The sequence below is a fragment of the Diadema antillarum genome, unplaced genomic scaffold, assembly GCF_040938485.1.
Source record: "Diadema antillarum isolate AM-2024a unplaced genomic scaffold, OU_Dant_1.0 seq00000108_RagTag, whole genome shotgun sequence".
Taxonomy (NCBI): Eukaryota; Metazoa; Echinodermata; class Echinoidea; order Diadematoida; family Diadematidae; genus Diadema; species Diadema antillarum.
The window spans coordinates 523,484-595,572 of NW_027271194.1; the positions used below are offsets into that span (position 1 = coordinate 523,484).

The 72,089-nt window shown below is 38.1% G+C and overlaps 1 protein-coding gene across 1 annotated transcript; it reads right to left on the reverse strand.

Moving 5' to 3' along the window:
- Positions 1-9,360: 9,360 nt before the first annotated feature.
- On the reverse strand, positions 9,361-38,297 carry LOC139727003 (von Willebrand factor A domain-containing protein 5B1-like). The gene is made up of 11 exons (XM_071637985.1): positions 37,626-38,297; positions 36,441-37,225; positions 21,925-22,039; positions 20,214-20,568; positions 19,419-19,561; positions 18,309-18,436; positions 17,328-17,755; positions 16,051-16,193; positions 13,728-13,866; positions 11,062-11,217; positions 9,361-10,397 (listed from the first exon to the last, which is right to left on the reverse strand). The coding sequence occupies exons 1-11, from the start codon at positions 38,295-38,297 to the stop codon at positions 9,361-9,363; spliced, it is 4,101 nt and encodes a 1,366-aa protein (XP_071494086.1).
- Between the last annotated feature and the right edge of the window lie 33,792 nt (positions 38,298-72,089).

The window sequence follows — 72,089 nt, forward strand, 5'->3', positions numbered from 1 at the left end:
GAAAATTTTGACATTTTACAGTATAAAAACTGCCGTTTGTAGCTATACTTTTTTTCGCTTTGGATATTAAGGGGGGGGGGACGCACCGTGCGCAACTGCTGGCAATTACTGGCAGCAACATCAGGAGAATGGCATAGCGACTGAATGCGAGCGAGCGGAGCGAGCGACCTTGAAAATTTTGACATTTTACAGTCCCAAAACTGCCGTTTGTAGCTATATTTTTTCGCTTTGGAAATTAAGAAGGGGGGGGGGCGTTGCGGGCGGGGGTTAAAACTATTTTCCCGGAGCGCTACCTACGTCGGGTGTCACGTTAGAAACAACTAGCGGTGGAAGTTGGACGTATGGTAGATTTTTTTTTTCTCAAGGGGAGGGGGGGGGGGGGGGCACACGTATAAAAATTACAAAACAAAGAAGAATTTTTAAAAACTTGTTTCAAAAGGAGGGTTGGCATGGGCCAGTTGTGCCCGCCTCTAAATCCGCCAGTGCTTAAAGCTAACATTTTGATATTTACACGATTTTCCATAGCCAAAAGCCTCTAAAATCTGCAACGGTTACCGTTGAATGCGGTTGAGATAATCTGCTCACACGCAACGAAAAACGAATGTCTAAACATTTATGAGAGTTGGAATTACTAGTCTTAGCTAATAAATTTCCCTATTTGTATTGTGTATATATATATATATATATATATATATATATATATATATATATATACAGTGTATATTTATTTTATTTTATTTATTTCATGTCTTTATTTATTTATTTATTATTATTTTTTTTTTTTTTTGGGGGGGGGGCTTTTGGGGGGGGGGGGGGGCAAAAACGCGTTTTGCCCGCCCCCACTTCCGGCGCCTATGCTTCCATGAGTTGAAACAGATATTACATATTACCAGCGCGAACAAAATGTCTGCCACGGCAAAGGAAGTCAGTCAAAGAAGTGCGTTCACCAACTGGGGGATTCCCCGTTATCAATACAGTGTGTCCCAGAAAAAAAAATAATGAAACAGAGTTTCTTGGCAACTTTCTACATTTTCTTTAAATGTACATGAATGAAAAGATACGCATCTCTTCTTTCATTTGATGCACAGCTCTATGTTCATAATTCATGCATGACTGAGTTTACACTCTGTATGACTTTCTACATTCTTTCCTTCTCTTCTTGTCTGCTTTCAGCAACTCTACCAAATTGTTATGGTCATGTCATAGTCTATGTGTTGTTCTAGATTTTAATAAAGGTGACATGAATACATGTACACGTAAAAATACCCAGTGTCCAGTTTTACTTTATTGACGAGTTTAATTCCGAACGGTTGTTCCAAAATTTTCAATTCGAGAATTCTCTCAGTATACGCATCAATGCTTGCAGTCTTTTGAGAAATTACGAAAGCATGCAGTTACTGTTACCTACGATAAATTTTAAGTTTACAGTATTTGGTCTCACAAGCACATGGCTTTACGACAAGTCTTCTCCTTTATATAATATTGATGGATATCCTGCTGTCTGTTCTGATAGAAAATGCAGATGAAGAGGTGGTGTCGACCTCTTCCTATACCTATATCACACTCGCCATTAAGGCCTAATTTGATACACGATGGAAATAACTTCGATTGCACATGTGTTGAAATTGATATGTATAATAGGAAAAAAAAGGAAATGATACTTTGTAATATAGTATACAGGCCCCCTAAATACAGATAGTAATTTATTTTTGGATAAATGTGATATTTTATTACACATGATCAATCAAGAAAACAAAGGTGTATAATTTTGTAATATCACAACTGATAAGCTTTCACAAAATCAATCACAGTAAACACATCAATGTTGATTGATATGAAGCAGATTATTCGAGGTCTCATCTTTTGTATAGTGATATTTCTGATTACCTAAGGGTCTACCTATATGTTTCATCTGGATATTTTTCATTTTTTGTCGTTCTGTAGGGAATATTTCTCTTTTTCTTTGAAGTTTATATATTCTGGGATGGATTTCCTTGTTAACTGTTGTGCCTTTTGAGTGCTGTGTGACACAGAAAACTGCATAGCGCTGTTTATTTGCACTCAATTCAGGGACTGTCCCAAGTTTAACCCTTTGAGTGCTTTGAATTCCAATGGGTGCAGAAAATATCATAGTGCTGTACTTGTTGCTCAAGTATCTGGCATAGAAAAGGTTGGTGACAAATGACCAGAGGTTGTGGAGTGTTATGTAAATTGTGCAATACACTACTTTGCAGTTATGAGTTATTAAGAGTTATGGCAGTGGCCAGAGTCGGTAAACTAATAAATAATTTTAGTTGACCATTTTTTTTTCATCATCTGTGGATTTTGTGCACCTGTGTGCTTTGCCATAATTGATCCTTATTATGTCAACCAGGTAAAGAGTGAACATTTAAAGTATATGATCTGAATGATTTCAAAAGAACAAAGAAGATGATAGCAGATATAAAATGCGTCCTTATCTATGAATCATGACATCCATTGTATGGTAATGTGTCTTGCTTAATAATCTGTGTTTGTACGTAATGTTATGTAACGGTATGTAATCATGGCAATACATTTACATTACAAAGTTTAAAATGCCGAAGAAAACCTGTTTTCCTGACTGTCTAAAATTTAGGATTTGATCAGATTGACATCTTACTACTGAGTGCACTGATTGAGTGACTGATTGACAAACAATATAGACAAAAAGATTTCCTTAGCCCGGCATTTCCATTAAACAATACGCAGTACTGAATGTTATAGTCTACACAGTCATGAAAACTTATGTCTCAAATGATACAATTTTACCTCAACTGCAAAAACAAAAAAAACAAAAACAAAAACAAACAGAAACTTCAAAAATTGCACAAATCCCTCAATACCACAGAAAAAAAAAGGATTGTCATTTCACTCTCAGCCTCAATAAAATGATAATTACCTCTTTCGACCCATTCACTAAATATCACACAGAATGAACACAAGTAAGACATTACACCACCCAGGGTTTAAGGCAGTTGCCATTTTAGTCATGCAAGCACAATATACACATATGCATATAGAATGATTTAATAGTGTTAAAATTACCAAGGCAAGAACAGTTTGACATAGATACAACAAATTTTCAAATGTATCTTTATGGATTTTACGATGAGAAAGCAAGAATATAAATACACAATGGCAGCAACAATGAATATCTGCAACATTTCTGTACTTAAAATCACTCAAATTAAGCACATCTTTATACTTGACAAAATAACAAACTCACTGTACTCTCATAGATCAAGTTCATATATTATACTACAATAACATAGACTTTGATGTGCATTAAATGTGTTACAAAAAAGTGATAACATGAAATAGGCCAGTTCACTATATTATTCATTTTCATGGATATATTTTTTGAAAGAGTTCATATAAATTCTAATTCATATAGCTGTTCCTAAGAGTTCAATTCCACGCAAGGAATGCAGTATAGATGAATCAGTCACCTGTAATGCTTTGCAAAGATATTGCAAACAGATGGTAAGATATCTTTCCATTTTTGAAGAGATTGGTATGTGTTAAAAAAATGTACTAACACTTGTTTCTTATGTATTGATATAACTTATCCAGATAGTCTGAATCAATACTGATTAATAGTGCACCTCAGTTGTAGTAGTAGTAGTAGTAGTGGTAGCAGTAGTAGTAGTAACATCCCAGTAATAGTAGTAGTAGTAGTGGTGGTAGTGGTAGTAGTAGTAGGAGTAACAGTAATGGTAAGAATAGAAGTACAATGTAGTTTCATTACTGAGAGTAAAAGTTTATGGTTCATACTAGGAAGTATGTTCTAGTAGTAGTAGTTGTAGCAGTAGTAGAAGTAGTAGTGGTGGTGCTGGTCTAAGCAGTGGTTGTAGGAGGACAAGTGGCTAATAAAAGTAAAATACGAGACAGTGCATCACAAAACAAACAAAATATTGCACCCCTTGACTTTACATGAGGACTGAAAAAAAAGGTGAAATGGGTCAACTGAGTCAATCTTGAGTTTTTCATATTTTCTGAAAGAGATATCCTTCTTCTACATTATTCTTTAGTTTGGGATCATAAAATGAATGGAAAAGTGTGTTTTCACCAGTTTTTCTACAACCCTTTTTCTTTTGGGGGGGGGGGGAGTACAATGATCAGGTATGTCGTAGAGGCTCCTTTTCATTTCTTGATATCCTTAATTTGCACACTCTTCACTTTCAAGTCTGATAACTTTTGAAAGGATAATGCTACTGCTTTGAAAGTTGAATTTAATCATGGACAGAACGTGTCAATAGAACATGCTCAATTTCAGCTTAATCTGATAATTCCTTCACTGTTGTTGCTCCGGTGGTTTACATCCTGTGTTTTGTCCCTTTTATCGTAAAGCTATCATATACAGTGCACTCCCGTTATAACGAACACGGTTATAACGAAATTCCGGTTACAACGAAATAAAATTTAGGGCCGCAACATTATCAACTCTATGTATTTTTATTGTTTATTCATTCGGTTATAACGAAATTTCGTTATTACGAAAGAAAACTGCCGGTCCCGAGGACTTCGTTATAACGGAAGTCCACTGTAGCTTGCTAAAGATTAAGCGCTTGAATGCACCCGTACTTCAGAGCCTCTTCTCTCAGTTCATACTTTTCCAGATTGTGTGCTTTCTTTCCAGTATTTAGATAGGTTAGCAGAGTCCATTTGAAGTGAGTCTTTTAAAGCTTTGAGTCTCCTTTTACAGAATTTGCCCTTCACTAAAAATCCAAATCTGGCGACTTTTTGTTGGTTTTGTGATGCAGGGTCACATATTATTACGCTTTAGTAGTTGAAGTAGCAGCAGCAACAGTACTTGTAGGTTTGATAATGACATTAATAACAATTTCTTGGTAACAACATTAAAATAAAGAAAAGGACTATTCAACGTAGTGTTGAGCATGCTCCAGTTTCTACTAAGGAATGAATGATGTAATCTCAACCATTAATTTTTATCTGCCAACAAATCAGATTTCAATACTATGATTTGTACTCAGAGTCAAAGAAAGTGCACAGGAGAACTAAATTACACTTAATAGTGAAACACTCTAATATGACTAAATACTGCTAAGATCACTTCTGGTGCATGACAAATTAAAACATATTAGAAAAATATTTAGTGTATTTGCAGCTAGGGTTTCAGTGTGACATCCACAAAGTATACATACTTGCTACCACATAAACACATTTGTCATACAAGGTTTACATTCTATTTACTACATGCCATACGTAAATGGATGTACTGTGGAATGATACCAGAAGTATGTACAAATTAATACACAACCATCGACATCTTTTCGATGGGTGAATCAACACAGAAAAAATAGTCCTCACATTACACTGTTGCCACCTTTTGTGTAATTCGCCAGTTCAACATGCCCATTCAGTTTCCAACACTTTCTCATTTTTGGTGCAAAAGCATAACAAAATAGAAATATAAACCAAAAAAAAAAACCCCGAAGGATTTTCTCTTTTTTTGATACACTCTGAATAATCCCTTTCTGTTTTATATTTCTATGCCATGATTGCCAATAAGAAAATCTTGTTGCATGGAAAAAAAATAGGAAGCATTCAGACAACTCATCTAGAAGATTTTGCTTTACTTACACTGCCATTAAAAGAGAGAAGACTATGACATAATGGTGTAAAGCCAGATTTTGAGACAGAAATTGTTTGAAGATCTAAAAAGGCAAACTCAACAGGCTACCAGTATTTTAACTCTTTATGTGCCATGGTGTAAACCCCCTGTGTGCCACATTATTCTGAGACAGCAACATAGTCATGCTTTGGGTAAACATTCTGTTTCTCAAATCTGTGTAACTTATTATTTTTGTTACCCTGGAAATTTAAAGTGCAAAGTTATAGAGAATAAGTGAAGCTTTGCTTTGATATAAATTGTATGACAAATCTAGAATTGTTTTTCTTTGAAATGACCAGTAGCTACATTATTGTAGAGGCATGAATTTTGCACAAAAAAACAGTGACAGAAACTTAGAATTTATTTGCAAATCCAGAAGGAAACACAGCTAGATAGTCATTCACCACATAACTACATGTGGCAGGAATGGAATCGCGAGAAACGCTTTTATTGTAATGAGGCATTTGGTGATTTATCGATCGGTTTGGGTGGATTTGTGGGTTTAAGCAGAAAATGCAAATTTGGCATGTTGTCTACTGAGTCAGAGGTGCGAATGTGGCACATAAAGAGTTACACAACAAAGTAGCCGCTGCTTTAATCTCTTTTCAGTGACAAATGCAGCTTCAATCACAGATGCTGATCCTGAAGAGATATCATCAGAAAGCACCATGCTACCCTCTCTACGGCTCTCTGCCTACCTGCTGCTAGCCTACTTTATTTTGCATGTTTGACTTCTAGCTCCACATTATTTAATGGTTGCATAATAAAGTGCACCTTGCGTCTCTCCTTTCACTATTCACAATTCTTCCGAGGCAATAACATTCTTCATTTAACAAACCTTGTATCACTTATGTACATTTTGGTCCATTGCTCCATACAGATAAATAAAAAATTACATCGAAGCAAACAAGAGAAAAATGTCAATGAAATACTGATCACAGGTAAAAACAATTCAAGGAAAGTCTTTTGATGATATCACTTGTGAAGAAGAACAAACACGAGCTAAAGATATGGTATGATACTACTACCAGGGTACATGAACATAAACTTTGCGGCCTTGCAGACATCATGCACAATAATTTACATGAGACTGATATGAATATTCATGAATCGCTTTTTACATATTGCACACAGACTGCTTATCATGCCTTTTTTTTATTTACATGAGTGATATACTATCAAGAATATTTACAGTCTTCCTCATCACATTCGTTGACCTCAGGCGAAAGTGCATATATCTTTGTTTCGCATCATAATATGCAAATCAGAAGGCATAGGTGTATAAACAAGGCAAGTGTTGCCGCACTTTTGACACTTGATAAGTTTGTCCCTAAGAAGACCATCATTATACTGAACTTTAGAAAAAGACATTATGTCAGTACATGACATTTTAATGGGACTGGTATGTCGAGTTGAAGTGGCTATACCATTGTAGATTTAGAACCTTCCAAAAGCTTATCTTTCCACTTCACTCAAGAAGCTATGTTTGTTCAGTCAAAATCATTTGTCTGCTCAGTGAGCAGGTCTAGAACTGAATAATAATAATAATAATAATGATAATAATAATAATAATAACAATAATAATAATAATAATAATAATAATAATAATAATAATAATTATAACAACAACAACAATAACAAAAAGATCTGGAAAGTACCTTCATGACTAGATCACTCAATATCATTATCTTCATAGATAATCTCATCAAAATTGACATAAACACTTACAAAAATCGACAAGTACATACAATACTCCTAATACTCTATCAATAAACTGAGCACAGCAAGGCAGCTTTTACCATGTTATTTCTGTTTTCCATTTTCAAAATGACAACGTAAACTGAAAATATGTGATTGCGATTAAATCTCAATTCTAATAGGGCAACCATGTTCCACAGAGTTAAATAGTGTTAAACACATTTCTCAATGAAGAAGAGTAGAAGAATTTTTTTTTTTCTGGAGCTTTCAATCAGCTAGATTGATTCCATGATGATAATATAAATAGTCATCAAATTTCTGTGCTGAATGCTACTGGTTTCAAATGGGCAAACAGCACAAAGTTGCAACGGAGTGAAGAAGAATAATGGTGCTTGTGAAGTATGGTGGAGAAAAAAATGAGTCTTTGGTTTCTCCTACGTATCACATGACAAGAGCACCTTGTTGTAGCTCAATATTTGTACAAGGGATTAACTGTGCAGATAAGAAGCCTGGTGGCGAGACAAAACAGTGAAGAAAACCTGAGTAAAGCGTTGTTTCAATCAGGTTGTCTTAGACAGACTGTATTCCGAATGATCATTCAACCCATTATAGTCTCTGGGGAACTTTGTTCCAGAAATTATCTGTTTGCCTTCATTGAAGGGACTGTACAGTACTGGTTGAGGTGAGAATTCAAGTTTATAACATTTTTGTTGAGATAATGAGAAACCTAAATATATAGAATATAAAAGAGCATGTAATTTCAGGAGGGATTTAGCATTTATTTGATGAAAATTGGCCTTGAAATGGCTGAGATATCCAAAAAATTAAGCGATCCTAATGAAATTGACAGGTCATAACTTTCATTAGGATCTCTTTGTTGTACTTTTTCAAGATATCTCAGTCATTTCAAAACCGATTTTCATCAAATGAACTTTTGATTCCTCTTAGAATTGTATGCTCTTTAAAATTTCATAGAGTGGTTTCTAAATATGTATACTTTGTACTGTGTTTTGATTTTTGTTGATTGGAAATAAACTATGATTGAATTAAATTGAATTGAATTGAAATATCTAAACAGCTGAATCCTCACCTCAACCAGTATTGTACAGACCCTTTCAGTGCATACTGGAGGCAGACTAGATGAATCTGTAGCTAAACTCAATAAATCTGAACAAAATTTCGACAAAAGTTTGCTAATTCGACAGAGAAATAGGAAATCTATTATGCTGCAAATTAATGAACATTATAGATATGGGAACTGAGGCTTTTGAAAGTTCTGCAACAGAAACAATTACTTCTATATGAATTGCATTTCAATTCATATGAAAGATATCTTTTTACTCTACCTTAATATGATACATTGAACAGTAAAAATATGATAAAGAGACAGACAGCACCAGTATGGTTTGTTGGACTTGATGGCGTAAACTTGATCAAAAGCACAAGCACTTTAGTATGTACCACTTCCCATAGATTTGACAATGAATTATCACAAGAACCAAGAGATTAAAAACTTATAACCTTGCATGTCACCTTATCAAAATTGTGCTTCAAAAAATTCAATTTTTTGATATTTTACTCAAGAAAATCCACAAAAGCAACCTTGTAAATAAACGTGTAGGAGACATGTTCTAGTTTAGTTTGTTGCTCAGCACAGTGCTTTGCTCTTACTGGACAGAGCTGATATGAAAAGTATTGATGCCTTTGTATTATCTTTATAACAGATCATTGAATGCAAAAACACACTCCATTTGAGATTAAAACAGAACATTATAGTCAAGGTGAAATAACTTGTTTTGTGATATTTTTTTTTGTCTTCATGTTAATGGCAAATGGATTTCAATCTAGGTTGTTTTCTTTTTCTTGTAATAGTTGGGTTGAAGAGGTTGCCTAAGACGCTAAAGATTAATTCAATGGGCTGACCAAAAAACAAATGGCCAATCCTAACTATACATACCTACTGATCCAGCAGTGAAATATTGTCCACTGCTGCAGTGGAGTCATTGTTAGTACTTTCTGGACAAGACAATAAGCTGCCTAGCTGAAGCCTTAAGTTCAGCTAGGTCTATGCCACTGGCACTGGGAATGGGTTGCTCCCCAAGCCAGTGGTCAGCCTTGGCAGCCAGTAACTCCCATTCGTTGAAAAAGGAGGCACAGTTGTGCTCCAGCCAGACCAGAGCCAGGGCTGTGGCCCACAGCCTCTGCTGCTGGGATTCGTCCGGAGACAGGTGACGAATCTCCTTCCGTAGCTGCTGCACGGCCGCGAATCGTTCCCGGCGTCGGCGGCTGGGGCTGAAATTGGCGGCCGTCTCAAGCTTCTTGGGCAGCGGTATACCCCGCCCTGAAGCCCCCAAGGTGGGGGATGGTGCCCGCATGCTGGCAAGGGAGTCTGGCCTGTGATTGGCCACTGCTAGGTTGTTTGAGTCAGTATGGCTGCTCCCATTGGTTGGTCGTGCCGCCTGCTGCAGGTCTTCTGGAGAGGACGACTTTACGGTGACATAACCGCTTTCAGATTGAGACAGCGACTTGTCGGACACAACACTAGCTGTGTCTGGTGGGCTGAGGGCGGCAGATGTCTCGTTTCCAGGCCCTACAGGGCTCCATCTAGTGCTGTCTATACTAGAATCTTTGTCTGAAGCCTGAAGACTGCTCCCCTGTGAGCTGCTGGCATAGAGAGTCCTAAAGCGAGGCCCAGCCAGTGGGCTCCGCACACTCGGCATCATAGCCTCATAATTGACAGGGACGTCACAGAAGAGACAAGCACGTCGCAACTTCTCCAGCGGGATGTCGATGGCGTCGGCCAGTTCGTAGTCAAGCTCCCAGGCTCCTGACGCAAGTTGGAGGTTAACCAAGGCATGCAGCTCCACACACTCCATACTTAACGTGCGACCCACGCAACACTCTGTCACATCCACAGCACGGAAGAGGGGCCGCTTCGAGGGGGCGTTACCGAGGCGAGAGCGCAACCTGTTCAGTCGCGACCCAAGCTGCCAGGAACGTGGCTTGGATGATGAACTCATCCCATAGGATTTCTCGAATGACCCTGGAAAGACAAGAGAATTTCATATAATTACAAGGTTTTGTTTTGAGACGAATAAAAGCTTCTAAAAATTCAAAGATATCAGTGAGGTATGGCTTTGAGTCAAATCTTATTCTTACTGATGTAGAAAATTAGTCAAGTGTCTTCAAAGTATTTTTGCTTTTTCTGTAATTCAAGAAAACACATTACCACTCAGAACTTGCCCTGAAATCCTGCTATGCTTAATACTGAATTACAAAATCAAAGAAGCCGATGTAAATATTTGAAATGCTCTGTGTTTATATATGATATATGTAGCCCTTATGATTGTAATCAGTTTCTTGTTGGAAATGAAAAATAAATGAAATGAAATAGGTCTCCTCCTGATCATGGTGTTGTCATGACAAAAAGCAATAACTATACTCTTTAAACCTGAATTGTTTCATAAGAGGGAAATGTAGCATGAACAGATCAAGACAAAATTAAAATTTTAGGCTATTTTCAACTTGTAAAGGGAAAAAGTCCCGACATTTCTCAGAGGTTAACTGATGGGTATATGGCCCAATCTTGCATTGTGTAGAGAGAGAAATGAAACTGGTAAAGAAAGGTGGCTTGCGGAATGGAAAATTATTATGAATAGCACATGACAGGATGTTAAACATGACCTATGGCCCAAAAGATGACTTACATGCATAGTAGTCACCACTACACTGAGATGACCAGGGTGAGTGAGGGCCCATAGGGAGGCCCAGGGGTGGTCCGGGGGGATCCAGGGGCTGGGCACCTGTACCTGCAGGCATGGGAACCGGTTGAGATGGGAGTGAACTGGGGGATTCAGACCGCCCTGGGGTTGGGAATGGGGGCGAGGGTAAACAGTAGAGGAGAGGAGGGGGAGGGGCATAGATTAAAGGTATATGGGGAACGTCGGTTGGAAGTGGAGTGGAGTTAAGTGTTTCAGGCAAAAAGTCATCAAAGATGAACAGAATGTGCAGAAAGTGTAGAAAGAAGATAGGAAGTCGTAGATGAGTGTTATCAATTTGATGTTCGAAATGAGAGATATCGGTTGTTTGAGAAAGATTCAGTGTTATTATGAATTAATGAATACATAATTCATTGGTGGGGGAAGTGGAAAGTTGCAAAGATAGCATCGAGCAATTTCATATTTGGTGAGACAAAAATTGATGTGAGAGCAGAGTTGCAAAACATGAAGTAAAGGAACATTGTTGAATCAAGTATTTTGTGAGGCAATTGGGATATAAACAAGTGACGGAGGAAGAGTTGTTTTTTGGGGAGTGTTTTTTGACATCGAAGCAAAAGAAATAATGAGACAATAAGGTGTAATCAATTTTGTAGTGTCAACAAGTTTACATATCAGTAGGATGAGGTAAACAAGAATAGAGGTGACATTTTGAAAACAGTCAATAGTTAGGAGTAATGTAGTCAGTATAAATAGGAATTTTCACAAGTATCGGGGGGGGGGGGGATGTGCAACAAAGGTTGTGAGAAAATACGAGGGATAGAGAGGTATAGACAATATTCAATGGTGGGGTGTTTTGATAGGAGGAAGGGAAGGGTTTGTGGTGGTGAGGATTTGGAAGGTGTGGGACAGGGTTGATGGAGAAATGAGGGAGCGAAAGTAAATAAAATGAGAAACAGCGATTGAGTAATACTGTGTGAACGCACATCTTTCCAAACAGTCATGCTACAATCAAAATGAATTGTAATGCAAAATCGTTCTAAGTTTGTCCTGTCCCAAAACCATACTGGAATATGCAGGGGTGACTTATTCGGCAAAACAATTATAGCCGATTATGGAATTAAATATGCAGGTATGTATGAGAAAGAAATGTGCACCTGTGTAGTTGTGACAAGATGACGGTTGATCTTTGTGCCATCACCAGGCAAGTTACATTGAAGACAGACTACCGTAGCTTCAAATTAACAAGCTAAACTCAGAGAAAACATCAGCAGAACAAATATGACAACTCTATCAAAGGTGCCTGTTAATCACCATTCTCGACTTGTAGATGGTTTTTAACTTTGATCCTACCTCTCCCATTACACTCCTACTTTTCACTCATCTTTTTGCCTCATTTTTAAAATTACAGTCTGTAATCTAATTCTCTGTATAGTGAAAGATATTCTCCATTACGCAAGCACAAGCCAGAAATCACATTTCTGCATTTTGGTGCTGTGTCAACTATCATGATTTATTATAATGTTTGCATCATTCATTCTTAGTGTTTCAGAATGTGGAGTAAATGTTCTCTTCAGGTGAGCCCAGCTTGGTCATAGTATTATGCCACTACTAATTCTGGTAAACAAATCACAATAGCCTCTAAATCATTTACTTTTTAGTTAACTTTAAATTGACACCATACTCCAGAAGGTTAAAGTTTATGTTGTTACTTAAAAAGTATAGGCAAATTTTTTCTGTATTTCATAATCATTACATATTGATGATGAAGGAGTGAAATTGCATTGTATTTTTGTCATTCAAAATGGACAGATGTAACAACTTAACTTGAAACACAAGAAATAAGAATATTGTGAAAATATGTGGGGTACAGCTTTGAGATTAAGCATGGGGAAAATACACATAAATCATGATTTTGCTAAACACACTTATTGGCAGCAAGAGTTGCTGTGCTACGTCTGGTGGCAACTATACTAAAAGTATATTCATAAGGCAATTTGACAATGAACCAAAGAAAAATTATATTTTGGATCTGGAGCAAGCATCTGCTAAAAGGTATATGAATCAAAAGCATACACTCAGTGTATCTTTCAACAAGAAACATTTGTGAAGCACATGAAGGTTATTTTGTGTATGAAAATGTTGTCGGAAATGAAATAAATGAAATGAATGAAAAAAAAAAACAGAATATATATGGACAAAACAAAATTTTGGTTTTTTTTTTCTCATATCAACACTAGGTCTATGATGCTAATCTTCAAAGTGGCAAATCAAGTACCCTACCCCCCCCCCCCCTTGAATGATTGTTTGTAAGTTGAATTTTGGCACTAAAAATGACATTAAGACCACTGCAGCAAAAAATATTGATTACTGAGGTTAAATGAGTTTCAAAAAAATGAAATGAAATAAAGATCAGCAAAACAGGTAATGACTGCAGTAGATGACGGCATGTTAGACCCTTTCGGCAAACAAAAACTTTCACAGGAGTTGCATTTAAATGTATAATCTCCTTGTATACAGTCACAGACAAATGCTTCCCAAATTTAAAAAAAAATCACAATAAATATAGTTATACTTCTATATTGTTAAAATTTCTAAGCCATTAAACACCAAGAGTTGATGTCCATATTCAGGTTCACTAAATGACCATGTCCTACCGTATCCAGATGAGAATGCTTCATCTTCAGAGTCTGTGAATGAGGAGGAGTACTGCTTGCCCATGATGGAGTTGTATCCCCAGAAACGTGCCGCTCTACGCTGGAAAGGATGGGGCGCCCTCGGTTGGCTCGGCATAATCTGGCCACCAAGAAAGCACATACAACCTTTGAGCAATAGATCACTCAATATCTCTCCGTATATGTCACTTTAGATGCAAAAGGGCATTCTGACTGCATGGGAGTTTTGTTGTTGTTGTCTTGTTCTCTATTGTATTTTGCACAATGTATAATATAACCAAGAAAGTATGCCTACATATGACTTATGCAAATATGACAGATATATCCCCCGAAATTACTGTGTGTCACTTCTGTATCACATATAGTGATATATATGACATATACGCATATATCACACAAAATTACTGTGTGTCACTTCTTTAGCATAATTGTGCTCATGATTGCAAGTTTCTAGTACACAACCATATCAAATCAAAGAAGTTCATCTTCACTCCTTTGAGAAGCAAGAAGGCCATATGTGACCCGCTACAACAAAATGATCCTAAAGTCGGGCGAGGTCGATTATTCGAAAATTGCATGATATAATCCCCTAATCTTTCCGCTTTAAATTGATATATAAGACATTTTATAAAAATAATCGGCTGCGGAGATATCGATGCTTAAAAGAGAGCATGTCGAGACGTCTGGAAAATCACTGTTTCGAGAAAAGCGCCCTAAAAGTCTTCCTTTCGACGCAATCGCGATCAGGGGACACGCAAGTCAGTTTTCACCTGTGGACAATAGAAGGTAAGCCCTAGCAACCCCCGAAGAGTTCATTCAAGCACATCAGCGTCGGCGGTCTCCTCACCAACCAATCAGTGACCAGGATGTGAGAGGCGGCTGAGCATAGCGCACCCCGCCCGCACGCACCTGTCGACTGGGCAGCGTGCGAGCTTCACGCTTCGGTTAGCAGCAAGCAGCAAACTGACCAATGAGATCACTCTGGTCGTTGTTAGGGGCGGAGCCTATCTTTGGCGCTCAATCCAAATTTTTCGAACCAGTTTCTGCTTCGTTGAAACGCCCAAAAACATGGCTCAGAGAAACGCTATTTTTTAATCTTTCCATTGATCATTTTGCTTCAAAATTTCGACACATGATAGAAGACATGTTAGACTCCAATAATATATAAAAATTAGAAAATCATAAGTTTTGACCAATTTTAATGCTCTGACTTCAAACTCGATTTTCGCGGCTTCGACCTTGCGCGACTTTAGGACCTTTTTGTTGTAGCGGGTCACATATAGTTACTTCAAATGTCTGTATCGATTGCGAATCAAAACCACAACAATGACAAACACATTCACTTATAATCTTTGAAGAAGAGACCTCTCATTATCATAGCTTACTGTATACGCCATATATTTAGCGAGTCTCAATTTCCGCGAATTGGGAATTCCCGGCTATTTCGCGAGTGGTTGAATTTACAATCAATAGAGTACTTGACTGAACGGAGAAATGTATACTTATGCATCACAATTTATATCGGGATCAGAGTCATTATTTTCATGTGTCTTTAATTTCACAAATAGCACCTGACTCACAAAATTTGTGAAAGAAAAAACCTCAAAATATTCGGCATGTAGCCTATGTATCAAGTGAACAGAGAAAGGACCAATCAACTCTATTAAGTTTTTAGGACACAACCACCTTAAGATCAAGAAAGCACTTGTGGCTTTTGTGAAAAAAAAAAAAAAGGTCACTCAAGTTCACTGCATGTGTGCCGCTTGACTGGCACAAGGGAATTGATGGATTTGTACAGTAGTGCATTTATTCCCCTCTGGCTTTCAATTTCTTCTATAATGACATGTATGAAAGAAAGGGGCCTTACAGAACAACAAACTTGAGTTATATAGGGTCAAAAATATGATACTTTTACTGCTTAACAGTGTGTGAATGAAACAAAATGTCACCTAGAAATATTATTAATGTTCTCACCTTTTCAAAAGAGAAATTATATGACGTAAATTTGAATGAAAATGTTTGGAATTTGAGTGCCCATTCGTAAAATTGAAAGACTCACACATCCGGCGAGTGATGGTGAATTTGAATGAACATAGAGTATCAGCCGATTTGAATGCCCTTTTTACAAATTCGAAAGCCACATGTGCAATTTTCATTAATCGAAATGCTAAATTGAACACACAAGTTGCCATTTTTACAGACAAACTGTGTGATAATGAGGGTTTTTGCTAAATTGAATGAACTTTCTATCAAATGGACTGACAAAAGTGCGAAATTGGCCGGGAAAACCTCTATCATAACTCACCACCACAGGAGAAGGCAGGGGCTCCAAGGTCTCCAGGTCGAGAGAGACGAAGGCGGTGTGACGACAGATCACATGACTTGCTTGGCTCAGGTCCACCATCTTGGCTCGAATTTTGAAGATGTCGTCCGATGAAGGCTGATGTTCTGCAAATTTCACACAGAGTCAGAAAAACAGAAGCAGAATGTTTAGTAAGCTGACAGATTGTTGGAAGCTGAAGAGAAACAGTTCAAAAAATCTTCATTCTTTTTTGTTTTTCATGAAAAACGAACATTCTCTATACCTCTATGATGAGATTTATTTTAAGACAAATATCATTCACAATGCTTTCATCCACCATCTTATGATCATCATTCACTATCTTATTGTCATCCACCATCATCCACCATCTTACCATCATCCACCATCTTGCCATCATCCACCATCTTACCATCATCCACCATCTTATATCATCATCCACTATCTTACCATCATCTGCCATCTTATACCATCATCCATTATCTCATAATCATCCACCAACTTACAGCATCATCCACTATCTCACAATCATTCACCATCTTGTAGCATCATCCACCATCTACCATTATTATGATTATTCAATCTTATATCATCATCCACCATCTTATACCATCATCCATTATCTCATAATCATCCACCAACTTACAGCATCATCCACTATCTCACAATCATTCACCATCTTGTAGCATCATCCACCATCTACCATTATTATGATTATTCAATCTTATATCATCATCCACCATCTTATACCATCATCCATTATCTCATAATCATCCACCAACTTACAGCATCATCCACTATCTCACAATCATTCACCATCTTGTAGCATCATCCACCATCTACCATTATTATGATTACTCAATCTTATATCATCATCCACCATCTTATACCATCATCCACTATCTTTCAATCCGCCACCTTATAGCATCATCCACTATTGCACAATCATTCACTGTCTTGTAGTATCATCTACCATCTACCATTATTATGATTATGCACAATCTTATATCATCATCCACCATCTCATCATCTTACCATCATCGATCATCATCTACCATCTTCAATTATAATTCACCATGTCATCACCATCCACCATCTTATACCATCAGCTACCATCTCACCATCATATACCATCATCCTCCATTACCTTTATTAATCATTATCATCTTATACCATCATCCACCACCTCACCATCACCCACCACCTCAACATCATCCACCATCTACCTTCAATCACCATCTTATCATTAGCCACCATCTCACCATCATCCATGATCTGTCCCATTGTCTGTATGTCATAGTCCATCAAGAGACTCCCCGATGCCAGTTGATGAATGGTCTCCTCCCACGCGTCATCCTCCTCTGTTGGCCCCCGCCACTCCCCAGCAACCAGTGTCGTTATGTCGAAGGGGACCTCACACCTGATTGGCCTGCCACAGAACAGGCCCGTGACAATGACGCAACCCTGGCCCGAGCGGTTAGCAATGTTAATAAGTTCTCCATCGTCCATGAGAACGGCGTTGCTTAGTGACATATGGACATCGGCATCGAAGAGTTCTTCCCCCTCTGCGTCGATGTAGTCATCCCAGGCTGGACTGGTTGGCTCAAAGTCAAAGCTGTTGAGATGTGACCGGTCATGCCTTTGACCACTGATGTGGCGACGACGTCCATTCAGCTGGCTCTCTGATTGCCTTGCGAAAGCAATGTGTCAATTTGAATACATTAACACCAATCACATATCTTACTGATAATTACCCTACCTGTCACAATTGGGTATATCATTATCAACTCATCTTTTCGCATCTTGCACCATTAAATACAGCTATTTGAATTCTACACACAATGCAATTGAGGTATTGTTTTATTTCATTAATTTTGATATGCTCTATTGATTTGCTTCCTTGCTATTTTTTAGTCAGTTCACCACAAAGCTCTATTATGTACAATAGCAAAAGAGAAGTAAGTATTTAAACATTCATCAAAATTTACACTTCACAAGTACATTAAATGACTTCTCAGAAAGCATCAGAGCTCATCAAATGATGTTAACTCATTGAGGATGGGCAGATTTTGCTACAACACGAATTTCAAGTAGACACATGCCTGAGTATACTTGGGACAAATCCTCAACTGGTTAAAACAGACAAAAGAAGTGCATCAAGCTTTATAATGCAGCCAAAAGATGCCTCCCTCTCATCTCCTCTCACCCCCCTCTCCACCAAACTTTGTCCCCTGCATGCTAACCTCCGATCTGCAGCATCCAGCGTGTCCAGGAGTCTCTGCAGTGACGTTGGGTCTGCTGCCAGGGAGTTGTCTGGCATTGAGACCGCCCTCGTGCGCCTTGATGTGAATTCTTGTACTCTCTGCTGAACCTACGCAGAACATGGTAAAAAAAGGATTACATTGCATCAACACTATTTGCCAGATACAGGCCAGATGACTAGCATGAAACTTCATCTCTCCCACATTGATTACAATTTGTGATTTACTGTCTAATGCACCAGTCAGCGAACAAAGCAAATAGAGAGGCAATTTCATGGTGTGGATTTTATTTTCTTTATTGTCTGTGTGTATTTTGTGTAAAATGATACTAGCACCAACAAAGATGCCTTCTATATGTAAAACTACCTTATGATTTAAGGTTTCCCAAGAACCACAAACATGCAAAACTTATCTTACCTGGCCAGCGTGAAAAATTAATCTCCTGAAAATTTTCACATTTACAATATACCATTTTAGCAAAATGAAAGCAAAATAAACATATTTAAAAAAAAGATTATAACATCAAATGCATCAATTAAAAAATAAACAACTCCATCTGTGTTGCTATTATTCCTTACAAGGAGAGTCCCATCACAGTGATCTTAAATACAAGAAATACCTGTCAAGAATGTAAATCATCAGGTTTCAACTTACTGTTAATGCTTACCTACTTAAATGTTAAGTTTGTTGCATCGCAAAATGAATGCTGGGTCAAAAAAAAAAAGCAAAGAAGAATTTGCTCAGATATAACGAGAAAGTGTTTCCTTCCAAAACCAAAGAGTCAGTAACATCTTGTGTCATGTCACAACCAGCAAAGTTCTATCGAAAATAAGCAATCTCCATACTTGTATGCAACTTTATCACTGCATGCTTGCAATGGCTATAATTCTGGTAAATTTCTGTCTGAATTTGTGTACAGACATTGCAAATTTATGATATACGCACTTAAATTTAGAGTTGCCAATTTAGTGATTGTAAAGAAATGATTTCTGCAGTAAAATGATCCCAACAGACTCAATGGGTTAAACTGTCCACTATACAAGAGTTGCCCACTTCTCTCGTTCTCTGCTGCCAAACTGAGATGTCACTTACTGCCTCAGTGAGGGAGCTATTGCACTCTGGGTGAGACTGGACCTCACAGGCATCCTGGGCGTCGCCGCACGAGCAGATGAGGCCATTGGAGTGACACTTCCTGGGTGGGGTCAGCAATTTCAAGGGGAGAGGCGGGTCGGGAGCTGATACATAGAATGAGACAGATGAAAAGGAGAGACAATAGAAGATACAATTCATTCAGGATGGAAGCAGTCACACTGTCAAAAGATTTTGAACTTTAAGATGGCAAAGTTTTCATGATCTTTGGTCATCTATCCACACTGGCAGGCAAACTTCTTGATCTTTAAGGTCTTGAAGTTTGGGTCAGAGTGCGCATTTGCAAGAAATATGAAAGAGCATGCAATCTGAGGGTAAGTGATTGTGACATAACAATGAACACCTGTACATGACAATGGCCATGTGCTTTGGAGGCACCACTCGCAAACAGATGGCGGATGGGTCGTGCGTCAAACTGGATTGCAAAATTTCAGTTGCTAGTGATCACACTGCCTAAAATTTGAGGAGATTGGCAGGAGTCTGGGAAATGTCTCTAGTTTGAGAGGGAAGTTTTGCAAGAAGTTTTGCAAGGAGTTTGCAGTCACACTGGTACATGTATAACTTTGTAATCTTAAAGATTGGGATCTTATGGGGGTATGGGAGATGAAAATAGAGAAAGGAAAGAAACAACTACACTAGTAACTATGGTTACATTGCATCTAATTTTCAGCAATAGACAAATGCTTTACATGCATCAAAGTTGTATTCTGATTGGGTGGGGGGGTTGTAAGAAAGTACCTCTATCTTTGTTCTGCCGAGCTGTCTTCAGCGGTGACCCAGAGTTCGGGTGAGAGCTGGTGTTGGTCCCTGCCGAACTCTCCTCCGTCCTCTCGCTGCTGGAGCCACGCGAGAGGCAGTGGTCCAGGAACGGGTTGGTCCGTTTGATGGAGTCGCCGCGCAGGAGGACCGAGGCCAGCGTGCTCTGGAGGCGGGCGGTGTCGCACAGCAGGGCATAGATGACGATGGGTTCCCCCCGACTGATGGGTGGGTGGTGGGGCGGGGTCTGGAGGAGCTCCATACCAGCGGGTAGGATCCACTCAGCTGTGATGTCGCTAATGGTAGGTTGAAGAGCTTGTCGTACCACCGTCATCACCTTTACATTGATACAATTCACAGAGAGAATATGATGTCATAATCAGTTAAAACTTTGGATGCAAAATATTTTACCGAGTATGTGTACTATGCACATGTACGTATATGTATATGCATGCATGCACATATGTTCATACTTGTTTGTATTCAATATACATGCAAATATCTAAACATACATACATACAAGGAAATGCTTCAATATTGGATATTTCTCCATTCGAGTCATTCAGTTATGATGAGCAATATTCAACAAGGGAGCTGGATATTTGGATATTAATGGTAGTTGCATTCTCTTTGATTATATAATTCACAAAAAAAGCATGTTCACGATTGGTTGATGTCCAAATCATACAACCTGCCATATTAAGCGTTTACTTCTGAAACTGTAAATATCACTGCATGCATAAAGAGGGAAAATATGTATCTATCTTTGTAGTCTGCAATGGACCAGGAATGCAGTACATGATATCAATAACATCATCCAATCCAAGACAGCAGCGACAAAATAAGGCCAGGAATTTTGCTATAATCAAGGATGTCAAGGTCTGCATGATTACAGACTCCCAGGGTAGCTATGTCAATACCTGCATCCAAGGAAATCAAGCAATATACATGTCTTGCATATGGGGGGAGGGACAATTCATACAAATTTACACATACACTTATATAAACCTATTTACTCTCATCTTTGCTTTCACTTGAAATTCACTATGAAATTTCATTGATCCATAGTTATACATTCATATCTACCAATGATAACAAAATGTCATATTAATGTCCCAGAGCTACACATACATTGTAGGTATGTTTGTGGCTTTTCTCTACATGATTTGACTTTGCATATCTGCCATTTCAGTTTGAGTTGGATTTTTTTTTGTTGGTCAAAGCGAATAATGTCACAGTGCACTGCCTTTACCCCATTGAGGATGAATCCGTTTTACTATATCGTGCATTTCCCCTAGAAACCTGAGTATACTCAAGACTAGTCTTCAAGAGGTTAAGCAAGCAGTGTAACACCTACGATCTCCATGATGAAAGAGAATTCAGCATGGCCTGTGAGGTTAGAGGAAAACTTCAGCTTCATTTACTTTTGTGATTTAAAAAGACTCCCCTTGCTATTGCTATGATGTTATAATCTCATTAAGAGGACCTTTGAATACAGTTTGATTTTGTCTTTTTGAAGGAGACAAATTTTACTTCACATCAAGTAAAGAAATGCCACCCATCTATACCTACGAATACAATGCAATAAGATTAAAAAAAAAAATCTCCAAGATGAAAAAATCAGAACACAGGCTATCCTATCTCTCAAAATCTCATGTTACAAAGGGGGGGGGGTGAGAGGGGAGTGGATTACCTTGCTTTGCATACGCTCTCCTGTGGCGATAAACTCAGCTCTCCCTCTTCCTGCCGACGCAATGCCACGGATCAATCGGCGTGATGCATTCTCGCCAACCCCAAATGCATGCACCCTATTGAGTAGAACAATGACAAAAAAAAGGTAGAAAGTGAAAGTGCTGTCTCATGGAGAAACAGAAGTTGGTATCTTAACCCGTTAAGGATGAGCTAATTCTGCTCTAACATGCATTTTGCCATAGACACCTGCCCAATTACTCTCAGGACCAGTCTTCAATGAGTTAAAGTCCAAACAAGATGAGGAAGGCACAAGTTATAAATATTGAGTGACAGAAGGCCGGTGTTGGTGTGCATTGCTGATAAGGAATTACATCTATACTTTTGCAGGTTGGCGCTACATCAAACTCAGTTTTGTTATTCTTTGTACATGACTGATCACTCAGATGACTTCAAACAGTACTATCATGCAATCCAAGTGTTCTTTAATAATTCACTTGTCCTGATAGACACTGAAAAAGATAACAATAGGATCACATGACTTCTACTACTAATACATACACTTTACAAATGTAGATGTGCACACACAAATACACTGCTTCAATGCAGATCTGAGCATCATTTTGCATTGATATGAAAAACATGAGTGCTTGAGACATGAAAGCTGCACAGGTTGTGAAACAGAATGAAAAGGAAAACAAATTGCTTTCCCCGAAGCTGTCTAGTAAACCTTACTTAGCAAATACACACTTCTGAAGTATTTTGGCAGAGCAAAGATGAAAAAAACAACAACAATGAACTGTCACATATTTTTCAGGTCTAACCAGTTTGACATTCTAGGACAAACTGAGACAATACAAGGGTACTCTGAATCATGAGAAAAACAGAGATATATTAACCCGTTGAGGACGAGTCCCGAGTATACTCGGGCAGGTGTCTATGGGAAATGTGTGTTGTAGCAAAATCAAACCGTCCTCAACGGGTTAAGAAGTAAGAGTCATTTCAAAGAAAATAAAGTCTCACTTGATAGGACACTGATATGAATGATAATAGGAAAAACTCAAAATATCCAGCAGGCCACACTAACACCCATTGGCCATATCACCTAACAAAAGAATGCTAGTACTACACAAAAAAACCAAAACAATGAGAGCAACCAAAGAACAATTTTAGCTTGCTTGGGCAAATACAATTCTTAATAGGATCAAAAGTAATAGCTTCCTCTTGGGGAAGAATGGGCATCTATTTTTGTCCACTTGGCAAACAGAAGAGATGGCATTTAAATTTCTTTGATAGAACACGGTGCTCCAGAGGCCTGAAAAGAGATGGCATTAATTGAAGTGAAACCAAAACATGGAGGTTAGTGTCCATCCCTGATCAAGCAAAGAACATCAACAGGTCCATGAGCAAATCAGTTCAGCAAGGCACGGACGATGGAGAAAATTACACCACCCAAAAATAGATTGGAGCAAACCTACTTCTCATCATCCACAATTCTGGCTGAATGCTTCTCTCAAGTTAAGAGAGAGATGAAAATGATTGAGATTCAAGAAGAGAGAGATAGATAGAGATAGAGATAGAGGTAGAAAGAGAGAGATAGAGATAGCAATAGATAGAGAGAGATAGGAGAGAGAAAGAGAGATAGAGAGAGAGAGCGATTGAGAGAGAGAGAGAGAAATAGAGATAGAGATAGACATAGAGATAGATAGAGAGAGATAGGAGAGAGAAAGAGAGATATAGAGATAGAGTGATTGAGAGAGAGAGAGAAATAGAGAGAGAGATAGATATAGATATAGATAGAGAGAAATATAGATAGATATAGAGATAGAGATAGCGATAGATAGAGAGAAATAGAGAGAGAGATAGAAATACAGAGAAATAGAGAGACAGGGACAGAGATAAAAAAAAACAGAAGAGGGACAGGAAGAGAGGATGACACAGATACAGTGATACTGAGATGGAGAAGAGAAAACAAAATGAGCAGTGGAAAAATACAAAGACACATAGAAAGGGACAGAGAGACATAGACAATCAAGAGAGAGAATATAAGCAAATAAAAGGATGCAAACACACCGACAAAGAAAAATACAATGAGATGGGGGGGGATAGATAATCTTAACAGGAGAATGAGTATCAAAAGGACATAAAGACATCAAGGTAGACATAGAGTAACAGAAAGATATAAAAATTGGCAGACAGAAAGGTATGGAGAGAGATTTAAAAAAAAATGACAAAGAGACAGTAGGGGAGAGAGGAGAGAAAAACAGAGACAGACAGAGAGAATGAGCAGCAAAAAGACACAAAGATACAGACAAAGAGAGACTCAGAGTAACAGAAAGATATAAAAACAGATATTGGCAGATAAAAAGGCAGAAAGAAAAAGAGATAAAAAAGACAATGAGAGAGAAAGACTAACAGAAAGCAGGAAAGAAATACAAAGACACAAACAAACAAACAGGGAGAAAGTGAGACAGAGAGAGACAAACAGAGTGACAAATGGAAAGAATGAGCAATGAAAGGATTAAAATGCATGAAAAGAGGGAGATAAACAGATGAAAAAGCGACAGAGGGGGAGAAATAGAGAGAAGAACAAACAGACAGAAAAGCAGAGAAAAAGGGAGACAGAGAAATACAGATAGAGTATAGGAGAGATACAAAACAGAAGCAACAAAGGGGGACAAAAGGGAGAGACAGAAAGGCAGAATGACTGAGGAACATGTCAATACAGAGAATCTGAAAGGAAGAGAAAGAGAAGGAAAGAAGGACAGGGAGAGGGAGGGAGGGAATGAAAAATCATCACACAGGAGTTGGGATTTTATATCTCAAGGGTATTGACTGGTGTTCCTGTTCGGGATGAGCGTGTCGATGTGAGTCAGTGACGTCATTCTGTGATGCTGTTTCCCCGTCTCCCTACCGGTCTTCACCTCCAGCAGCGACACTCCTAATTCCCACCTGCTGATCAATATGTATGCTTGACAGGTCCTGTTTCTACAAGGCATTGATTTTCCATCGCTTTCTTCTTCTGCCTCTATTCTCATTTTCTCACCCACCCCCCCCCCCCCAGCTACCTCAAAACACACATACAACTATACGTCTTTTCTCTCTGTGGTTATATCCAGTTCTTGTGCTTTTTCCATCTAACTTGCACAGCTTCAATTCATTTAACCACTGCTCTTTTCCATTCCTCACTAAGCTTTCTTTCTCTCCAGTGGTTCTCAATCCATAATTCCCATTGTTAAAGCCGTATTTTCAACCTTTCGGCTATCTCCTCTGTTTCTCGCCATATCTATCATTCTCCTTTGCTAGACTCAAAGATCTTACTGGAACCATCATTGATACTTGACTGTGATTAATCTCTCCCTATTTTTAAGGTTAATATCATCTCCATTACCTGCAATTTCACAACAAACAAAGAAATGTGTACCAGTTTACGCCATTGCTCAGTTTCCTTATGTTTCTATGTCTTCTATGTGTCTGTATACTAGTATATGCCTCTAGATATTGTAGATGATTATGATATCAGTATGATCAAAGTGTGTGATTAGTACTTAATGTATTCATATGTTCCAAGTGTGTTTGGGTGTGTCTAATGTATACCTATATAAACGCATGATTATGTCTCATGCATCAACTAAAATTGCCACATTAACTATAAAATTTAGGACAGAGTTCCAAAGAAACAAATTTAAGCTCTAAAATGATACGTAACTTTCTTGACCCAATGATATAAAAAACAGAGAGCAAAAATGACTTTTTGAAACAGAATTATTTAGACAAAAGGTCAAAAGGTATAAAGTGAATAAGGGTGTACTGAAGCACACCTTTTCATAACTGTATACCTGACTAAAAAAGAACAGACATAGAATTCAATAGCAACAAATCTTACGGATATATCTGAAACTTGGCAGACTCATTAAGCACAATCTGTATTTGAGTGTTTTACATGCTTGCAAGCATGATTGCCACTGTTGCAGTTTACATTAGTAAGTTTTATTTGAAGGGCTCACAGTATCTTCTACACAAGCCCGTCATTGCTTTCCTCATGATGTCATCAGGCCTGATCCTGTCTGATCCTGATCCTGTGATCGTATTTGTTTAAGTAGGTTTTGTTTGAAGGGTTCACAATATCTACTACATGAGCCCCTCATTGGTTTCCTCATGAAGATGTCATCAGACCTGAGCCTGTTTGATTGTGATCCTGATCTCGTAATCCTATTTGCTTTAGGTTTTGTTGGAAGGGTTCACAATATCTACTATATGAGCCTCTCATTGGTTCCCTTACAATGATGTCATCAGGCATGATCGTTATCCTGATCCAGTGATTGTATTTGTTTTAATGGAGTTTGTTTGAACGGTTCACAATATCTACTACACAAGCCCCTCATTGGTCCCCTCACAATGATGTCATCAGGCCTGATCCTATGAACTTATTTGTTCTAGTACATTTTGTTTGAAGGGTTCACAGTTTCTACTACACATGCCTCTCATTGGTTCTCTCATGATGATATCATCAGGCCTGATCCTGTTTGATCCTGATCCTGTAATCCTAGTTGTTTCAGTAGGTTTCGTTCAAAGGGTTCATAACATCTACTACATGATCACCTCATTGGTTCCCTCACAATAACATCATCAGGATTGATCCTGTAAATACCTCTGCCATCATGTCTCCATCACCTCTATTTTTACCAATGGCAGCAGCACCCAGCAATAAAAAAAAACAAAAACAAGAGAAGACAGATTGTGACAGAAGATTGAACAAAGGTGAGAGAAAGGGGCGGAGGAGGATACCTGCTTCTATTTTTACAGCCAGATGGCAACTGCCTGTAGACACTTGTTTTCTTCAAACGCTTGATTACTGAGGTGATAAGAGGTGTGAATCAATCCAGCTCTGCCTGGCTCAGGTGCTTCCATCTTTTCCTTTTTCTTGTTTTATTTCTCTTTCTACTTCAATAATGGTTCGCATGTAGCAACATCAATTCAGCTTCTAACACACGGCAAATACTTGTGGTGCATCATCACATTGCCTGTATATAGTCAGAGATCATTAACGGAAGACAAATGTGCTTTTAGCCAACTTTGGTAATATAACCTTTACAGTTTTCTAACTTTGGGTTCTTTTTATACATATTTTCCTTCTAATGAAGTCAGGCAAATCATATGTTCCTGAATTTAAAGCTTAGCATCTGACAAATTTATATGTTCCAAAATCCATTTTCCTGACATTATATGTCTTTCCTACGGATGCATCACATTTGCACACATAAGCACTGACGTGGCAGACATAATCATGAAAGCATTATATATATCATGTGTGGGTAGGTGTCTTCATGTGGGTGCAAGACTACATATGGGACATTTTGAAGTTATATTTTCCTTATTTTGACTTCACTAACCCTTCAACATACATGCCGACCCTAAAAATCAGTTAATAGGAATAACTGATACGGTGAAAAAAAGAAGGCATTTTCACCTTATATAGGCACACAGGGTTGAATGAAGTTCCTTCTTTCATTCATCACACACAAAAGAAAATGAGAATGCTCCCCTAAAATGGTAATATATGAGGAGAAATGTGGGAGGGGTGATGTAGAACAGCCTATACATGGAAGGAGTGATATGGGAGGGGTGATATAGGCCCAAAATTGAGGATGACGTGAGGGCGGCACCTAAGTATTCCTGGTTCATGAAGACAAGGGAACTGACTCATCCACATCAGTGCAGCTCCTCAACCTAGCCATGCCCACTCAGGCAATACAAGTGAATTTAAAATGATAAAGAGATGCTCTACTTACAGGGACTGTGGGGGAAGGGGGTTGTGCTTGGGGGTGGGGAAGGAATCACTGTCAGTGAGTAATGAAAATGAATAATTTAAAGCCCTTGGAGGGAAGGCAGAGCAGAAAGTCATTGGATCACTTCCACCACATTAATTTTCATTTTGGGATGCTTAATAGTTTTCTGGCATTCCCAACAGGAGAGAGAAAGAAAAAAAACCAAGAATGGTGGTTTTTAAAGTAGATATCATTATATAGCACTTTAATAGTAATTTCCTTTCCTTGTTTCTGGTTCCCTGAATCCTATGGGATTTGGAGATACATTAACTCACATCACACTACACATTACTCCTCTTCTTCTTTTTTCCTTTTGCATTAAAGATGAAGCCCATCTGCTTTCCAGTTTGATGCAGTGCACCGATATGACGGTTTTATCACACACTGGTTCTGCAAACTTTTGAATGACATAATGCACATATATAATGCTACATGCAAATGCCTGAGAAAGGACCTCAATATTATGAGAGACAAACTTGTTATTTGAATTGTTGTTTGTTTGTTCTTTAACTTATCACCTTCTGTCCTGATGGCCTTCCCGAGGGTTCATTACACTATCACATTTCCAGGCACCACTGAAAGCATGGCGTACCTTGACTATCACCCCCCCCCCCCCTCCCATCATGCCCAGCCAAAAATATCTCCCATTTCACTGCCTAAAGCCTGGAGATAAAAAGGAAAATTTGGACCCCATCTCAAGGCCGCTCTGCAAATCACCCTTCTTCAAGCACCGGCGAAGATATAATGTCATTTCCGATGAAATTGATGATACCGCTGATGGTTTAATGTCATTTGAAGCAATACAGGGGACATTCACTTCGGTCCTTCTAACCAGCTTCCAGACCAAACTCCACTACTCAGCAGTGAATAAGAGTAGACACAGCATCATGGAAGGTTCCATATCCCTTCAATTTGGGCTGCTCTCTGTTTTCTTTTTGTTGTTGTCGTTGTTGTTGCTTTTTGCAGCTTCCTGCCATATTTCCTGTGCCAAGACTAAGAGCTCAAGCGCATTAGCCGCCAGCTGGCTGCTTCATTACTATGGTACTGACATACATCTCTTCCGATCCTATGAGCAAACTGGAATTGAGATAGTTATGTAAAAGAAGAAAATAGTGTATTTACACACACATATTTCTCTGACATATTTCTTTTTCCACTGTCAATCTGTCAGTCTCGCTATCTCGCTCCTTCTCTTTCTCTCATTTTTTCCTCTCTTATCTTATCATCCTATGGGTATTTGTGGTCATCAACATCCCCATCAAATATGAATCTACCCATTCCTTCTAATACCCCCTCACATTGTACATCAATTTGTGCCTTTTTGTCTGCTGTGTTGTCATCCTGTCATGTTAGACTTGTCTCTTAGCCTTCCTTTACTAGTTTCATTGTTGTCCCAGTCTCGTTTTATGTTCTTCCGTGTGTGTGTACATGTGTCTGTTTGCTACTCTCTCCTTTCAGTGGGCTTCCAGACCGTTTTTTTTTTTAAAATCAATTTATTTTTCAATGGACGTTCTTTACCTGAAGAGCCCACATTCTACATGCATTATGTTTTTAGTGGTCCCTCCATATTTTGTGGTTTGCTTTTGTTATTTCATTTTCCTCACTTCAGTTTTCATGACAATATATAATCCCTATAAAAGGTTCCACAACTATTGTATACCCTTCTCAGTTTGCTTTGTTTTGCTTATGAAACCTTATTCTGTGACTAAAGAAAGTGAAATGTCTATGTTCTTGTTGAAAAATGAAACAAAATTTGAATTGAATTGAATGCTATGCATCTACAGCAGAGCCCCAGGAATGTGGGTGTGAGTACACATCAGGGTGCCATGTGCATTCAGTAAAGGTTTGCTACCTTTTGATTCTGGCAGATTATATGCCATGCATGATTAATTTCATTGCTCAGTCAATCCCTCACCATCCAAGTTTTAGTTGTTTTTTACCCGTTTGCCAGTAGATTTTTTTTTTAATAGCAGTAGTAATACAACAATAAGATCACGTCTAATGTGCCAGCATCCATCATAAATTAGATACTCATTGTGCAGAGAAAGGAAGAAGAAAATATGAACAGAGATATGAGATACGGATGAAAAAACATTTAAGAAAATGCTTGTCATTAAAGAAATCAAGTTTTGAGTTAAATCTTAAAGTTTCATTGAATCATTCTTATTTTTCTGCCGGTCATATTTTTGTTTCTTGATTATGCATTCAATTTATTTCATTTTATTCTATTTCATTTCATTTCATGGTAAGAAGATATCTTAATCAGCTCGACAATATGCATAAATTTGTCCTCCTTTCCCTCATCATGTCTTTCTTCCTCCTCAATGAAGGAAAGTCATCCTATCATCTTTTACATCTGACAAGCTAGGACCTTACTCAGTTATGGATGCATCGTTGCCATGAAATGTGCACAGTCACAGCTGCGCAATAACCATATACAGTGGCAGCGACTACACTGACTAGACGCACTCCATCACAAGCAGGTTAGTCTTGAAATCCGTCTGACGGGAAGCAGACATATTACCTTGTGTGTATGTCTGCTTTAAAAACGGATCTTAAAGTCACAGCTGTGCGGTTACCATGCACATCATAATGCATTCAGATCGCCGTGATGAAGAAGGCTATTACTAACCTGTTTTGGTGTTTTGTTTCTTAAAACAAGTGCTTCCGCAGTAGGATGGAGCGTTTAATTGCCAATTTTAGGTTTTACCATTGTCTCCTTTCCCTCATCATGTAGTTCCTTCTCCCCTCCCCCCTCCCTCTCCCCTCCCTCTCCCCTCCCCCTCTCTCTCCCCTCCCCTCTCCCCTCCCCCTCCCTTTCCCCTCCCCCTCCCTCTCCCTCTCCCCTCCCTCTCCTTCCCTCTCCCCTCCCCCACCCCCTCCCTCTCCCCTCCCCTCTCTCTCCCCTCTCCCTCCCTCTCCCCTCCCCCTCCCTCTCCCCTCCCTCTCCTCTCCCCCTCTCTCTTTCTCTCCCTTTACCCCACTTCCGCACTGTGTCAGTTTCATGCAAGTTGCAGATATCTGATGTATTCATACCGAAATGCTTTAATCTGAACCATCAAACTTTGAAAAGTCCCTGTAAAACCTAGTTGTCTTTAACCCATTGAGGACGGTCTGATTTTGCTATAACAGCATTTCCCACAGACACCTGCCCGAGTATACTCGGTACACGTCTTTAACAGGTTAATGAGGAGTCATTCTCTTGCAGGATATGCTTGATCAATGCAATTTTTATGTTCTGTACATTTATTTGTAGAAAAAAAAGGGAATTATTGCATCTATATCCCTGTTGATGTTAGCTCACTCTGTATTTCATGTTTTGTGTCTTTAGAAACGTAATCAACAATCAAAGTGCAATACAATGGATTGTTTCGAATATTGTAGATAACTCAATAATGTATTCACCTACAACAATGTACTGTAAAACCATAAATACTTGCTGCATGAAATTTGAAATTTCATGGAATTGGAGCTGGCAGCATTTTTTATGGCATGAAATTTTTGTGAATTGCAACAGGCATTCAATGTCAGCAGTGTAGACAAGAATTTTCATATGCATTTTATTTCACTCATATTGGCTCCTCGCAAAATTTGCAAAAATTTCATGCACATGAAAGTTTGGGGTTTTAAGGTATAGTTATACGGATACATATTTTCATATTATATGTGTCTTTTTGATATCCTCTTAAAAGTCTTCATAAGTTCATATGGAATGATTGGTCAACTATCCTTGGAAACATGAACAGCAAACCTTGGAAAAGGGAAAGTGATATTAAAATGGGATGGCATCTCAATCACGCCACAGTGAATAATCACAAAGACAGCATGCTGCCATTGGTTCACCAACAGGTCAAAACACTGAGTTAGCATTTCAAGCCTTGGTAGCTTTAAATTCTCCCTCACTACTTCCCTCCATCTCCCTCTCCTTCTCTCTTTCTTTGCATAACCTCAAAGAATATTTTTTTCTCCTTCAACATCACTTCCTGGAGGTAATTGCATCATGGTTGGGCAGTTGACACTAAAACACGCTTTCTTCAAGAATTTTGACAAGCCCGAGAGATGGAGACGATCCGCATTCTGCCACTCGGCGAATTTGCAGATTGCATCTCTGGAGTGGACAGGAGCCCCAATCAGAAATCAGGCAATTGCCGATCTTCCGTCCGGTTGCCACGGGCAACTGCCATCTGGAGTGACAGTGGCCTCGGCGAATCAAACAATCCGTGGAGTGCCGGGAAATCAGAAATGTCAACCGTGATGTTGGCAAGCTGTATTGCACCAATGCCAACTGGAAGCCACTTACTCATTTATATCATCCACATCAGCTTGCAACACTGTAACACCTTGATTTATATACTTGTTTAGGTTTCCCTAATTCAAACTTCGCTTCAGCAAGACTAACAGGAGTCACATAAAAGTTAAAAGCCTTTTGGTTTGGGCGTATAAACGTGGCATTTACACATTGCTGCTGCATTTGTCTTATATCCCATCTTCCGTTACTTGGTATACTATATCAGTAATTACTGTTGGCAAATAGACACAACATCTTCACCAAGACTTTTGTTGGGCATTTATGCTTCTGTCACCGGTGTCTTCCGTCACAGTGTAAACATCCTGTTCAGTTTTCAAACAAAGTTGACATTTTTGCAGGTTCCCTTTCCATGTGTCAATTTGTCATTATCTAATTGCCCCCGGCACCAAGACTTTGTGGTTGATGAGATCCATAAACTGTTAAAGCAAAGTAGAACTCTGGGGAAAGATATTGGTATACATCGGGAAAGATTCGACAATAGCAAGTTACAGTCTACAAACTTCTTTGAGTTCTTGACAAGTATCTCACATAATTCCTCTAAAACACACACATACAATTAATTTGAAAAAGCAAGAAAACACACATCACATGTATTTCTAGGCAAAGAATCAGGAGTAGAAATAAGAAAGTATAAAGAGCATGTGTTAGTGTTCTATCAAGTCTTTTGTGTATAATTCTTAAAATGTCATGATGATATTTCAAGAGGGGCGCCTACTTCTACATCTTTGCAAGTACAGAAGATTTAAATCATATCAAAAAGAATTGAAAAAAGAGTGAGATGTCCTAACCCTCGATAAAAAACAAATAGGAGTAAATTGTCACCAGCACATAAACTTTATCTAATCTATCAGCACACAGACTTTATTTAATCATTCACTGTGATTGTTTGACATCATGAAATAAGATTCTGTACAATTACAATGTATGTTGTTCTTTGAATCATCCCCCTCCCCCACAAAAAATGAAATAGGAACTTCCTTAGTCTCAGAAATTAAGTGTAGAAATCATGAGAAAGGAATAGAATTGAGCAAGAAAAAAAATAAGTCAAGTCTGTAAGTTTCATCCAGCCTGTAGGATATGATTTCAATAATTGATTTTAGTATAATATCCCACCACTAAGCTTGGTCTGCCATCTAGGACACAAAGAAATCGGTTAAGTCAGACTTCAGGACCTCTCTCACACTCTGAAATTATGACAAAGAGATACTAAGAAAGAGATTAAGTATTCCTCTCTAGGTGCATTAATGGGCTGTGGTCTTCTCTCTCATGGGAAATGCTCTTTGGTGGTAAACTGGAGAGCTAGACAGACCGCTGCGGGGTACAAGGAGGTTATTGAGTAGGCACGAACCCCCACTTCCGCCGGAATAATCAGCGCAGCTCCTGCCCATTTACTCCGGCACAGTAGATCAGTCAACGCTGACATTGTAAATTTCTTTAACATGATGCCTTAGGAGGTGATGGTGGGGAAGTGGGTGGGGGGGGGGGATGGGGAAGCAGCTGACATGTGGTTGCAAACTCACCCACAAATATGTTTGTACATACAAAACAACACACACACATGTTCTTACAACTGTTCATACCGTAGTAAAATATAACTCTGTGTAGAGATTGTTTAAAGCCATGGTGGAAAATGAGAATGTGAGAAAACAGTTATCTACAGAAGATGTGGACATTTTACAAGTGCAAAAATTTTTGCACATTTCACAGAACATAAAACTAGCAGAAAATAAAAAGTATGCATATTCATAAACACATTTGCACACAAACGCATGCACACACATATATATACAACTGTCCATGCACAAGTAAATGTATTGCTCCACAGAGACTGAAGGAAGCAGTACATATGTGACTCTGCACCTCAAAACAAACAAAAAGTCGCCAGACATGAATTTTAAGTTAAGACCATATTCTAAAAGAGCAGACTTTAAGCTTTAAAATGATGTATAACTCAAATCAAATGGACTCTCTTAACCTATCTAAATATTGGAAAGAAAGCACAAACTCAGGAAAAGTGTCAACTGAGAAAAGAGGCTCTGAAGTACAATGTCTATTCAAGCGCTTAATCTTTACCACACCGTGCTGGTTGTGCGATGAATGGGACAAAAAACAGGAAGTAAACCTCCAGAGTAACAACAATGAAGGGATTATCAGATTAAGCTGAAATTAAGCATGCCTCATTAACACATTCTGTCTAAAATTAATGCCAACTTTCAAAGCAGTGGCACTGTCCTTTCAAAGGTTATTAGAGTTGAAAGCGAAGAGTGTGGACAAGGTTTTTCAGAAATGAAAAAGGGATTCTAAAGACACACCTAGTCACACTATTCTACCAAAAATGTTCGAGATAAACTGCTAAAAAACACACTTTCCTGCCCGTTTTATGATACCAAATTTTAGCATAATGTAAAAGAAAACCCGCTCTTTCAGAAAGTTTGAAAAAGTCAAGTTCGGCTAGGTTGACCCATTTCACTTATTTTCAGTCCTCACGCAAAATCAGTGTGTGCGACTTTATGTTCGTTTTGAGGTGCACGGTCACATATGTGACCGTGCACCACAAAACGAACAAAAACTCGAACACACTGATTTTGTGTGAGGTCTGAATACAGGTGAAAAGGGTCACCGAGCCGATGTTGACTTTTTCATATTTTCTGAAAGAGCAAGTCTTCTTCTACATTATGCTAAAATTTGGGATCATAAAACGGGCAGGAAACTGTGTTTTTTAGCCGTTTTTCTGGTACATTATTTGGCAGAATTTTCATTTCTTAAAAACCTTGCTCACACTCTTCACTTTCAAGTCCTATAACTTTTGAAGAGATAACGCTACTGCTTTGAAAGTTGGCATTACTTAAGGACAGAATGTATTAATAAGGCATGATCAATTTCAATCTAATCTGATAATCTCGTCATTGCTGTTACTCCAGTAGTTTACATCTGTTTTTTGTCCCACTCATCACACAGTGAGCACGGTTTGGTAAAGATTAAACGCTTGAATAGACAGATACACCCTGTACTTCAGAGCCTCTTTCCTAAGTTCACACTTTTCCAGAGTGTGTGTTTTCTTTCTAATATTTAGGTAGGTTAAGAGAGTCAATTTCTATAGAGCTATACATCATTTTAAAGCTTAGAGTCTGCTCTTTCAGAATCTGTTCTTAACTAAAAATCCATAACTGGCAACTATTTGTTGGTTTTGTGATTCAGGGTCGCATATAAAGATGTGAGATAACAGTCATCTGCAGTAGATGTGGAAATCTAATGCAGTGTAAAAATTGCTCACATTTTGCACGACATGAAAATAGCACCCCCCCAAAAAAAAATGAAAAGTAAGCAAACTCACAGAAACATCTGCACATAATCAAACATACAACTGTATACACAAGTAAAATATTCCTCAACATAGAGATGAATAAAACCGTGATGGAGTATGATAATGTGGAAATACAGTCATGTGTATTAGACATGGACATTTTAGAAGTGTATAAATTTTTGCCACATTTCACATGACATGACACTAGAGGGCAAATAAAATGCACACGAATTATTGTGCTTCTTGTATATTGTGATATGTCATCTCTTTGATTCTGTAGACTAAAAACATACAACATTCTTTTTATCTAGTTAATCAAGAAAACTTATGTAGAAATTTCTTCTTTAACACCATATCAAGGGCAATTGCAAAAAGGAGCAATTACTCAATGCACCATATCAGAAGACATTATTGTTTTATCATGCACATTTTAATTAAATATATCTTAATACATTGTCACAAATACCAGAAATATGGAATATTTTGCTCCTTGGACTTTTTTTTGTGCAATTAAATTTCATGTCCTGCTAAACTAACACAAAAATGAGAATGTGAAAACACTTAGAAAGCTATCGGTACATGTACAGCAATGTTTTTGTTCATAAAAGTCTATCCAAATTTACTTTTCCAGATAATATCTTTGCTTTTCAATTGTCTCTATTCTCTGTTCATGTCATTTAAATGCACCAATTTGTGATCACTGCCTCAGTCAGAGAGAGTGTGGCAGATCAAGATAATTCTTCCTGGTTATACTGCTTGACCTGAAATCAGATTGCAACAATCAAAAGGCATGCTATTTTCAAATACAAAAATGCATGCCAATCTCAAGAAATTTGTTGTTTTTGATGTATGTGGGTTCATGCCAATCTGGTTTATTTATGTCTGGGATATGGCACTGCAGCTATTGAGTTTTATTTGGTAAAGCAAAGTGAACCAAGTATTTTACCGCAAAGCAACGGATGGCCAACAGAAGTCTTCACAGGAAGAAATATATTCATACACAGAGGAAGAGGAACTTGGTGTCACAACTGGAACATTGCTTTGAGTGAGATATTGAGAGGAGAGCTCAACACACTAACCTTGTGTGGGGAACATTACTGCGCACCAAGTCCAGAATCTCTGCAGTGTTGTTGGCTCCTCCATCTGTGAAGATGAAGATCTGGCGGGGACAACCCCGCACCACAGGATGTCGATACACCCACTGCAATGGCACCAGGAGGTTCGCCACGGCACCAAGGTCGGCGCGCATGCACCGCAGGTAGGCACTGGCCTCGCTCACATTGTCTTGGGTGTAGGGGCGACTCGACTCGAACAGGGGTTTGTAAGCCGAGCCAAAGCCGATGATGTTAAAGCGGCAGTTCATCGGGAGGCTCTTTAGCACCATCATCAAGGTCTCGCGGGCGTTGGCAATGTACTCACCGCTCATGCTACCGCTCCTGTCAACGAGTAGCACATACTCGCCGGGTACATCAAACCGATAGGTTAGCATCTGCTGTGTCAACTTCTCAAAGTCCGGGCAGTAGTTGAGCATCAGCACCGGGTTGTGCATCACATCTTTCAGAAGGCGCTTTTGGAGGAAAGTCCTCGTTTTGTCTTCCGTGTCGTTGTCTCCCGAATTCTTGTACTCGTTCTCTGTCTTCACAAACTGCTCATACGCCGTTGGGCTGATGTCACCGTGTTCCAGAATGACAACCGGCACATGTGGTTTTGGGTAGTGGATGGTTATGGCGAGATCGCGGTCCATGGGGTGGGGCTCAGCAAGGGTGACAAAGACATTGGAAGCATTAGAGGCAAAAGGCTCTGCGTCGACACGAATGGCGTGAGAAGAGCTTGAGACTCCAGAAAGGAGTGAGGGAGCTCTAATCTGAAAAGAGGAATTAAGAACAAGACAAATCAATTTTGTTTCCTTTCTTTTTTTTGGGGGGGGGGGAGGGGTCTCATTACATCAAACAAAATCCAACTAAGTTATCACAACAGCCCCTTAATGCTCTTATCATCTTCCCATTCAGAGATTCTAGATTTTAGTTTTAGTTTGAAAGAGGGTAGAGCTAGACAGCTGGCCATTAAATTCCATTTGCTTTCAATAAAGTGAAGTAGCACTGAACTATTTGAAATACTTTGTATGTCCTTCTGCAAAACAAAACAAAAAAAATCAGCTTATAATTTCTACATTTATATGTGCTAGCATACATTCCATCAAAATTGCATTTTCTTTCTGAGATCCAAAACAAAAGCATACTCCTTGAAGACAATTCTTCACTCACCTCTAACTGAAATTCAAACTCGTATTCCTGCAAATTCTCTCCGACCTCCTCTGTGATGTCAAGTAGCGAGCGGTGCATGTGGTCGGAGGCGCTCCCGGATGCTGAAGACGATGACTGTGACATCTGCGTAGTATTTGCAGGCATCTGCTGGGGCTGGGGTGCATTTTCCCGGACTGTATGCTTCTTGTACCGAGGCGTGAAGACACTGGGTATGTGGAGCTTGGCCTCACCCCGCGTGCCTGTCCCGAGGAGCGAGGAGATACTGAGAAGGATAGTGACTGTGCCGTGGGGCCGGATCGTGCCGAGATTGGCGCAGAAGACACGGGCATTGTGGAACTCGGACAGGGCGAACTTTCCTGGTGGCAGGATATTGGGCTGGTTGGGCGTCATGGTAACGCGGCCAGTCAGGATCTCGTTGAAGTGCTCCACCTGCGTCCGGTCCTTGAGATGCACCGTGATGGTGCGACCCTGCAGCATGCGGGCCTCGAAGGCGGCGACCGTCGTGTTCTCATTCATCTTGAAGGCAAAGACGCCCTCGACTACATGGTCCTCCTGGTTGAAATAGGTCAGTGAGGCCGCCAGCCCCACGGAGAGGCCGTTGACGCATGCCGACACACGGGCTGCCTGCAGGGTCAAGGGAGCCCTCGTGTGGCGATTGATCAACCCTGGCATGATGGGTAAGTGAGTCAGGGAAGGTCAGCTCATTTATGACATTCCTGCGCAGGGTTACAACTTGCCGTCTGGAAGGTGTTTAATCCACAATAGCACATGGTTTTGACTTATTCGTCAGTTGATTCCACCTGTGAAGGACAATGTTAGACAAAATTATTCAGAACTGTTATTCCAAAAATTATAGGCAATGTATATGGTTCATATGGATTATAGGAGTTGTGATTTGATTTCAAATCTAATCTATTCATTCAAGCATTAAGACACACAATGGATACTGCAAAACCCATAAACTTCCCAATCTCAAGGTCTGCACACATAAAATGTAAAGCAATCCTGTTACTGTAAAAGCTGTTTTTTTCACCAATGAGGAAGTCACCGACATTTTTGCAAGATGTTTTCACAATTTGACACAGAGGCTTATCGTATGAGGTGCACTTATGGTTGTCCCTTCGCAATATTTTTGCTTGCTGTTAAATTCGTTGCACAACAGTGATTCACAAAATTCACGAATATCACAGCTTTTACGGTAGCATGCCCAGCATCATTCAGAGGGTGCCACCTTGATCCTTCCCTGCAAACTCCATAACTTAAGCTATACAGCAGAGAATGCACTCGCACTATAGCACGATGCACACGTAAATGAGAGGAGTAGCACTTCAAACATCACCCGGCATCGCACGAACCTCTCCTAGATATTGCCAACCACAAGGAGCAATTACGGGGAGACATTATCGTTAAAAATAAGTATCAAAAAGTAACAAAATCTATCTTTTCCTCGTTAATGAGATTAGAAATTTACAAGAGAAATAGTTTAGTTGCACATATACACATGCGTCAACAGTAACCCAAATGCAAACACTCAAGTCCACGAGAGCAACTCCTGCAAAGCACTTTAAGATCTATATTAGTGAACAATGTTGTGAAGTGGATAGGAAAAAAAAACAGATTACCAGTACAATCCCTGAGACAAAAAAAAAGATGAAAAGGTCCTCACGCATGTGGCGCCATATATCATGGTATCCTAGTATTGAAAATGAGCCAAATAGCAAGCATCTTGACAACACCACAGACAACTAGATGGAGAAAAACCAGAACTCAGAATTACTCCCCGAAATGTGACAGCAATGTTGCTGTGGTGATCACTTGAGAGCGTTAACCTGTAAACAACACCTCCCTTTGGTCACGCTTCAAAGAGATACAACGTGTATTACCTCATAAAGCATTCACATTGTCGAGGCCCAATTTCTGTGAATTTGATGTAAAACAGCACTAAGCTCCGCCCACACACACTTAATGACGTACAGTATCTAGTTTACATCTGTGACAAGTTCCCACAAACAAGGTTTGACAGAGAGCCAAACATTTGTAGTGACACCAAAGGTCCTACATAGGATCTTTGGCAACACCATCACAGAAAAAAAGAGGCAACAGATAAAACAGGTTTACTATAAAAAAAAACATATTCTGTCATATCTTTCTGGTTTGAAGGGACTTGCAAAAGTCTGGCAAACTCAAGAAGACTCAATAAAGGTCAAATCAGATTGAGAACAGCTTAGACTATATGAAGAAGATTAGGGAGTTCACTCACAAAGACAAAGGCTTAGTTCTCAGCTCTGCCATATAAGGTTTTTATTACAGATATCATAAATATAGTTCGCTTAGCACTGCATATTCTTGCATCACATAAAGAAAAAATATAGATACTGTTTTAACACTACATGTGGAGAGCGTAAATTAGAATAAAGAATCTACTAAAGCTTAGCTTATTGGTTCCAAGAACTGGTTCTCACACTTCATCAATCAATTACTCTTTCTTTTAAGAGAGCTGTGAATTGGAATAATGAATCTCCTAAGCTCAGCTTATTGGTTCCAAGAACCGATTCTGGCATTCAATCAATCAATTAACTCTTGTCTCTTTTAAGAGAGCTGTGCGGTGAGGGGCCCCGCAATCTACCCACAGGTGGTGATTATCACTTTTCATAACGCTGCCAAAGAGAAACCTGTAGCGTCAAAGACAAAGGATATACACTGTTGGCATGACAACAGAGTGCTTGTTTGCGAGGTATCACAATGCTTTTAGGCCTAAAGGCAGTGAAATAATGCGAGCAATGGATGGCTTGCAAAACTGGCACAATAGCCACCAGTTTTTAGTCTGAGCACTCATTGTCAATTGACCGACATATGTTACTAAGGACAAAAAAAAAGTTGAATTGTTTATAAGCTTTACAGGCTATGAATTAAATAGATTTGCCTCCCTTTGTCACTCTCATTCACGATGGTCAAATAAAAAACCCACTAGTGGTGACAAAATAGTAATTTATTATTGAATTAATTAATAATATTGCAAAGATACTAAACAGAAGTAAAGTGGTGTATCTAATCTAGTCAATGAACAAGTTTGTCTTTTGGTGATCATTATCACATGAATTATATTCTGTCTGATACTTATCTTTATGGTGTATGGGATAGCTCTCACAATGATAAGAAAAAAAAAGTTCATACCCATGATACCTGCTAATGCTTAGCTAAAATAAGAAAGGACTCACAGTATTTTCTTGTTTTTCAATTCAATGTAATTTTACTATGTAAGAATTATGACGAATAAATCTTAAATTGTTTGCAAAGTACACAGTAACAATATTGACAGATATTACCTGAAAATAATTGCCCTTACTGATAAAATCCTCTTCAGTTAAAAATGACAGATTCCATGTGAGTAATGGTGTACTTAGACTTGTCGTCTTGAGACTAATTTTCTTCTCATCTTTAGACCTTTTGGATATGTTATTGCTGTCCTGAAGCAGAAATCATCTAGGCAAATGCAGTTAATAATGGAAAATGAAAAATCTTTGTTATGCACTATAAAGGCACCCAAATAGGGTCAAAATCTAGTGAGCTCAGAATCATGTGCTTCATGTGCCTTCCTATGGGTTTTGTAGCAAAATAAGCATACTACTAAAGTAGATAAGGTAACAAAAGTGCATACAAAGACAGAAAAGGAACAGATATTGATAGAAGAAATGCATAATCTTTCAATAAAAGTCCATTTTCTGCTCAGTAAATATTAAAACATGAATTTTGGCTATGAATGCAGACACTCTTGTGTACATTTTAGGAACTGGGTATACTCAGTTTCTGTCTATGAGTTGGTACCATGGGAATTTAGTATACCCAATTTCAGTGAGGAATGGGTTGATTCAATGCATTATATTTGTAAATATTACTAAACACTAACCTTGCATGGCGTCAGTTTGGGATTATGATCAGGTGGCTTCCGGTCATATTAGACGGATGTAGGCATAATGATTCTTTATGTGCCATTATTTACAACATGAAATATTGAAGCTTACTGTCATCTATTCCATGTCTGAGCATATCTGTGCCATATCTATTTATTGCTTGACACTTAGCTACGCCGGATCCAGGCTAGACTTGTATAAATTATGCATTGCAAACACCTGATCATATATGCTAAGCTTGAGGCGGCTGGATGCATGAGACATATTGCACTGCATGCATGAAATATTGAATGAGGTTATTGCAGAACCGCTAAAGAGGTATGAAGGCTTTGAGAAACAGAAGAAGAGTTTAAATGCAAAAAGCAACCCTTTTTATGACGTTGATATATTTGAGATTGAGTCTGCCGAAAAACAGTGAAAATGATTAAGATGTATGTAAGGATAAATATTTCTTGTGATGTATGTACAAGTATGATATCATTAAAAACTAGAGAAGTACTCTGAGAGCGCAAACCTCCGCCAAGCAGATTTTTCCACCACTGATCTTGTTCTTCCACAGAGATCAGTGATTTCCATTCATACGTATGGATGCTGAAAATCACCCGATCTCCCAATATAGAAGCCTTTTTTGTTACGTCATCAGCTTCCAGCTGCGCGGCATCTAGCTTGCCCGAGCAAAGCATGCACTTTAGTGCACACTTGCAAGCCTAAAAAAAAGCTCAGCTTGAACTCCAAAGTTTATTGACCCTACCTGCCAAAATATTGGAAATCCTTCATAAAATCCATGAAAATTCCCACATTACAACCAATATTTAATCATGTAGCTGTTTCTTGCATCATTTTCAACATTTCCTTAAGTTTCATTCAAATCTGTTGGCGACTTTTTGAGATATTTTGCACACAGACAAACAAACTAATAAACAAGCAAGCACTGATGAAAACATACCCTCTTTCCTTGGCAAGGGTAACAATTTCATTTTTCTGTATTTGATGATGAACCTGCAGTTTAAAAAAATATCTGAATATGGCGAGTATTGGTTTTTGCATTCATTCTCTCGAACATATGGTGTAGACACATGGAGAAAAACATCAAAACAGGTGTCAGAAAGAAATGAAAAAAAAAACCAGGAGAAAGCATGGTGTTAGTGTCAAAGACAAGTCTTTGCGAAGGCATAGCAAAACCTCAGTGTAAACAGAGAGGAGCAAGTTTATAATGAAATGGAGAGTTAAGAGGAATAAATGAATTTGGTGTTGTGGTGTTAGTGTCACAGACAAGTCTTTGCGAGGGCAGAGCAAAATTTCAGTGTAAACGGAGAGGAACAAGGTTAAGAGAGCCTGGGGACTTAGGAGAAATAAAAGAGTGTTAGTCATCCTGCCTTCCTCCCCCCTCCCCCATCAAATTGCTACCCTTCGTCCGGAGCTAAGGGAGTTCGCCAGTCTCCATTAAGGTCCTTGGAATCAGTGACTCAGCGATACCACAATGGCATAATAAATTCCTTCTCCCAAGAAAATAATGACAAATTTTACAGCCAAGCTCGACATCTAAAATAAGCACTGCAAGAGGCAAGACAAGATGATGGAAAGTCCTAAATTCTAAAAACAAACGATTCAAACTGTTTTACTGTGATGGTGTGAAATTTTAGAATTTGACCATGACCTGTAACATTTGAGCTTGAGTGTTTACACTTACAAGTTGACAGGCACTGTTTTGTTGGCTCGTACATACATATGCCAAGTTTCAATTGGATTGCTCAAAGAGTTTTTAAATTGCGCTGTCCACAAAATCGATTACGGATAGACAGACAAACACAAGGACAGAAGGACGGACCAACAACCTGTGAACAATATGCCTCCAGTGACACTTCGTGGTGGAGGCATGAAAAATAAATCTGAACAAGGACACAGTGCCGGGGAAAGAGAGAATAATTCATTGCGTCTTCAACTGAACTACCTCCTCAGAACCACAACTCTGCGGTTCAATCTCATTCTGTGCTGTCTGTACGTGTAATTCACTACCCTAGCAGTGATTTTATGGATTCTGTTCAGGTAAAATATACTCCAACAACAGAGTACGAGAGTGAGAGATAGGGACAGATAAAAAAAGGTAACCACAACATGTACATGATATGCTTGTAAACTCTGTACATAATATGCTCTTCACCTATACAGCCTAGCTTGCTTTGCTGTGCCAATCAAAAACAAAACAAAAACCAAACAGACTTCTATATTAATCTGACCTTTGACCTTTCAAACCGCATTCCCTTATCATATCCATAGCACCTGAAACTCATTGGAGTCTGTCCTTCATCCTATATTTACTGAATGACATCACATGTTTTCGGCTATCTGGCAGAAACATATCTCCATCCAGTATAATCTTAAAGTTTTGATGTCACCTATTCTGGATGCTGGGACGAAAACATTTTGTAATGTCACATATGGAAAATGAAACAAAGAAATCATAACAAAAGTTCCACAAAAATACATTGTTGTTACATAATCATGCCCTACACTTACACTTTTTTAATGATATATGTGCATTGTAATTGGTTCATTCATGGTTTCTGTGATATTACTAAAAAGAAATAGGATTTATGTATAAAATTGTGTTGAAGAAAAGTAAAATCGAACAAACAATGGGTAATATCATTTTCCCCTACTTCTGAAAGAGGTAAGTCAAGTGTTCTTTCCTTGTGATTGAAAATTGAAACATTTTGAATGTTCTTTACTACATTTTCTTCATATCATCTTCCCTATCAGACTTTACATTGATTATCAGAAACATGCCAACATCAACAGTGTAATTTTTATGACCAAAAAGAAAGCCTGCATAAATAGCATAATTATGTGTTTACCTATTCATACAAATGAAATTGAACATTACAGTTTGGACTTATAAAAGTGTATATCTGACAAAATGGGAAGACAAATAAAGTTGTATGATATATAGGAATACATTCTTATCAAAATTCTTGCAATGAGAATATTTTTCATGTAAAGCAATACACTTAATGAAGAAAAAAAAATCAGCCAGAATTTGGCTTGATTTTGGTTTTCCTGTGCATGCTAAGCAGTGGCTTAATCTTGCTCCCTCAATGATAAACTTGAAGCTCTGGAAATTTCCTCAAGTATCACGATTTTAATCAAATTAGGACAATCAATTCTAAACACTGAAACCACACATCCTGGCAGTACTATAATTATACCCAGAAGCCTTATGTTGGCTGGTAAAGTGTAGAACATGAGTCCAAAAAATAATTTGAAACAATTTCCTTTGGGCAGTGTCTGCTCAAAATGAATCATTACTTGGAAAACACTGACAAATTATTTCTTTTTATTGTCTCCTTTTATTTTTTTTTTCAATTTCTCATTAGAATACATATTTCTTAGCTAGCAAATACATTCCCATGAGAAAAGATCACAGATTTGCACAAACAAAGCCATATATTGAATATTGTGCAATCTTAGCATGACGTCACACTGCCTGACATCAAAGTCCTCACGGACTGCAAAGCATCCGCAGGAAAAAGATGGCAGTTTTAGATTTCCTCGCGACTTGTGCCGTGGATGGCGGCAAAAACAGGAACCTTTGCGTCATCCTCTCGGTGTTGGAGACATCGGAGGAAGATCGAGCCCCGTAGAGTAGCCAGCGGAACCCCCCCCCCCCCCCCCCTGCTGAAAAATTCTGAATGAGGAGCAGCCCACACAAGGCTCACAGGCAGACCAATGACGTGACTGATCGCTTTAATGCTGACGGTATGGTAATGAAGCCAGCAGCATGGTTTTTTTTCCGAGTGATTGTATATTAACACCAAGAGGACCCACAAAGAAGAGATAACATTTCTCTGGGCATATACGAAAAACAATTGTGAGGGCATAGCCATCCTCCTCACTTTTCTCTCCCCCTTACCCCCCCCCCCCCACCTCTCTCTCTCTCTCTCTCTCTCTCTATTGTATATCCACAGAATCTGATTCTTCTTTATGCCATTACTTTGTTATCTTCTAGCTTAAAACCCCCTGTGAACATTTACAGATGGAAAAAAAAGGAAAACAGCATCAGTGCCTCAAGACAGTTCTTAAATGTGAAATTAGGGATAAGAATAACCAACATGAAAATGATGATCAGCATAATCAATGTTAAGCATTGATGAATATACGAAATGTGAACAATTAAGTTTGGCTATAAAAAAACAGCAAAACCATTTCTCAAATAAGTCGGCACTATGCCGGTTTATTGAGAAAATTAGGGATATCTCCTTATATTTGGGACTTTATTGCCAAATTTTTGTACAGGTGTCTAGTACTACTGATTTATTCTCTATTTTGAGAGCAGTCTGCAGGTGCTGCTCAGGCCTGTAGTGAATTTAGCTTTACCTCCTTTTAGAGGTAGGGTCACAAATTTGAAGCTATCATCTCACAAATTTATACCTTCATAAAAATTGAAGTGTTGTGACAAGTTGCAGCTCCAACCTCAAACTGTCATCTGGTATATGTGACAGTGCACCTCAAAACAAACAAAAAGTCGCCAGATATGAGTTTTTAGTTAAGACCATATTCTGAAAGACCAGACTTCAAGCTTTAAAATGATGTATAACTCAAATCAAATTGACTCTCCTAACCTATCTAAATATTGGAAAGAAAGCACAAACTCAGGAAAAGTATGAACTGAGAAAAGAGGCTCTGAAGTACAGTGTCTATTCAGGCGCTTAATCTTTACCAAACCGTGCTGGCTGTGCGATGAATGGGACAAAAAACAGGAAGTAAACCACCAGAGTAACAACAATGAAGGGATTATTAGATTAAACTGAAATTTAGCATGCCTCATTAACTCATTCTGTCCATAATTAATGCCAACTTTTAAAGCAGTAGCACTATCCTTTCAAAAGTTATTAGAGTTGAAAGTGAAGAGTGTGGACAAGGTTTTACAGAAATGAAAAAGGGATTCGAAAGACGCACCTAATCACACTATTCTGCCAAAAATGTTCGAGATAAACTGCTTAAAAAACACACTTTCCTGCCCGTTTTATGATACCAAATTTTAGTATAATGTAAAAGAAGACCCGTTCTTTCAGAAAATATGAAAAAGTCAAGTTCGGCTAGGTTGACCCATTTCACTTACTTTCAGTCCTCACGCAAAATCAGTGTGTGCGACTTTATGTTCGTTTTGAGGTGCACGGTCACATATGGAGAGTGCACATTTAGCTTCACATCTACGAACATGTATCAATCTTTTGATTCCAGCTTCCTGATCCCTCACACATGTCCTTACATTGTGACTTGGTCTAGAATTTTTGAACATACTGCATTCATGTGCTGTATTATCAGTGCTCCTATCATGTGGCTATGAGTCACTATTGATGGGAGGGTCAGATAATACAGACAGACAGACAGACAGACAGACGTCTAAATTGAGATTTTCTCTCTTGGTGCAGACAGAAAGGGAAAAGGAGTAAACAAATGCTATCTGTTACCCTTTACACAACCAAGCAGTTAGTTTTCACATAAAATATCACTTTGTGAGCACTGTGCTGATGAATTGAATTCCACCATCCACCCCAGAAATTTGAGAGTATTGTCAATCCTTTGCCTGCTCTTAGTACCAACTGGCAGAGGTAACCCCATTGTGTTCTACACACTGTCCAAATTCCCTGGCAGAAAAAGGGTTAAGTCAGTCAATCCTGTCTGGATTGCTCCCCTTCTTATTCTCCTCTGCCACAGCGATGTGCCTGATCGATACCTTTTGCTGCTACTACTGCTGGTCACTTGAGGCAATCCACGAGGGGATGGCCTCTTTCGCCTAGTTTTTGATGCGGGTACGTGGGGTGGAACAATTTGACCACATTTGCACCCACTCTAGTGTAACACTGCCACAGGCTGTCGAGAAGGCAACTGTGATGCAGCAGAGATCAGGAGGATTACATAACCCATATGAACCTGACAGCCAGTTTCAGGACATCTGCGGCAAATCAGCAAAGTACAATGTAAGCACACCATCAAATGTGATGCTTTCCTACCGAGCATACTTAGGTTACCAACCAATCACACCCCACAAAAATATGCCACTGGATTATATGGATGCACGGTATTGATCACGTTTGTGGCTTGTGTGCGGTTTTGGATATGCTGCACAAGTTTAATCATAATTTCAGGTGGCTTTGCCAGTGGCAAGCCATTCATAAGATATCATAGGCCGGTGCACACCCACACTGCCATGACGAGACAGCCAAGTTTGACAGATGAAACGAGTACTACTCCTCCAGATATTTTCACTGAAAAGCAACACCTACAGATGACTTTGGCAATACAGATGCATGTGGTAACCTATTCATGCAAATCAATCTTGTTAGTAAAAATGTATTTACTGATAAAATCTGAAAGAAGAAGCAAAATGTCAATTGATACATCTCATCTCCAATTCCTCTCCTTATTAACTTCCTGAGATATATTCCAAATGAATGATTATCGAGTCATATTTCATTTATGCAAATATAGAAGGACCACTAACACTTAAAACACTGTCCCCAGTATCTTACTACATACAACACTGTAACGCCATCTCGCATAGAAATACAGACACATAAAATAATTTTCTCACTCATATGCAAAGCATTTAACAAAATTATCGTAATAAACAAATTAAAAAATTAAAGCCATTGTTTCAAAATACCAAGAAGTCATAAAGAGAGAAAAGTATAGACAATGAGACCAAATCATACACAGAGAAAAGTAGACAATGAGAGTCTGCATAAAAACATTAACAAGCCCATACCACTCCATTGAAAGTTACCCCGTCACCCCAACAAAAGTAGCCTTTGACCTAGAATACTAAATGTGACCCACTACAACAAAAAGGTCCTAAAGTCGCGCACGGTCGAAGCCGTAAAAATCGAGTTTAAAGTCAGAGCATTAAAATTGGTCAAAACTAACGATTTTCTGATTTTGACATATTATTGGAGTCTAACATGTCTTCTATCATCTGTCAAAATTTTGAAGCAAAATGATTAAAGGAAAGACCAAAAAATAGCGTTTTTCTGAGCCATGTTTTTTTGGCGTTTCAACGAAGCAGAAACTGGTTCGAAAATTTGGATTGAGCGCCACCGATAGGTTCCGCCCCTAACAACGACCAGAGTGATCTCATTGGTCAGTTTGCTGCTTGCTGTTAACCGAAGCGTGAAGCTCGCACACTGCCCAGTCGACTGGTGCGTGCGGGCGGGGTGCGCTATGCTCAGCCGCTTCTCACATCCTGGTCACTGATTGGTTGGTGAGGAGACCGCCGACGCTGATGTGCTTGAATGAACTCTTCGGGGGTTGCTAGGGCTTACCTTCTATTGTCCAGAGGTGAAAACTAACTTGCGTGTCCCTTGATCGCGATTGCGTCGAAAGGAAGACTTTTAGGGCGCTTTTCTCGAAACAGTGATTTCCAGACGTCTAGACATGCTCTCTTTTAAACATCGATATCTCCGCAGCCGATTATTTTTAGAAAATGTGTTATATATCCATTTAAAGCAGAAAGATTAGGGAATTTTATCATGCAATTTTCAAATAATCGACCTCGCCCGACTTTAGGATCATTTTGTTGTAGCGGGTCACAAATACACTTCCCATTCCTTTTTCTTATCAGCACTTTGACTGGTCTTAATGATATGATTATATCACATACCTTTTTCCTCACAAATGCTGCAAACACAAATCTGACAATTCTGCAATCTGGTACAGTAACTACGGATATCAATTTAAATTAACAAAGTCAAAGCTCCATTAAGTAGGCATATTATGTGTGAGCTGATTTCAGCACTTAATATCTTCATTTATGAAGCGGTTGCTTGTTTGTCCTGAATGCATCACTTGTGCATATGAATCTTATCTTTGCGAGGACCAGCCATGGTGTGAACCCTACCATGGAGTGATGTTGTGTGAAGAGGGGGTAGATATCGATGGGAAGTGAATTTGATTAGGTGTAATGAGGCGGAGCAAATGCGATTTGCATGAGTTCCCAAGCAAGGGCAGACAAACACACACATGAAAACACACACATACAAACTCTTGTGTGAACATGCACACAGACATATGCAAACACACACACACACACACACACACACACACACACACACACACACACACACACACACATACACACACACAAACACACACACCACACAGAAGTATGTTCCAGGAAAAGGGAGTGAGGCTTTTAACTCTGTCTACACCATTAGTACTCTACTGGTAGACACTATGACTGGCATTAGACGTGATTATCCCAATAGGGTTAAACCATGCTGGCACGAATGGAGTCTTGCTGTAATGAGGTATAAAGGTCAGCTGAGCTAACAAAGTTGGATCACACACACACACACACACACACACACACACACACCCTTCACATGCACATGAAGAAGTGATGCAATTTAAACCCTATCACCTCTACACCCTTCTCCTCCCTCTCCCCCTCCCCCTGCAACTCTGCACATAGGAAGCTGCTCTGGGATTCAAGGTAAATTATCAAGGCCTGCCATCCCCCTGATATAAAACACACACACACACACACACCCATACAAGCATACATACATACATGGACGGAAGCTACAATGTATGTTACTGAAATTGCACAGGGAAAGGATGAGAGAAAATACATTGTACTTTGATCAACGGTAGATATGAAAACACTTACATTCTACATTTTATAGAATACAATAAGTTTATACCAAATGCTTCATTTCTTTTGCCAATTTTTCTTCCTTAGCTTTAAAAGTTTAACTCGCGGTATAACAGATATTGTTGCATATTCTATGACCTCCTGACAGCCCTCTGAATCCCGATCTAAGAATGGGCATGCTGATGTCAGCACTACATTAATATCTCTCGGTCTGGGTTATAACGTGAGAAACCAGGGGGCATTTCATGAAGCATTTTGTCCGACAAAGTTGTCAGACAAATTTGCACTCAAATTTGCTCTCAGCCAATCAGATGCAAGGATTTCAGTACCAAATTGTTACATGAATTGCCCCCGAGCTATTACATATCTACATATCTCCCTCTCATACAGTACACATTGATATTTTCACGTACATATATCTTTGTGAATGGTAGTATGTTGGACATTTCTCCAACTTGTTAATTCTTTGTGGTCTTCTCATTATCAAGATAATTGAAGCAAAAAAGAGACAAAAATCAGTATTCGTTTTTGTCAATATTTTCACACATTTTTATTTTCCCCAAATATGTGAAAATACAACTACCTTCAATTCTCAGAATTCACAGTAGTCTAGTGGCTGGAATCTGTCTGTTACAGACAAGGATATACAAGTTTCCAGTACATCTCAGAAAGCCTCATGGTATATCTCAAATTTTCTTGTGGCTATCCTCTCCTTTCCTACTTTACATAGTTAGAAACTCAGTTATCTACTAGTAGTCTTTTCTGTTTGAATAGCTGAAGCTTATTCTGTATCCCTGTTGGTGCCATACATTATTCGTCAAGTTCACTGGTCACTCTAGATTAACCCGTTGAGGATGGTTTGCTTTTGCTACAACACACATTTCCCATAGACACCTGCCCAAGCATACTCGGGACTCGTTCTAAATGGGTTAACCATACAAAACGAAGTATATTTTGAGGGTAGATTCGATCGTGAACTTCCTCATATTTGGTCGGACAACTGGAAATAAATAACTATCTACAGTGTTGCCCAATCCTTAGGCAAGCATCATGGTTGTTGCAGGTGAGTTATGTTTTAAACAATTATTCAAAAATAGACTTTCATTGCAAGCTATTCCGGTCATTTAGAATTCATTTGTACTCATGTAGCCCATATTTTTATGGTAATTCTTTACGAAAAAGATATACATAATGCTATCAGTTGTTAGTCTGTGTTAATACAAACAACAACTTATTTCATTTCACTTCATTTCATTCCATCACTAAGTACATGCTTCAGTCTGGGGACTGTTCTTCCACAGGTTCATGCAGATAAATTGAGAAGATAACTTTAGAAGACAAACATGGTGATTATTTTTTAGACGCCCTGAAATTCCTTTCCACTGCCAATATTTTTTTTGTTTAAAGATTGCCAATCACCTTTTTGCCCTGTTTTGACTGCAATGCAAAAAAAGAGAGAAAAAAATTATATACAAATAATGATTTCAAAAAGCATTCTGGATTTTGCTTCATTTTTGTTTTTGTTTTTGTTTTGGCAGATGATCTTTCGTGATTAAGTTCTCTCTCTCCCTCTCTCTCCCTCTCTAATATGTCATCACTGGACTTTGGCATTTGAGCTGCGCTATAATTCTCATTCCCCTTTCCGCCTCTGTAAAGAGCACAGACCCCTTCTCTGTCCATTATTCCACTTTTCTCCAGCTAACCATTTCAAGCACTTTATGCCAGAGAAGGAATTCTGCAGAACTAGGTTACCAAACAGGTGTTCTGTTTTTTCTGAGGCATGAAATGCAGAATGCATTGTTCATATCAACTCTACCTGCTCTCAACTCAACAGGTACATATGTGCCTTTATGTGTTCATATATATATATGCCTGTGTTTACCAATTGTACGGTGTCCAAAGGATGGATCTACCGCTAATCAAAATGCTGTTTTTTAAAAACTTATTATTCCATATTCCTATTAAACAATGCTTTTAATTTCTGCAATTTCGTAGGTGCTCTGAGTCGCACGGGAGAGCCTATAAAACTTTGATTGTATTGCATTATCTTGTATTGTGTTGTATTGTATTGTATTATATTGTATTGTATTGTATCATGTGCATGTGATACTTTGTAGATTTGAATGCAGAGATAGCCCATGACTTATTTATGGCATGGTGCATTTGCTTAATTACTAGCATGCAATAAACAGGTTATGTGACCGTGAATGTACTGTAGGGATTATCACATTATTACAGCCATGAAGAGGATCTGTGCCTTTGTTTGTTTGTTTGTTTGTTTCTTTCTGTGTGTGTGTGTGTGTGTGTGTGTGTGTGTGTGTGTGTGTGTGTGTGTGTGTGTGTGTGTGTGTGTGTGAGTACACCTGTACATGACAAGTCAAACACAACATTTTTTTTTAATGTCTACCTTGGCTCTGCCATACTACTGCAAAACTCCTACAGACAGAATGAGGTTGAAACAAGTGCTGATGATAAATAGGTCCTCTTGAACCGCTTCTGCTGATCAACAAATTTTACATCATGAATGGAATCGGAACTGTACAGCTTTACAGCCCTTAACATTCCCGGCAATAAGAATCTACTTTTAAAAAGAGAAAAAAGCCATCAATTCCATTGATGCTTTTTTATGATCACAATTCTTTAAGAACATGCATACCGAAAGGTGACAGAGAAACACAAACATGAATGCATGGGACTGGATTTTCTCATTGCCAAAAGAAGCGTAAAAAGTCAATTAGCCATTTTCCTTAGTTGCTAAATTTAAGAAAGTCAATTTTCTTGTAAAAATCTTACTCAAAAGAATATCACATTGGTGTGTGCTGTGAAACGATGTAAAAATAACATGATTTTTACGTTAGTTTCTGGTGTCTCCCTTAATACACATGGGAAGAATACTCAACAATACAGACTAGCAAACACAATATTCCAAATCAAACTGAAATATGCCACAAAATCTGTCGCTGTGGAAATTTGTTGCACATTTTGTGCAACCAAAAAATATTTTTGCTTGCCACTATAGTAATTATTTCAAAGTCTTGATTCGGCGGAAAAACATGAGATATTCATCTTTTCCAGGCAAGCACGCAAAAGTTGCACATGCTAGAATATCCACTTTTACAGTAATTAAAGAAAAGAGTCGAGACAATCCTTGTTACAATTCATATTTTCAGAAATTGAAAACTGTTATACACTTCTGTTCCATTTTACAATGATTTCCCTTTTCCCTTTAACCCATTGAGGATGAGTCCCGAGTATGCCCAGGCAGGGGTCTATGGGAAATGCATGTTGTAGCGAAATCAGTCCATCCTCAACGGGTTAAATTTGAATGCCAATAACTGGCCATCACCACTACAAAACTTTATAGTAGCATTGTTTAGCATAGATTTGATTCTATTCTTTAGTATAATGGTCTTTCATCAAGGCTTACTGTTTCACTAAATCAGAACACACATTTTTATGTCTAATTGTTAGTTTTGAATGCAGACCTGCCAGTGTCTCTTGCTGCACATCTCTGTCTACAAAAGTGTTTAGAAAAGCTTTTTGCTAGGTACATCAGGGAATCCCATCTGCCAGTACGCACCAATACTCCAATATTAGAGCCACCTGCTGAGCGGTGCATGCATGAAAGTTAAAAAACAACCTGTCACCACCTGCTGTGAGATAATAAAATCTGTATCTGGGGAGGCAGGATGAGCAACATAATCCTTCACAAGCCTTTTGCTAACCAACAAAATCTGGCCTCATCAGTCCCATCAAGCCTTGGGTCAGCTGGTCCACCATTAACCCGTTGAGGACGGTCTGATTTTGCTATAATACGCACTTCCCATAGACACTTGCCACAGTATACTTGGGACTTGTCCTCAATGGGTTAAGCTGTTCTCATGAATATTCAGTCCCTCTCCTGCACCATTACCTTTTCTGTTCAGGGTGCTTGCCTCATGAATATTCATTATGTGTTATTGCAGACCCCTCCCCCCACCCCCCCCAAAAAAAAAAACCAATCAAGAGAGATAAGGCAGTTCGCAGTTCCACTTTGCATATGAGCAGAAGAAGGTCATTCGTATCGACAGGCGCATTGGTTTTTAAATTCACTGAGATAAGCATTTGTGATGGAATGATTATTCATACAATCCTTATAAATGGTACTTGCCTGCACATCCACCTGACAGAAAAATTGGTATTTGGCAATATCAATAGAAAGAGAGTGTTAATACATTCAGTGCAAAGTAATGAAATGGATGTTTTTCAAAGTGTTATTTGACGGATCATTCTGGCCATCTGGTCTACACAAGCTCATTCTTTGTTTGAACAGGATTGATGAATTCATAAATCGTTACTTAAAGCTTATGTGCTGAAAACGAGTGCAGTGCCCCTAACCGACTGAGAAAAAAGAAAGGTCATTCGTACCATTGTGTCCATGAGCTAACTCCAAACTGGCTTACAGAGATGCTATTGAAATTTTATACGCTTAGAATATCCTTGTCAAAGTAACATAGTGGAAATCCCACGTAGAATATCATTTACGCTCTCATGATATCTTTATATCAATCCAATCCATTTATATATTTCTTTTGTGCATCTTATGGAGAGGTTTCCCTCATTTGAATAATGGCTTTCTTTTCTCATGATATCTTTATATAAATGCAATCCATTTATATATTTCTTTTATGGATCTTATCAAGGAGTTTCTCTCATTTGAATAATGGCTTTCTGTAAACGGCTATCGAGAGACAAGCCTCTCGGCAAACAATATGGCAAATAAATTCCACTCTAAGCACCTATCATCAAAGATAAAAAGGTCTGACAGATAAATAAAAGCTCTGATTGAAAAGTACTCCTTTAGAAAATAACATATGATGCAGAAAACTAACATTTTGGATTGCTGCATTATCCTAAACAAAAGATAGAATTTTAGATTTATACACAAATGACAAAAGCTGGAACTCTATCCACTTAATAAAGATAACCTGTGAAACAAATGATACAATTTTATATTTATACACAAATGACAAAAAAAGAAGAAGCTGGAACTCTATTCACTTAATAAAGATGACCTGGAAAAGAAGTTATCTGACCAGCAATGGGTAGGCCTACAAAGGGGCATTGCAAGTTTGGGGTCATCCACAAAATAATGTGAAACTCTATTTATAAATGCATGAACAACAAGACATGAAACAAATCAAAAGAGATAAATTCCCCCTTTATTGCGATACAAAATGAGGAACTATCATCTGTTTTGTTGTTGTTTTGTGCCAATGTGCTTATTGTTGATTTTTAAACAAAGAAGCCCATGTGTGCAGACCAAAATCAGTTTTCAAATTCAGAAGAAATACAGGTCTTGGATTCTCGTCATTATTTTGTACTGTGTGCAGATAAATAGAGTTACTTCAGATATTTCTCCAGACCCCCCCCCCCCCCCAAAAAAAAAAACCCCATAAAAACAAAACAAAACAAAACAAACAAACAAAGCTACATGTAAATGGCAATTATATAAGATTATAATCAAGAATTCCTGGAATAGGACAGCAATTTTTTTGGTGTAGTATCTACTTTGTGCCCTCTGACTATGCCATATATTCAATGAAACAACCCTTGATTTGTATGGACTTTTTTACCCCTATTTTACCCCCAAATACATTGCATATTTTGGGGCCATTTGAGGCTTGTTTCTGGCATTGTGTTGAATTCTGGATCCATCAAATTGATGACTTCCATTAAATACCACCAGGGTAAAGTAAAAAATCTTCCATGCGGAATTGTTCAGCATCATTACAATCCAAAAATACTTCAGTGTTTTGTTGACAAGCATCTAAAAAAAGGTTGCTTTTCATGCATATGTCTCTCCAGATGCTCTTAGCTCATCAGTTTTTAAAGCAGGTCCATAAAGCACCCTTTTTCACTCTCCAAAGTGTCAGCAATTCCAAGGAATGGGACTTGAGCAGAATCAAAAGTCCCAATACACCATCTTTTAGGGGCGGGAAGGGGTTGGGAATGAAGCTAAGAGAATTGATGTACAAGTGGTCTAATTCAACAATACAGCACTGAGAAGCACATCACATAACTTAGGAGATCAACCAAAGTACTTTATCAAAGCCAACAGCCTGCATATAATGTACAGACCATATGAGATATTAATCACTATAAGTGAATCATTGCAAAATCTTAATTTCCTGAGTTTGGTTTCTGCTCCTTTTTTTTCTGTTTTTTTAATTACCCAGACGTCACAGTTTGAAATGGCAACACCCACCCACAGAATTAGCATAAATGCTGACCACCAGATGAACACAGAAGTTTCATATTACTTCCACAAGATTGGCGTATTCAACATTCTTCTACAAAACTGGGTGTGCAACCCTATATGAGTAATGTTATTATGATTCACAGACTTTTGACGCACCCCGTTATCAGATTCAGACTAGCTCCCACGTCATGGGGAAAATTCAATGACACAGGAATATCCATTCTGAAACTGAAGTGCGGACGCTCAAGGGGACTACCCCTGCTGTCTCAGCAAAATTTGTTAGGTCTGGGGGAAAAAGCTTGGTTGGGAGGGGACCCCTTCGCACATAATTGATAGGACCAAGCTGCATTCATGAAATATGCGCATGTGCCAACTTATCAAATGCTGATTGTCAAATGGCTGGATGCACCGCTACAGCACCACTCACGTTCCAAATCACGATTACCCCCACAACTCTGGGAGAGTCAATCATAGTTTGGACCGTCAGTGCATCTCACATGAATTTTTACCAATTTATTGAGTAATGCTGCTAAACAAACCTTCCCATCAGAGTGACCAATTTGACCAATTTGACTGCCCATACCCACTATGATGGGCCCACATACTACAAGCTCTGTCTTTTTAGTGGGTCCCTCCATTTTTTTGCACTTTAAGCAACGGTATACATGTACTTCACTTCGATCACTTCTGTTTCTTTTTTACTATACAATGTATGATTATTATAGGTCCTCAATTGTTGTACAGTCTTTTCATTTCACTATGTTCTAGTTACCTTATTCTCTGTTATCAAAAGAAGTGAAACATATGTTTTGTTGAAAAATGAAATAAACTTTGAATTGAATTGAATTTGAAATGAAATCCAAAACCAATTGTTTAACCCTGCAAGGACAACCATTAAAAATGCTACTGACATTGCAATATAAACCTGTGGAAGTCAGCCAGTCTGGACTAAATACAAGAAAGAGAAAGTCTAGACTAGAAATAGAGTTTGGTGAATAGAAAGAGAAAATTGAAGAGAAAAGGATAATGAAAGTCAGACCAGATTCTGATGAAAAATTAGAAAGGATGAAAGTCCAGAGGCGTGACCAATATAACAAAGTGACATCTCTGTGATGTTGCATGTGAGCTCACATGTTCATAAAATTCCAGAAAATTTTTCTTTTTTACTCATTACTAATCGTAGAATATGTATTTTTGCGTGTATTGTTTTTTGTAGAAATTTATATGCAATAATTGTCATCATGGGTGCGTAATCTTTATGTGAATGGATATTTACTTGATAGGAAAACGAAAAGCTCTTACTATAAAGCATACAGCAGATGGGGTGAGTTCATATGTGACATCATAAATGTCAAATTGACAATTTGTGTTCGGTAGATCACAAATTCAAGAAATCAACATTTTTTAGTATTGATCAGAAGTTGCTCAAATTTTCATTCTCTTATGCTTGTAAGTTTTCTACTTCTACTCACAAAAAGTACCTAATTTTCAGGGTGAATTTTCCCTTTTATCATGACTGCCCTAATTAATCCTTGTTTGACTGAGACAATGAAAATTTGGTCTAGTTTCTTTGGAGAAAAAAACAAAGAAGCCAGTAAAGCAAATTGGAGCCACTTAAAAGGGCACGATGTCAATACATCTCCTACAAGAGCCCCACACACTTCCGTCTGATATTTGCCTGAGTGTCAGTACTAATTGGGTGAGGGAAAGGGGTTGTTTTAATCACAAGGGAGAAAACAAATGGCATTATCAGACCACGGACAAATGGACTGGCACATATTTTATGTGCGTGGGAAATGAAATTTGAAATCTAAAGATAACTTAAAGTAACATATTGTTTTTTAATGTTATTTCTTCTTATAAATGTCCTCAGTGAGCACCACTTTTTTAAAGGGCCCCTGAAATCGAAATTCATGTTGATTTGCGTTGATTTATGATACCCTCAACATCACTTTTGCGGTGAAACAAATATCTAGAAACTTTCCATATATTTTTAACAGTTTTTTTCTTCTATTTTTCTTCAGATTACTTGGGAACGCCCACAAAAAAATCCTTCCAAACCAATATTCCTCTTGTGACCTCATCTGTCAATCATTGCTAAAGTATTGAAATGTTTAACAAAAGACATTGGAATGCACCTTCCCCTTTACTCAGCATAACTTGCATGTTTCTGTGATATCAATGTGACTAACAAAAGACATGGCGAGGGATTTAATGGATCAAAAAGCATGAAGGTAAAGGTTAATCATGATTTCTTTCAACATAATGCACCAATTCCTCACTTTTTTCGTCTTCCATGCTATAAGTCATATTTTTCTGCACCAATCAGCCCATGCAAGGCATGTCAACATATTAATAGAAGTAACTGTCACTTTCTATTTGGTCATGTCCATCAACTACGTTACCATAACATGGACATCTTGAGCGGATCCGGTTCAAAGTGCTGACTTTCTAAATCTCACATGTTCTCCGAGCAGAAATTTGTGACAATTTCTCTTTTCCTTCCCCCCCCCCCCCCCCCCCCCATCTACTGCCCCTTCTGTATTGGTGATAAACTGGGTTGCCATGGAAGGAGAAAGGGGGGAAAAAGGCTCTCACAAGAATCTAATCAGGCAAAATGAGATCCATGCCCCTCCTTCATCCCATGCATGTGAAAGCAATCTGACCACTAAATCATCGGAGAGCTTGCTCTTACAAAAAGAAAGGGGGGAAAAAGACCTGTTGAACTATCCTGCAAACAAGATCGCCTTTCCTCCTGAATGTCTTTTTTCCTCTCTCTCTCTCTCTCTTTCTAACTGCACTTCAATATACGCCTACCCACAATTCCCCAATTTGTCAACCTCAGGGAGACAGCTAAATAGGCTGAAATGGCACTCGAATTATCATGACCCCTCATAACATCAATGTTTGTCACCATGGCCAATGTGCTTCCGTTTCCCTCTCTTCTCTGTTATCACTGTATCCCTGACTACGCACTCTGTGTCAATCTGAATACAACTCTAATAATTTCATTGACTGATTGCATTAACTGATACAACAATCAATCACTTTCTTTCCTCTTTTTTTCCAGCCAACATGATTTTTCACAAAGTTCAATCATTTTTCTTTCCCATCTCGGACTCCTCCTCCTCCACTTCAGAAGGAAAGTATTTTCACTTTCTCTGGCACCAATATTAACCCATTGAGGATGGACTTATTTTGCTACAACACACATTTCCCATAGACACCCGCTCGAGTATACTCTAGACTCGTCCTCAACGGGTTAAAATCTACTCATGACTATGGGAAATGCGTGTTGTAGCAAAATCAGTCCATCCTCAACGGGTTAAATGTACTCTAATAATTCACCACTTTTGGAGCAAATCTTTTTCCCAATAACATGCATGATTCCACTACAACCATAAGGTCTGCTGAACTCTATCTATTTCTTTGTCTCTCTTAATTTCTCCCCCCCCCCCCTTTTCGCACTGCCCCCTTCTCTTCCTGCACTGCCTCAGTCTCTTTCTGTCTTTACTTAACCTTCTATAGCTCATTCTCTCTCTCTCTTTTTTTTTCTTTTTTCCCTATGCTTCTTTCTCGCCCGGGGTGACGTCATTAGCCGGTGATTATACTGGGTTAATGGAGTTTTGGTTGATGAGATTTAGCCGGCTTTTAAGTAACCATGACCTTATCCCACAAAGCTATAAGCTGCACAGGACTTGAAAGAAACCAAGTGCGACAGGAGCGTGGGAGATATTTCCGTTTTATGCATATTTTCCTAACAAAGATGCTCCCTGGCAACAGGTACTGTAGAAAGTCTCTCTCACGTGCCAGTCAGAACGAATGACATCTTCATTTTGCGACCCAAGTAAGGTTGGTAGTTAAAGCATTGAGACAGCCTTAGCATGGGGATGGAGAACATTTCCAGGTCTTTTTATACTCTATACATACAAGTTGATCTGAAAATGCTCGTACGAGATGATTTTCTAGATGAAGGTTAACAATCTTCTACCAGATAAAAGAAGGATATTAAATGGACATTGAAAAAAAAAATTACCATTTCTGATACTTTGTTGATTTCTATAACATCTCCCATAAAAAAAATGAAGTCAGACATACGAGGCTGCTGTTTTAAAAGGAGATCGGTTTCACTTTAAAAAATCTTCAAGTGCAAGACATTTCACTGCTGCTTCCTATCAAACTATCCATTCAGTAATGGCAACATTTTGCTGCAGAATGGTTATTTTCTTCGTGACCTATTTGGCACCCCTAAACTCCTCTAAAATTCTTATACTGGACAATGGTTAGATGGAAATGGTCACATTTATTAAATCTGCAGGAACTCAGAGAGATATTAACAAAGAATTGCCAATTTGGCAGACAAACATGACTTTTATTCTTCTGAAATGTGTTACAAATAAAAGAATTAGTTATTAATCTTGCAATTCAGCAACATTTTTTTAATACTAATGGTGAGTAACACAAATTCTAATGCAGCAGGAATGCCAACCTTATAAACTGCAGTATTCTAAAGGCTGAAAAAGCATAATTTGGTAGTAAAACATCATGCTACCTTTCTTGCAATAGACATAATATTATGCAGTAACACAACTTGAAAGGACACCATTTTCCCTAAAAACCTGCAGTATTTCTGGCAAAATAAAAACAAAAACAAAATACCACAAAATGTTGCAAACAAGTAACAGATGGCATTAATGATGGATGCAATGTCAAGTCACACAAATATGGTCTCTGTGACTTGGCTGGGAAAGAAATGCAAGACTTTCTGGTTTCTATCAATCTACATTTTAAAATGTTATTCCCATTTCTGTGAGCTAGGTTACTTCTGCAATTGGCAACAAAATTGCATGCTCCATCATACGAGATAAGAGGAGGGAAAACAATGCATACCAAACTCAAAGTACGCTACTGTCATCAATCAAAGGGCTGTATGAGCTATCAATGTTATTCTTTCCAGTGACCCGATATTGTGTATTTCATTCACAAAATACACCCAACACCTGAATCCTTGAAGATTACAGTGTGGGCAGATACAAACCAAGATCTCTTCATTAGATCATATCCAAAGAAAATAAGATCAGTGTAGGAGGCAGTTTAAAGTGTGGGAGGCTTAGCTTTAATGCCCCAGTAAAGCCCAGACTATTACCCTTTTCTCTTCTTTGTTTTTGTGTTTGTTGTGTTTTTTGTTCTTCAACTGACTGGAAACTTACCTTTCATTGCAGTTACTGTGAGATTACCACGTATTTCTTTTTTTATTATTTCATATAATCATGCTTTTGTACAATTTTTATCCATACATCAGCCTTGGGGGCTACTACTCTCACAAACAAGGCAGATATTTCTCGGAAGGTCTTCTGGAATGAAATTCAGTTTTTCCATGCTGGCAAAGAGCAATTTTGTGCCCCGGCACTCGTGGGTGGCACTTTTGCGATGATGAAAAACTTCCTTGGCGAGGCATTTACAAAAGAGCAGCAAGCTAGAATGTGACAGGTCTCTCAGGTTACTGTCTTTCTACCCAAAACACTCAGACAACCCATCACAGTACAATCACACCATCTCAGCATATTTTTAAGGTCAATTCCTGATATATCTTTTTTTCTCTCTTAACAAATCATCAGGATGTTAACTTGAGATGGTATCAAAATCAATACTTTGCACAAAGTCCTTGGGGTAAACTTTCCGTCCATATCTTCCATGCAATCATGGTGGGTTGTTTTTTTCATAAAACAATGGCATAGAGAAAATACTGATGGAAAAACATTTTAATTAAGTTTGATTGTATCTACATTCCTTAGCATACAAAGATTTATGGTGAATAGTTTAATTTGGATAATAATTTGAGATCTTTTCAAATGATTTAAACAAACTAATTAGTTGTTTGATATTTGTACATGACAATTAGCAGACATGTATAACCTGTGGAGAACGAGCTGATTTGGCTAAAACACGCATTTTCCATAGACATGTGCCAGAATGTACTCAAGACTTGTCCTAGATGGGTCAAGATTGCATTTTTCTCTATTGATGATGACCTTACTTTAAACATTTGAAAATCTGATTTGGCTGATGTATTATGTGTATCCTTTCTTCAAGAAAAATAATATTTCTACATCTCTGCACGTTTGACACAATGCCTACTAATGACTTTCTCCATTGAAAAATAAACTTATCATAATAACATATAGAAAACATACAATGTAAGTTACAGTGTTTGAGGCAATTGATCTTTTCATTCAGAATCACTGCAGTACAGTTCACTGGAGATCAAAAAAAAAAAATGCAAGCTCAGACCTGTCTGGTTAAAGGTGCTGTTTACCTTTGGGAGCAGTGTCTAAAAATGTTCAAGTCATCACACTTGATGCATATGGCTGTATGTGTAGGTCAGTTGTATCACAAAACATCCTGCAATATAAAAATGTCAAAATTAAAGCCCCAAATATCAGTAGATATAAGTATTTTTCTCAATACACCATAACTGTAGACAGTTTATTCTAGAAACAATTTTATCATAACTATTGTTGACACTTTGCATATCTAACAATACGTAACATTGATTATACTGAGAAAATGTTTGTATTGGTTGTTTCTATCAATAACTTGCATTTTAGAATGATTTTGAAGCACTAAAGCTGGGGTTTTTTTATCTGCAAATGGTAAATTATGCCTTTAATCTCTGACTCTGAATCATTGCTTCCTGCAGAATATTCAACAGAGCTCTCTCCCTCACTGAATAAACAGCCAATATATTGCCTGTCTCTCCCCTTGCATCACAAATATTGCATGGCCAGCGCAGAGTGAAAACTTGATTGAAAGGGACGGAATTATTGATCATCTGATTACGGCAGTCAAGCGTTTCACGATTACACACCGACAAAAAGCAACCAATCATGCAAAAGGAGATGATTGTGTAGGAGAAGAAAACAAGAGACTGGCAAAATTGAAACAAAGAAAAAAATGGCAAAAGCTGGTCGTGTATAGAACAACTGTCAGACAGCAGCAGCTTTTAACAATGTGCCTACCTGTGACAGCCTAAAATGATGACTGGTTTTGCATGAAATTAACCAAGACATTTGTTAGATTAGTTATTGTGGAGGTGGTTTCAGAGAAAATTCCTGATCAAGTAGGATGCGGGGCTCCTCTTCACTCCGTCATGTAAATTGCCAATTAAAATAAGGTGTGTTGTTTTTTTTTATTACCCCATTTCCCAAGGGCAGACTCATGACATTTTTTGCTTCCCAGAAAAAATTTCAGAAATTTGAGATCCCCAAAGAGGTTGAACTTATCTAATCTAGATATAAATTTCAAGATGAGATTATTCTGAGCATGCACACAAACACAGAGAGACACACAGACACACACAAATAAATTATAAATCATAATTTAGTGTGTGGGAGTAGGCAGGAGATGAAGATTGGTGGGATATTATATGTAATAAATGTCATTACATCATTTCATTACGGTTCCTACGTGTTTGTAGAAATAGGTGCAGTAGTTATCACCTTCTATGTATTTTACATAGTTTTTCTTTATTAAGGTGGATATTTACGTATATCTCCTCAGCAGTATGCTTGTTCTCAAAGGGAACCTTACATAATAATGTATCTCCAATATTTTCTTCCTCTTTGGGCAAAAATAAAATCTTCGCAATAATGTTTTAACACAATGGACAACAAAGAGAAAGTCAAATAGCTTTGTTCAAATTCACAGAAGAAAACAGGCAACAAACTTGCAAACAGGAAGTGATAGAAAGGATTACATATTGCATTACAAATACCATATACATGTAGGCCTTTTGTTTCATTCTATCATCGAAAATCCTATCTGCCAAGGAGTAGAATTTCCTCCAAACTTTCGTCACACTGATAAGCATTCTCTTGAAAATAAAAGAAGAAAAATCCACTGTACCAATCACTAATCTTCATAGGAATGTTTTGATTGATTTGACTCCATATACATATACTCCACTGACACCTGGCACTAAAATGGAAAAAAAAGAATGCAAAATACAGATAGAGCACATTGTTTTACTTCTTTACATGATCTGAAGTAGCTCATGATGGAATACATCCTACGAGAACAATAGCAAAGCAGCATTACTGCATACGTCAGCAAAATTCTTGCTATCACACTGTGCTGATACCCCTAGGCAATTCACGTCTAAATGAGATAACAAAAGCCATTGGGCTCCATAAATAAGACACCATTAGAATAATTGTGTTGACTTGATTAAAGGACTATATGGGGAGACTTGTTACAAAGGCAATTTATAATGGCAACACATACACCGCTGACGCCACGCTTTCAAAAGTGTGGGGGGGGGGGGCCAACTTCCGGGTTTCATGACTTAATAAGCAAAATAAAAAGGCCTTCAGCGCAACTTCTGGGTCCACTTCCGCCTTTCTTCAGCTGACAAGCAAAAAAAGAAAAGAAAGGTCTTCACCGTAAAAACAATTAAAGCCTTACCGCGCTCACGTTCAAGGTTTCTATCTGTTTCTTTCTAGTGCCACTTATGCACTTCCAGGACAAAGAAAGTGGGGGGAGGGGCCCAAAGTGATGACACCTTATGTATTCCTCTGTAGGGTGCAAACCCCCCCCCCCCAGTTCCACCAGCCCTGACATACTACTGACAGTATGTGCTAGATGTGGAAGGATTAACGTTACGCAAACAAGACAACAGACCATGGTGTCCAAACTGTGTGCAGTCGACAATTTATTGCTCATTGGACTTGCATAATTATGATACTAAACCTCACAAAAGAAACTCATTAAAATATCCATATATATGGTAGTGAATATATCTGAATGATGACTATACAAAGACATGTACAGAAGAATGAAAAAAGGGGATTGCAAATATCATTTCTAACAAAGATTTCATTTTGTCTATAAACTGCCCAACATGTTATCAACCCACCATTATAATTATGCCAAGTATTTTTAAAGGACAAGTCCACCTTCATAGACATGTGTATTGAGTGAATGCAGCAATATTAGTAGAACACATCAGTGAGAGTTTGAGGAAAATTGGATAACCCATTCAAAAGTTATGATTTTTTGAAGTTTTTGCTCAGTCACTGCTGGATGAGAAGACTACTACAGCTTGTGATGTCACATGTGTACAACCATATAAAGAAAATATAAAGAAAGTTCAACATATTTTCACTTTTCTAGCTTAATAAAAGAACGCTCGACTTGCCTCTTCCAGAAGGCAGGGGGAATAATATCACCCTTTACATACGTCAGTGACAAGTCGAGGAAATGTGCACTTTTTAAAAAGATAAAAATATCGATGTCTATTTACAAACCAAAAGAATTATCCCTCAAGACAAGGAGTGTACAAAGGGACAAGAAAAAAATCAGGTAAGAAGGCTCTAGCTCCTAAAGAAGTAGGAAACAAAGACAAATGATAAGGTTCAACAGGAGAAAAGGACAATGGTAGACAGAGACAAGCTAATAGACATATACAGAGGAATAAAGTAACAGAAATAGATATGTGAAAGGAATTGGATCAGATGGGAACAGTGTGGAATATGAGAAAAAGAGAGTACAGCAAAACATACAAATATACAGACATACACAGACACAGAAATACTTACTGAAGGTATGGAATGGAGAATGACAAAGGGATAAAGAATGAATGGATGAAAAGACAGTAACAGATATAGGCAGAAATGTTAGCAGACATATCTACTCAATATAACAGAAGAGTCGAAAAAGGAAACAGTAGAGGCAGAAATATTAGCAGACATATCTAATCAATATAACAGAAGAGCTGAAAAGGGAAACAGATGGAAGTAGAAATATTAGCAGACATATCTACTCAATATAACAGAAGAGTCGAAAAAGGAAACAGTAGAGGCAGAAATATTAGCAGACATATCTAATCAATATAACAGAAGAGCTGAAAAAGGAAACAGATGGAAGTAGAAATATAAGCAGACATATCTAATCAATACAACAGAAGAGCTGAAAAGGAAACAGATGGAAGTAGAAATATTAGCAGACATATCTAATCAATATAACACAAGAGATAGAACAGGGAAAGATATAGGGTAAGAATTTGATGATAAAAATTATGAAAATAAAACGTGAGAGTAAATGGTAAAGACAGATAGAGAAACATGGTGAACACGAAGCAAGAGTGCTATCGGGAGATTCAGACGGGAGAGACTGAGAGTTCAAGCGTAAAGTACTGATACTTGAGTAGACTGGATATCAACTGTGACAGAACCTCAATCTGTATGGCGTCTTGAAAACTGGGTTCTGTTTGGAAATACAATTGCACTCTTTAAGGGCAATTAGTCTGAGATGAAATAAGGCCAATTAAATACTCTGGTTTTTGTTCATTACACTAGTAAGTTCACACATGCATTTCTGCTTTGGCATGCAAATAAAAGAAACATCAATGGAAGAAGTTGGAAACATCAGTGTTGATAGACAATCCCAAAGAGTATAGGCTTCTTCTGATGTAAAAGTGCAAAAAAAGTTATAATAACAAACAAAGAACAAAGATGAGAAAAACGGCAAGATTCATATGCAAAGTAGTAGACTCAAAGTTTGTCATCTGGCCAATAAACTACTCAAAAGAAACACAAAAAAGAGGACAAATTCAATAAAATAAGGGAGAAACAGATATACAGGGATAATACCGTAATGGACTGATTTTACATATCAACAAAATAAAGGCATAGAAGCCTTTATGTGAGTTACACCTTGGAAAAGAGCTTTTTCTTGAAACAAGCATCAGTTTACCTCCTAAAAAAAGAACCATACAAAGTTTAAACAAAAAAAGCAAAAGAGGAACAAAATACAGACATGAATGCAGACAAGTAGGACATGTGAACTTTTTCCAATTAACTCTCTCTAGTCAAATGTCATCATAATTATGTCATGCTCCGAATATTGGATTCTCCTTATTTCTCCCTCTCCCTCTCTCCTCCTCACCCCTCCCCCTCCTCCTCCCCCCCCCCCCCCCCCCCCCCCTTCCAGCCTTTTATTTGTCTTCTTTAATTTATGAAGCTGGAATAATCTCAAAATCAATATGTGGTAGAGAGGCAGACACAAGACGCATGGAGCTTGTCTGGTGTAGTAAAGTGCAAGTGGAAGCTACCACCATACCGCACATGCTGTATATTTGTCAGTTGCTAGTCTCGGCTACCAGGCAAACAGGTACCATGTTGTCAGAAGGCTTTAAAATATTTTGAAGATTATCGCATTTATTCATTTTTTTTCTCCCAAATATATATTGAATTATACGAATATTTACAGAATTATACAGATATTTGATATACGCAGCCAAGGAGAGCGATTTGTTAGCATCACATAGCTGCAACGTCAATCAAATATGATGCCCAAGAATGAAGTCTGCTTGGGACAGACTACAGGAAGTCTATGTTATAGTTACGACAGGAGACTAAAATTGACTTAATCAACAATGTCATGACTGACATTTAGCCATAACAGGTCAGGCATATATGCCTATGAAATATTTCCTCTGCTTTCTCCTTTCAAGGATGAAGCAAAATTATTTAAACATTGCCCTTTACTATGACTCACTTATTTGCCATGAGCAGCACAACAGAATACTGTAAACCAGAAATTTTTTGCAGGCATGAAACTTTCACAAATTTCAGGAGGAGCCAAGAGTCCTAAAAAAGCAATGCACCTGAAAGTTTTTGCCTTCACACTACATTTAGTTAATTTATTATCTTTTTTGTGGATATTTTTTTTTCATTTTCATTTTTTTCTTTCACATTTTGCAATAGTTTCATCAAGTTTTATCACCCCTCTCCCCCCCCCCAAAAAAAGATCAAATAAATAAATCAGAGAAACTGTCTGCCAGTGAAAATGATCACACTCTATTGTAATTGACGTTGATACCTTTTCAACACATTTCTCCCAGAATACCACTTTTTGCATGCTATTTGCACACCTGTTAACATTTTGAAAGCTCATCTATATGTGTACTTGTCTGTAAAACAAAAAATATTTGCGGCATAAAATTTTCGCAAATTGGAGCCAACAGCCTTTTTTGCATCATGAAATTTTCACGAATTGGCATTCAACGCATATACTGTAAGACAAGAACTTTTGCATGCATTTTAATTCCGCAAATCTTGGCTCTTGCAAAATTTGCACAATTAAAATGCACGCAAATAAAAATTTCTAATTTTACAGTTGCCCAATGGCCCCAAGTAACTTAGAGGGAAAAAATGCACTTGGGCTTATCTGAGCTGTGGTAATGATTTAAAGCATGGACTTTCTTCTCTGCAAGCAAAACCTAGGCATTGTAAGTTGTTTTCATCTTTTTTGCAATAGACAGTGAGCACGGAGAGAATTGAACAGCTTTTGACTGATTTTATTATCATACAATATCTATCTTCTGTCCTTTTTCTTATTACAATATTTCATACCTCACAATCCAAAAAGAAATAAACATACAAATTGTGTATGATCAGAAGGAAATAAAAGATTCAATTGACCTGATAATTTGAGATACAAGACATGAAAATGAAATGAAATACAATATTAGGGCTTATGATAGATATGATAATACTTGCTGTTTTGCTTGTGAAAATAAGGCAACTGTCAGCAAACAATAATTCATTTTGCTTGTTTTGCTTTTAAAAATCTTACCAGCTAAAAGGGCCTGAGTAGCAGAATATAGAATTCTACTTTATGCAGTAAAGTATCAAACTAAGTTGTATTTGATATGATTGCATTCACTGCTTCTTCTATCTTTTCTCAATACTGTTCTCCCTCAAATGTACAACTCATATTTATTCACCCATTGCATTTATCTTCCTTTCCACACAACTATCTCCTTCTTTACAACTATCTCCATTTTGGTGGTACCATCACTCTTCTCTTTTCATATTAAAATATGTACAGTAATTCTGTCTGTCATTATCTCTGTCTGTCTGTCTGTCTGTCTATCCTTGTATTTATTTCTCTATGCACATTTTTCGCTATCTTTCTATCTTCCTCCTTCTGAGTTATTATCATCATCATCCTTTGCTCCTCTAATGTTGTAATGCTTTTAGGCATAATTTACGATGAGTGGAGCACATTCCTCCTCAAAAAAAAAAAAGATGAAGTGCTACATGTGAAGCAAGATGCCGAAGGCGGCATCAGTGAGACAACATTTTGTTTCCATCAAAGTCATCGGAAGTCATCATTTGGCTCTCGGGGCACAAGTTTCCTGCTACTTTCTTGGAGAAATGCTACCTGGTTGCATTCAGCATTTGGTAGATTGTCATACAGCACATGCTGAAAAAACTGCTGTAATGCTGTAATGCTTTTAGGCATAATCTACAACTGAGTTGAGTGCATTCCGGAAAATGTGTCACATGTGAATCAGGATGTATGCACATGGTGGCATTAACAAGGACAAAATATTTCTTCTATCAACTTAAAAAAACCCATTTTGTTCCTAAGCAGAAATATCCGGCTCTTCCTCAAAAAAAAAAAAAAAAATGCTGCCTCTAATTCATTTTGGTTCGTTAATTTCATTTTCAACAAAGAGTAACAATGTTCAAACACATCACAAGAAAAAGAACAAATTATATGAAAATAAAAATACAAATTCTCAATACGGTGAAGTATCATATAAATACCATGAATTAGGAAAGAAAAAGATAAACATATGTATGTTATTTACAGCAAAATGTTGAAAATGGAAGGAAAGCTAAAGAGCAGAATGTGTAATATGCTTTCCCCTCAAAACCAATATCAATAAAGTACGAAAATGTAAAGTACAAAAACGTAACACATTCAGCAGTAGGGCATAATGCTTTATCACATGCACTGACATATCAACTGTCAGAATACACACACAAAAAAATGTGTGGCACAAATTTCCTTCTCACATAATTTGATACATATCTTGTTAAATTCTCTTCTTGATTCTCTTATAGCATCTTTACAGCGAAATCCATATTCTCTCTTTCCCTTTGTGACCGCTAGGGCTTCTTCCTGAACTAGCTGTTATATGGCATTATTTGCTAGCTTCTTCTTTCCATATTTTCATGCAGCCAGTTTTTACTACATTAATTATTTATCAAGGTAATAGTCTCTCATAAAACAACAACCTTTTTCTTTTAAAAGGGTGACTTTCATTGGTGCTGCATTTATTCACTCCTCACCTTTTTTTTATTCATTGCCTCTCAGAATACCATTTGTCTGGTACAAGCCCCCTCCAATTCTCCCCTTCTATTCCTCTCTTGCTCTCTCTCTCTCTCTCTCTCTCTCTCTATTTCTTTCATATCTCTTTTTTTTGTTCCCCCTTTATTCTCTACTCATTCTAACTTGACCCCTTCTCTTTTTAAAATTGTTTTACTATTCATCTCCAAAATTGGTTTCATTTCCTTTCTGGCTGCTGCCTACCATAGCAATTCCTTTTACACTGTTTAACAGAAATTTTTGTAATTGTATTCTAATGTTGTTGTATGTGTTTGTTTGTTTTTATATCTTCTTTGCTTGGTGAAATAAAGAAACTTGAAACTTGAATATAGAATACATATTGTCCATTTTTCCTTCCATACTCCTCATTCACAGTTCTTTCAGTTAAATCCTACAAGCTTGTCTTTCACTTGGTTCCCTCTTCCATGAACGCAATTATTTTGAACAATTAGTTCTGTAAGTATATTTGCATATTTTTTGTTGTAGCAAAATGTACATTTTGTTTTCTTTGAAGCTGTATTGAAAACAAACGTGTGTTATTGGGAACAATGTCTTATTTGAATTTGAATTTGAATCTAAATTACAAAGTAAATTGGGTATATTCAACTCATCATCTGTCTGTAATGTTTCCTCTTCATCTATTCCACATTAAAGTCCAGTCATCAGCATCAGTGCATATTCATTTACCAAGAATACAGGTAACCTTTTTCAATTTCCATTTCTTCAACTGTCTGTTTACACCTACAGCTATATCTTTGCCCACGTACTGTAAAAGCTTAAATTTTCATAGTGTAGAAACTTTCACACATTTTGCGCAACCAAAAACTAGTACGAGAATATAAAAGCATGTGAATATTTTCCCCCAAAATTTAAAAAACACACAAATTTCTTCTTACCAAGCCAAGCATGAAAATTACTCGCACAAAAGTATCCAGTTTTACAGTAGTTTGTATGCATCTATCTCCTTTCTATCAACTCCCTCAGGGGTATAAACCTAAGATCCAATGGACATTGTATAATGAAACACATTGGTTGGGACTGTAAGAGTTAATCTATCTCTGGAGTCTCTTCTAATCTACCCATCAATCTTCATCTATCTAGAGTGTATCTCATTATCTCCCTATCAGTATCTCCCTCCCTTTCCTCTCTCTTCTCTCCCCCCCCCCCCCCATCTCTCTCTTTCTTCTCCCTCCCTCATCTTTTTCTTTTTCTCCTCTCTCTTAACCCTTTAGCAACTGTAAATTCTGTACATTATGTCCTATGGTTCCCTGGAAGGTACAGCAATATAGCTCTCATTTTGACAAGTTTCTAAATAAGGTAAAATAGCTCTCTGCCTGTTCATTTTTGTCTATCATAAGTTATGTTTATTTGAAAGCCTTAAAAGACTACACCAAGAGAATGATGTGTCACAGAGGTAATTCTGATATAAATTTGTTGACCTTTGACCTTCTTCAAATTACATACAATATTATATACTC

Coding starts and splice junctions, on each gene's coding strand:
- LOC139727003 (XM_071637985.1), bottom strand. CDS start 38,297: ATGCCAGGGTTGATCAATCGCCACACGAGGGCTCCCTTGACCCTGCAG. Junction 22,040..36,440: donor AGTAATGTTCCCCACACAAG/GTTAGTGTGTTG, acceptor TCTACTCAATAG/GGTGCATGCATTTGGGGTTG. Junction 19,562..20,213: donor TCGGCAGAACAAAGATAGAG/GTACTTTCTTAC, acceptor TCTATGTATCAG/CTCCCGACCCGCCTCTCCCC.